The sequence below is a fragment of the Suncus etruscus genome, chromosome 9, assembly GCF_024139225.1.
Source record: "Suncus etruscus isolate mSunEtr1 chromosome 9, mSunEtr1.pri.cur, whole genome shotgun sequence".
Taxonomy (NCBI): domain Eukaryota; kingdom Metazoa; phylum Chordata; class Mammalia; order Eulipotyphla; family Soricidae; genus Suncus; species Suncus etruscus.
Window position 1 is genome coordinate 53693019 of NC_064856.1, and position 72089 is coordinate 53765107.

A 72089-nucleotide genomic window follows, 5' to 3' on the forward strand; every position below is an offset into this window, starting at 1 on the left:
AAGGGAAAATGAACTCTCAAGAGATTTTATTTTGTTTGATTGTAACTGTGGTAAGATAGAAATATAGCTAAATTCAGGCAAAGTACTAATACATTTTTAGACATTTGTGGAGATCCTAACCAAGTCTTTCCTCTAAAACGTTATGTCCAAATTCTATTCCAAAATCTCTACTAACATATGTGCTTTATTAATTATTTAATGAATTATTGTTTCATTTAAAAAATGAAATAGGAGAATGTGACTATTCCTGTTAAGTGAAGCCTGTATGTGGAAGAAAATATTAACTCTGTCTTACATTCTTTTGCAATAAAACTCAATCTTTAGCAATATGTCAGTAACCATTACTAATTACTTCCGTTTCCTGTCACTACCCAAGACTTAATGATCGTGAGTGTCTCTAATGCCATTGCTATCCCTCCGGAAGAGGCGCCATAGCCTTAGTCTGATCTGTTTAGTCTTTATGGTGTAAACCACTGGATTGAGCACTGGAGGTGTGAGAAAATGAAGGTAGGAGAGTAGTACACGACTACAAGGGGAAGGTCGCCTCCCAAATCTATGGATCATGGAGAGGCCAATCATAGGTGTGTAGAAGAGCAACACAGCACAGATGTGTGACACACAAGTGTTAAGGGCTTTGAGGCGCTCAGCCTTGGAGGCAATGGACAGCACTGTGTGGAGGATTAATCCATAGGAGAGAACAATGAGAACCGAGTCCATACCCAGAGTGGAGAGCACTACAAAGAGACCATAAGCACTATTGATGTGGGTATCAGCACAGGCAAGCTTCATGACATCCGGGTGCAGGCAGTAGGAGTGGGAAAGTAAGCGATTATGACAGTAAGGCAATTTCTTCAGCATAATAGGGGCTGGGATGTGGAGACTGACACTGCGCACAACTATGGCCCCTCCCATGCTAATAATCCGTGGATTGGTGAGGATAGTGCCATAGCGCAGTGGATTACTAATGGCCACAAAACGGTCAAAAGCCATGGTGAGAAGAACAGAGGACTCCATGATGGAAAAAGTATGAATGAAGAAGAGTTGGGCCAAGCACGCATCCACTGCCACCTCTCTGATACCTAACACATAGATGATGGCCATGGTGGGTAGTGTGGAAGCAGAGAGGCCCAGGTCAGTTACTGCCAGCATAGACAGAAAGTAGTACATGGGCTGGTGTAATGAGGGTTCTGATCTCACCACCCATAGGATCAGGCTATTCCCTGCCAGAGATGCCACATACATTATACACAGAGGAATAGAGAGCCAGGTATGTATGTCTTCAAGTCCTGGCAGTCCTGTCAGGAAAAAGGTGCCAGTGTGGTTGGTATAGGACATGAAGGCCTGGATGAGGCAGAAATCCAGCAGAAATGAAGTTACTGGCCCTAGAATCAAAGAAGTTGCTAGATCAGAACATCTCTCAAAATTGTGCATAGATTCATAACATTTATTTAATGACAACATAGTTTTTAAATGTTCTAAAGTGCTTTCCCTCTTACAATAATAAGCCTTTAGAAAACTTACCAAGAAAATACTCATACATGCATACATACCTAGATTTGATTCTGGAAACCACATAATAAGAAAATAGTCTAGGGGGCAGAGTATAGCAGTTAGGTGCTTGCCTTGCTTTATGTATACCTAGATTCCATCCCTGACACCATATATGGTTCCCAGAGACCACTGAGAGTGATCCTGAACATAGACCAAGTGCAAATCCTGAACACCCAAATGATCCCAAGACCATACAAATTAATCTCGTATTAATTTGAAATAAAACTTTTGAAATCGAGTTAAGCAATATTGGCTACAGTTCTATATTACATATATTAAAGGAAAGATAAGAGTTTTCAATAAGTTTGTGTGTGTATTTTGTTGTCAGTTCATATATTTTATATTATTTCAAGTTCTCTTCATTATACTTAAGAGATACTTCTCTAATATAATTAACCTCACAAAAATGTATTTTATAATCAAAGAAAATTCATATAAGTTCCTTAGTACTTAAGCCTACTTTTATGGTAATACAAACATAAAATTTTATTATAGACTATTATAAATCCAATTTTAAATAAATCTTAAATATTTATCCAAATATAATTAATTCTCTATTGTAACTGTGTATTGAAAGTATAGAATAGGGGTGGTTGCTGGGGGTCAAACAGTGTCTTACACTTTCAAGGTAAATATTTCACTGCTAAATTACTTTCCTAGTCACAGAAATATTTTTTTTGTTTTGCTCTGAACAATAAACTGAGATAAGTTTCCTTCTGCTCTGCACTCAGGGATCACTGCTGGTAACCAACCAACTGGGTTACAGGATAGAAATTGGGCAGGCTGTGTACAAAGCAAGTTACTTACCAGATGTACTATTAGTCAAGCTCCATATAGAATAACATTTAAGTTATAGAATATTTAATAGATATCTTATAATTACCTGTAAATGTTAAGCATTATACTGATTTTAATATTTGAAATTACATTAAAACTTTATTTTATAAAATAAAATTAGAAAAAAATTACCTGTCAATATATCAAGACTCACATCCAATTATCAAATACTTTGAAGAAATACAATAGTCTCAGAACATATCAGTCTTCCCTCTATCCTCACACTTGATCTTTGGTGACTTTACTCTTCCTAATATCACAACTATATTTAATCCATTCCAAACAACATGGTGTAAAACAATTTAATTTAGATGCTTTTACCTATCCTTTTAGTCATCAATCAATAAAAGCAATCTCCTGAGTTCCTGAAAAGTGTGAAGTATTAAATAATAATATCTAGTAAGAACTTTCTAACTTAGTAGACCTAACTTAATCATGTATATGAAGTTACTTTATTTATTTAAATTACAATTATTTAAATTTTAAAATAAAATTATTTATTTAAAATGACATTTATTTTACCCTTATTCTATTCTTTTTCCTCTCATGTCTTAGGAGATAAATACAATTCAGTATAACTCTTTTCAAATAGGATGTTCACATATACAATGAATGCTGTCACTTGTCCTAAAGGTAACAATGGTCAAATATAAGTAATTACCTTGTAATTTTCTAAATATCTAAATATTTTTAAAATATATATTTAAAAATCTAAAAATTCTATTTTAAAATTTTAGATTGTTTAGAAGCTGAAAATTGCTTCTATAGACTGAGAGCTCTAACTAAAATTTCATAACTTTGCTTAAATTACATAAAAGAACCAGGATTAGAATAAATTTGACTGATTCAGTTCTATTTACTGAAAATATTGTTTCTAACTAAAGACAAATGTCAGCTACTATAAAATGACCTTAAATTTTATATTAATAAAAAATTAGCTAAAATATTCTAATCAATTACAATTACTTAAAGTTTCCAATAAAATTTATTTTAACTCTCATTTTTCTCTTTTAATTTATCACCTCCAGTTTTTCAATAAAAACTATAATAAGTGAGAGAAAGAAAACAGTGGAAAATAATAAATATCACAATGATAAGAAAATAAATATGCCAGTATTATTTAAAATATATAAAGAAAATAAAAAATATAATAGAGATTTGTTATTAAATATTAAGAAAATATTTGAAGGACCTAAATAATAATAGGGCCTTATTCTTAGTACCAAGTTAAAATAAAAGTTTTTGAAGAGGAAAAACTTATTTTAAAAAAAAGAAGCAAAACAACAATTAGGAGCAAAATAGTTGGAGGTCAAAAAGCAAGACAGTTGGGTAATTGGGGATTTAATAGGGTATAGAGATGCATCAGGAAAAATTTTAAGTTATTAATAATAAGAGATATTATCTAGTATGCTAAAACTGTGAAGGCAATAAAGTTAAGAACATAGAAATAATTTTATAAAATCAACATAGTTATTTTAAAAATTATGTTTCCCTTGACATAGATGTAATTATTTCTCCTTTTCTGAATAAATATCAAGTGACTAAATCTGTGGACCTCGCATAAATCAAAGACTATGATTCATTAAAATGAGATCTTTTTGGTAAATTTTATATTTAATGCACTGTAAGGTATATTTATATTTTATAATAGATATGTATATAATATATACCATATTATAGTTTACTATATATTATATCTTAGTATAGAAAACAATTGCTCATGAACAGACAAATGTAATGCCTTTGTAAACTCACTAAAGTTAGGAAGTGGAGTAGGAACATAGACTTCCAATTTAGAAGAAAGGAACAATCTCATAAAAAATAACCTTGCATAGCGCGCTAAGATCTGAGATGAGTCCAGGGAAGACACCTCAGTCACCAGCATAGATTTGATAATTGAGATGTCCTAAATGATCTTACCACAGATCATTCAATACTAAAAATACAGTTATGATATCAAAATAATCTTTTTTAATAGTTTATCATGCAAGTTTCTAAATTATTAAGAAAGTTATTTATAGAGAGAGAAAGCTGGATGTATTGATTTCTTTTCTCTATATTTATATGTTTGAATTTCTAGTCAATAGCTAAATATTGAATATAGGTAAATGAGATTGTTAAGTACCTGAGGACACTGATTTTGGATAGCACTTAAACTAGAATATTTACTATATATTTTGTATTCCATAATTCAGCTTAACATTTTTAACACTATAAATTTAACATTAGTCAATTGACTAAAAGACCCCCTTATCTATACATTTTAAATGATGAAATAAGAACACAAAGAAATGTCCAAGTTGGTTTACTTAGGTGAAAATTACTTAACATATAATAATTGTATGTTAAAATAAAGGATGCTGAGACACATATATACAGATTATATTGTTTTTATATATGTTACCTTAAGTTGACTACAAATGAAATGCTTTATAATTTTATGCACTTATATGACTTATTTTTGTTTTAATTTTAGGAATCACTGAGAGAAGGGGGTTTAGTTATAAGAAATACATAATTATAGTTGAATAGGTATGGTGCTAGACTTTGGTCCTAGCTCTGCATAAAATACTAAATAAGTAAAAAACAAATAAATGGATTAAGTCATAACTTGAATGTAAGCAAAAGTCACCTTTTAAGAGTTGTAAAATGTGGGCCCGGAGCAATAAGCACAGCGGTAGTGTGTTTGCCTTGCACGCAGTTGACCCAGAATGGATCTGGGTTCTATCTCTGGTGTCTCCAATGGTCACCCAAGCCAGGACTGATTTCTGAGCTCATAGCCAGGAGTAACTCCTGAGCATCACCAGGTGTGGCCCCTTCAGCCCCGCAAAAAGTCATAAAATATACTGTGAGCTTCTAGCTCATATGAGTTACTTTTTTTGACTTGCCAGCAGAATTTTCAATCAAATGTAAACCAGTAATATTATGGAACACTGGAAATATATGTTTGCTTTCCTGATATTTTGTCTATTTTTCAACAAATACATTATATTTGAGATTTATAATACTAAACATCAATATTCTGCCATGTTTTAATTAAGAAACGATTAGTAATTGTGTTTCAGCTCACAAAATATTTTTCTTTTACATTATACAGATATATTTTATGCTGAGATAACCTCTATAAAGAGAAAAATTATAGAACTGAGTTAATTTTCATAGCATACCTACTTTTTCTTTATATTAGATTATTAAATGAGCCCTGGATTAAGAGCTTTTCTACAAAGTGCTTAGTAATATAAATAGTTGTGCTAATATTTTCCTTCTTGTGTAACTTCCTCAAAGTACTTACCATGCTCAAAATGTAAGGAGTTAATTTTTAAATATACACCTTCAAAAATTTAGCAATAATTACAATAAATCTTGGTAATCTTGCACTTATTAATTCACACCAGAATTCGATTACTTTCTAAGTACATCTTCCAAGAATAAACAAATAATCCTTCCAAGTTGTCTTTAAAGATTAATAACTCTCCATATTATTCTGCTTCTTAACTTTTTCACATCTCAAGTTTTTCTCTTCATGGAGATGGATTCTTTAATCTATCTACCTAGACTTTAAAGAACACAAAAATCAGGTTACAAAACTTTGGATAAGAGTATTAACCATCTCCTAACTGATATTTTAGTTGTTTTTTAATCTACTATAATATTACAGTGGAAAGAAGAGTCAGAAATTGTAACCAGTAGCTCTCAGATGCAATATTAATAACATGTGAGCTCTTTAATAATAATCATCAATATATTTCTCTCTGGGTCTTAACTCAAAATATATAGATACTATTCTTAAATAAACACTATCAAAATTTTGCCAAATGCTTTATTCATTTTCTCTAAGCCTCTCTTTTCTATCTTGCTATTGACTCACCCATAAAGAGACAATATATGAGAGCCTTTCTCATCATCCTCTAGGGTGATTTCCTGTATATAATCTCTTAATTAGCATAAAAGTTGCCAAGGGCTCTGGAGTATCAACTGTCTTTAACCATGCCATAGCCAAACATGTTTTGACATAGGCTATAAAAAGACTTTTTTTTGACTAGCAAATTTTGACTCTGTTCAAGTCTATCTATATTGTGGATTTTAAAGTTGGTAGTTTCAGAGGACTATGTTAACATCAGAAAGAACTAAAATGAGCATGTACTCCTGTTTTATACATATATTTGTATTCATTAGGCAATATATAAGTATATTATTTATATACTCTAAATATATGTATTATAAAGTCTGTGTGTCTTATTTACTAATGCCTGTAAAATATAATAACATTGACACTGGAATGACCATGGGCTGTGTGGTTGTTATTTCTTTTTTTTTTTTTTTTTTTTTGGTTTTTGGGCCACACCCGGCGGTGCTCAGGGTTTACTCCTGGCTATCTGCTCAGAAATAGCTCCTGGCAGGCACAGAGGACCATATGGGACACCGGGATCCGAACCAACCACCTTTGGTCCTAGATCGGCTACTTGCAAGGCAAACGCCGCAGTGCTATCTCTCCGGGCCCTGGTTGTTATTTCTTATGTGTGATCAGATCATATACACAGAAGTTCCACAGCAGTGAATCAAGCAAGTTTATTTAAGTAAATGATATTTCAGAAAAGGCAGTAACAAGACAACTATTCTTAGATAAAACAAAGATTAATTTTATTAAACTCAAATTCTTATAAAAATGTACTTTATTTTTATCTATAAGTTTATTTTATTTCTTAATTTTATATATAGTATTTTGCAATCTTAAAATACTGACATTAGTTGTGTTTTATTCATGCAACACTCCAAAACTTCTCACTCACAACCCAATTTCCATATCTCACTAAATATTTGCATTTTGTAGAACAGTTCTTAAACTATTTTACTTTTGATCATTTGTTATTCATAAATCAACTTATTTAGAATGAGAACTTATTCTGGGCGCGTTTGTTTTTTTTTTGTTTTGTTTGTTTTTGTTTTTTACTTGTAGCTGATTTAACTCAGCACAATACTTTCTAAATATGCTTATGAAAAAGCAAAATAGATTATTTCCTTTTTTCTTATAGCTGAGTAGTATTCCATTATGTATGTATACCACAATTTCTTTCTTTTGAATATACACCACTCATTTGCCTTTTGACATAGATTGTTTCCAGAATTTGGCTATTGTGAATGTTGCAACAAACATATAAGCACAAATGCCTTTTCTAATGGAATGTTGGTGCTCTAAGTTTAGATGCCCAGAAGTGGAATTTCTCAGTTATAATGAAGTTCAACTCTAAGCTTTGTGAGGAGTGTTCATATTATCTTTCAAAAAAGATTTAACTAATTGACTTTTCTGCCAACAATAAAAGAGGGTTTCTTTAGCCCCCACATCCATGTTAATACTGGTTATTTTTATTCTTTATTATGTATGACACTCACTGATATGCAGTGATATGTATTGTATGTATTGTTTAAATTTACATTTCCCTTATGATCAGTGATGGGGAGAAACTTTTCATCTATTTGAAGGCTATATATATTAATTAATTAATTGTCTGGGGTTGCTTGAAGGTTGTTGTTGTTAATTTTTTGTTTGTTTTTGGGGGGCCACATCCAGTGACACTCAGGGGCTACTACTGGCTATGCTCTCAGAAATCACCCTTGACTTGGGGGACCATATGGGACACCAGGAGATTGAAACGCGGTCCTTCCTAGGCTAGAGCAGGCAAGGCAGATACCTTACCTCTCCGAGCCACCACTCCAGCCCTGTTGTTGTTAATTTTTATTAGTGCTTTATAGTTTAGATATTAAACTTTTGTTAGATGTGTTCTGGGGAAATATTTTCTCCAATCTATGAGTTGTCTTTGTATTTGACTATTATCTTTTTTGTTGCAAATGTATCTTAATTTATATAACTCCATTTCTTTGTCTTAGCTTCCTTTTTTAGCCATTGGTATAGTATCATCTAGATTCAATGGCATGTAATAATCTGCCTATATTTTTCTCAAAGAAATTCTTGGATTCAGGTTTTATATCAATATATTTATATTGATGTTGAATTGACTTTTGTATTTGGATGGTGATAGGTGACAGGAATTTGTTGTTGTTGTTGTGTGTGTGTGTGTGTTTTTAACATGTAATTGACCTGTTTTCCCATCATCATTTCTTAAAGAAAGTTTTTCCTTGCTCCTCTTTATGCTGTTAGCTTCTTTGTCAAAAATTAGCTGACTGTATGCCTGAGGATCTATCCCTGGGTTCTGAGTTTTACTTCATTCATCTGTGACTCTATCTTTATTTCAGTACTAAACTGTCTTGATTAATATGCCTTATTTTATAATTAAAAGTTGTGTAAAGAAAAGCCTCCCATGTTCATTTTTTCTTGAACTTCTTTGACTAGGTATACAGAGGACAAATACTTCATATCAATTTTGACAGTCTTTGGTCTATATCCTTAAAAATAAATAGAATCAAAATAAATAAAGAAATGTCACATAATTTTAAAAGATCATCAAGTATGCTTCAAAAATATCATTGCCTTCAACCTAGAAGAAATGGATGAATTTGGGTCTCTTATATTTTTTGTTGACCAAACCAATGGAGTCTGAGAGAAAGGATAATGGATGAGGTACTCGACTTGCATGATGCCAGATCCTCTAGGCCTTAAAAAGTGATTCCTCAGAACATAGCCAAGATAAAATGTGAGTTCAGTCAGAGGTGTTCCCAAAACATAAACAAACAAAAAACACCAATACTGAAACAAGAGTACACAGAACACCTCAACAGACCAATTACTATCAAGGAACTGTTCATAAAAATATCACACAAAAGAAAACTTAGGTCCAATTTAATATATTAATAAAATCTTTCAAATTGCTAATGACCTATTTCCAATTATTTTTGGCTCTTTTAGAAAGTTGGAGTATAGAAATCTTCCCAGTTTCTATGATGCAAACATTAACTGATACTAAACCAGATAAATGTGCCATTAGAAAAGAAAACAGATTTATATTACTGATGAATATTTATGCAAAGATTCTTAACACAATATTGTGAAGACAAATTATATAATATATTAAAGGTCCATAAACCATTACCAAAAGTATTCATCCTGGGGATGCAAGTATGTTTTAATATATGCAAGTCAAAGCAAAACATCATATCAACACAAGGGCAATAAGTTATTTAATTATATACATATATACAACTAAAGTAGATTTTTATGATTCAATACCTGAGAATTAACATAAAATTTATGATAAAAATTCTTAATAAAATAGAAGAAACTTCACTCAATATAGCTAAATACATGAACCCATAACTAATATTATACTAATAGAGAAAAAACCTTTTTTTCATTTTCTTTGTTTTTATTTCTTTTCTTTCATTGTTTTTAATTTTTGTTGTGTCCAAAGTGCATTACAAATATTTCACTGAATCATTTATGATACATAGTGACAATGAATGAGGGGCATTCCCACCACCAGTGCTGTCCTCCCTCTGCCCCTGTTCCCAGTATGCATCCCATATCTCCCTCCTCTACCCCCCAGTATGCTAGTGCAACTGGTCTCCACTTTATAGCTTGCTGTAGATTGAGCATCTATTCCACCGTCATTGGAGATAAAAAGAATAAGAAAAAGGGGAGAAAAAAATTGGTGAAAACTACCAGAAAAAGAAAGAATAGAGAAAAAAAAGAAAAGAAAAATGGAAGAAAAAAGAAAAAAATGGACCCAGCAAATAAAAATAAAAATAAATCCCTAAATAATAACCACAAGAGTGAAAAAGAATGAGAAAAGTGGAAGAAAAAAAGAGAAGGAAAATAAAGTGAAAAACTAACAAATCAAAACAAAACAAGAAAAAGTATGGGTGCTGGAGTGGTAGGGTTTGGCGTTCCCCAACTTTTTTTTTTTTTTTTTGCATAGGCACAGTAAGCATTGGGGAAGAAAGGGAATTCCCGTGGCCTAAGATATTCAGGGTTTCTCCATCCTTGAAGCATACCATCATAGGATCAACCCCTGGCTCCATATATATTCATTACCCCATCCCAAAGGCTTTTTTTGTTATGCCAGGAAAGTTTCCTCTCGGTTGTGTGTGAGAAAATCAAGCCACTGTAGCTAGCGATCTTGGTATTTGCTCAGGTTATATGGTCAGGGTCTAGTATAGAGTCTCTAGGTTCTAGACTAGAGGTTCCTATCCATCGTTGTTGTGGTGTTCAGTCTTCTGTAACACTTGCTCCCTGTTTTCGTTCAGTCCCTAAGCCGAAGCCTAGGATATTATGGATCCAAAGGTTTTGCTCAGTCTCTGTTGTCCAAGTTGGACCTCTGCAATAAGACATCTTGTTGTTGTTGTTGTTGTTTTTTATGTGTCCTGGATTACAGCCTAGGGTAGGGTTTTCCTTATTAGTCCCAAAGTAGGCTCTGTTTAGTCACGGTTGTCAAAGTCAGTTTTCTGTTGTTGGTGCTCTTATTTTTCACAGTTCAAAGGTCAATATCTCTTCTCATTTCCATTTAGTGTTAGGTGATGTGATAGGACAGCCTGGTCTTAGGTCAAGTTTTCCTTTCCTCGTTGTCATATCAAAACTGACACAAGTTGGTGCCAGCGTAGTGTTATTAATCTCCCAGTGGAGCTTAGTTCGTGGTGGTGTTGCCCGGAGCTGTATCATTTCTACGCTGGGGATCTGGGGTTTCGGATTGGACTAACACTGTCCAATCTCCTGGGGACTGATTGTATCCACATGACACATGTTCAGGATGGGAGGCACCCTTCTGCTATAAAAAGTGAGTTCTTATCCCTAGAAGATAAGATCTTGTTTCTGTGTCTATGGTTTCCCCCCCCCCTTTTTTTTTTACTGTGCCTATACAAAAATCCTTCTAAGATCAGGCACACCAACCACTAAAACTCAATATAATATTAAAAGCCTTTGCCACATCAATTAGGCAAGAAAGTGATATTAAGTCATTCAGAATGGGGAAAATTCAAAATACCATACTTTGAAGATGACCTGATCTACACTTAGAAAAGTTAATAAAAATACCTGTATGATAATATGGAAAGTTATAAAATAAACAACCAGAAATCCATGCCATTACTATATACAAACAATGAAATAAGTAGAAGATAGACATTTTAAAAAATCTCTTTACAATTTATCTAGTAACTTGGAATCTAACCAATAAAAAAGAAACTTTTATAAAGGACACTACCAATCACACTACTAAAAGGATTTAACATGAAACAATACTTACAATCACAGATAAAAAGAAAGGTAGAAAAGTCTCTCAAAACTTACTAAATCTGGAGGCCTGAGTGATAGTAAAGTCCCCAGTGTCCAGTATGATGCCCCCCGTCAGGTGGATGCAATTTCTGAGTGCATAGCCCCAAAACCAAAATATAAATAAATAAATAATAAACCCACTAAATTTTTGCCCATAGTGATAGCACCAGGTGATAGTAGGGCATTTGCCTTGCATGCAGCCTACCTGGGTTTGATCCCTGCCATCCATATAGTCACCCAAGCCTGCCAGGAGGATTTCTGAGCACAGAGCTAAGAGTAGTCCCTGAGCTCTACAGAATGTGGCTCATAGAAAATAATAAAACTTAATAAATTTTCATGGAAATGCCCTTCATCACATATTCATCACTCACATCTGGAGGGCACATACTGCTGATATTCTGGACTTACTCCTGGCTACACTCAGGGATCACTCCTTGTGTCTCTTAGAGGAACATATGGGTTGTTTAGTATCAAATCTGTGTCAGCCATACACAAAGCTAGTACATTACCTACTAAACAATACATATTAATCATATTAAAATATATATTTGCTAATTAATTGGTGAAAAGCAAGTTTTACATGGCATCTATCACTCAACAATTTACCATTTTAAAGTAATTTCTGAGAGGACAGACTACTCCCCCATGTGCATTAGGAAAGACAAAGAAATATTACCATTCATTGAGGGAACTTAATAATAATGTAGACACTATCATAAGTCCTGTAGTTTAAAGAAATACTAAAGTGCATGATATCATATTGTGACAATTTTCCAGTACTTAAAATAATAATTAATGTATTTTTAATGTATTTAATAATGTGAAATATTTTATTTTGTATATTTTAGAATAATTCACATATATTAATATTTGATTACTAGTATATTAATAAAATCAATGTATATTGATTATACAATAATTAAATAACTGTATGTACAACTGTATAATAGCATGTTACTATATTATTAATATATTGATTTTATTCATATAATTATTGTATATTATAATATACATATATATTAACCTATTTATCAGAAGAAGAGTATAATTATTACACATATTTGTTGACATTGAAGATACACTTAAATGAGAAATATTTTTTTGCTCTTTTTGGGCACATTCACACTCAATGTTCAGGGCTTCCTTTTTGCTCTGTGCTCAAGTTTCACTCCTGATGGGGCTCTCAGGAACATATGAGATGCCAGAAAGCAAACCTTGATTGGCCATATGTGAGGCAAGCTACCTACCTGCTAGATTATAACTCTGGCCCAAAAGAGAAGTTCTTAAGTTTAGTTTTGTAGAATCAGTCTGGCCAAAAGGAGAAGTTTTTGAGCATAATTTTGCAAGATCCTAAATGCTCAGTTAGAAGTGAACCTAGATGTCTCTGAATATTAATTTTTCTAACCTGCTTGTCATAATGGGTACTCTCAAGATAATGCTTTTCCCCTAAGTCTTTTTCTGACTGTTATTGACTTAGTAGAAAAGAAAAATAATTTATTTGAAACAAGATTCTATGATGTTAGGCAAACACCATAATGTTTCCATTTTTTTCTCAATTAATGTGATGCTGTATCATATCTAAAATCTGTGCAGACATTATCACAAACAGTTTCCCAAATCAGTAATTCAGAACTTTTGAGGACGAAGAATCTTCAGAATACGAACCCTAATCTCTTTGGTTTTTACACTATAGACAATTGGATTGAGCATAGGAGGTACAAGAAAGTGGAGGTATGAGAGAAGCATATATACTTGAGCTGGTAACTTCTTTTTACCAAAGCGATGGATCATAGATAGGCTGACTAGTGGAGTATAAAACAAAAGTACAGCACAAATATGGGACACACAAGTATTGAAGGCTTTGAGCCGCTCTGCATTAGAAGCAATACTTAATACTGTTTTCAAAATTAGCACATAGGACAAGAGGATGAGAACAGCATCCATCCCCAGTGTAGAAAGCATAACAAAGAGCCCAAAACCACTGTTCACACGAGTGCTGGAAGTAGCCAGTCTTAGGACATCAGGGTGAACACAATAAGAATGAGCAAGAGTGTTTATAGGATTAAATTGTAGTCTTCCTAGAAGCACTGGCAGTGGAAGATGAAGAGCAGCACTACGAGTTACAATGGCTATCCCAATGGCCCCAATGCGCTTGGTTGTAAGAATAGTTGCATAGCGTAAAGGTTCTCGAATGGCAACACAGCGGTCAAAAGCCATAGCCAATAATACAGCCGACTCAATGACTGAGAAAGTGTGGATGAAGAAGAGTTGCATAAAACAGATTGCAGCTGCCACTTTCCGCTGACCCAGAAGAAAGATAGCTGCCATTGATGGTAGTGTAGAAATGGAGAGGCCCAGGTCAGCCATTGAAAGCATGGAAAGAAAGAGATACATGGGAGTGTGGAGGCTGGGCACAGACTTGACAATATACATTATCATGATGTTGCCTAGAAAAGACAGAATATAAATAGAACAGACAGGAATTGCTGTCCAGCAATGAGAAGTTTCCAAACCTGGGAAATCCATCAATATGAAGAAAAAACTGCTCACATTATTGTTGATAGTAATTGCCATTACTTTGAGAACTTTACCTGAAAATAATTTATAAAGAAAGCATAAAGTTATTACTTCACAATTTTGTATTATCTCATCCTACTTGGACGCCATGACTATATTCTATGAGGATTATTATTCTTCCCTTTTTACAGTACTGAATTACATACATTAGACATTCCACTAGGTTTAGTTCAGTCACTATTTTGGTGGTTTTGTCCTGACTAAGTAGATTTAGGGTTTTTAGTTAGAGAACATGATTTCCTCATTATAATATTAAAAATAGATCAGGATTTGAAAATGACAAGGAAAACTTGTTGACAGTAAGATGTCCAACCAAGTGCCTAAATCAGATAAATGTTAGTACCAGAAATATAGTTTTATTGAAACCAACATAAGGATAACTACTTTTGACCACTTCTTAGTTGCTTGGGAGATAGAAAATAGAATATGAGTTGGGTGGGGCCAGAGAGATAGCATAGAGGTAAGGTGTTTGCCTTGCATATTGAAGGATGATGGTTCATATACCAGCATCCCATATGGTCCCCCAAGCCTGCCAGGAGCGATTTCTGAGCATAGAGCCAAGAGTAACCCCTGGGCGCTGCCGGGTGTGACCCAAAAACCAAATATATATATATATATATATATATATATATATGTAGGGTAACTTCATCTACTGACTTACCAATATGTTTTTTATACTGAGAGGCTATAAGAACACTAAAAATAATATCTAGTGCTAGGAGATAAATCAGTAATTTGATTCACACATTGTAGGCAGGAGGTTTGGTTTTGAATACAGCAGTACAAGGTCCCCAAGCACTATTGCAGGAATATCTTGCAGGAATATCTTGCAGGAATATCACTTGCCTCTACCACATATATAATTTGTGACAAGAAGATACCAGGGAGCACTTTGACTCAATTTGTGTTACTGTATTTAAATCCCTTTAACTGAAGAAGAAAAAAAGGAAAAGATGATTTATTTACATGAAGGTTTTGCACACCACTAGTCAACATAGAGGAAAAATCACAAATATGTTAAAGAGGATAAAATAAATGAATAAATAGTATACATTCCACAATTCGTATTTAAAAAAATTAATCTGGGCACCTCAAAGATAATTATTAAATAAAGAGATGAGATGTGAAATATGAGTATTTAGAATTCAAAATAAATATTGATCACATATTGAAAGTTTGCATTAATTAAGTTCCTTTGTTATCATCATTCAAAAATTCTTTTAACAATGGAGGGGCGAGAGAGATAGCAAAAGGTAGGAAACTTGCCTTGCAAGTGGCTGATGCGGGTTTGATCCCCAGCATCTCTTATGGTCCTCTGAGGCTGGCAGGGGTGATTTTTGAGTACAGAACTAGGAGTAACGCCTGAGCACTACCAGGTGTGGTCCAAAATCAAAGTAACAAAAACCAAACCAAAACAACAACAACAACAAAAACAAAAGCAACAAAAACAATGTTGATATAGATCTGGAGACAGATATAATACAGTGGTGTGGTTCTGACCTTGCATATAGTTGACTAAAGCTCGTACCTTGTACCCCAGATGGTCCTTCATCCATGTCACCCTAAGAGAAGAGCTATGAGTAAACCCTGAGCACTGCTGGTTGTTGCTCCCCACAAAAAAGAAAAATGGAGACATAAGTATCTTTAGGAGTATTTTTAGGAGATTAGTTGACTCTTGAGCTTTGACCAGTGAAATATTTCAATTGTTTTGTAATTGCTTTTTCATAATATAACTATTACAACTGTTAGAAAGATCATAAAGAATTCCTACAATATTGTTCCCATTATGATGTTAACTGTGTAAGGAAAATTCAGAGAAGAATTCTGTGAGGGTTGTAAAATTGAAATAATCATAGAAAGTATAAAGTTAATGCATATGACTAGCAAGTGATTCATGATCTATTTTTAGGAAATAAGACACCTAAAAAAGCAAAATATAGAACTTTGTCTATCAGATTTAAAAATACAATCTGTCAAAAGGAATAGATAGATGAGATCTCTATGTAAACATAACCTGTAGATATAGGAGAAAAGTATAACTCGTGGGTTATCTTTATTGCTCTAGGCTAACCTATCTTTTAATTTTAATTAAATTATAAAATGTGGGAAATTAATAGACTTTAATTGAACCAGCTTGCTTCTAAAATGTTATAGTTAAAGGTTAATTACCAAAAAATAAAAATAAGACCCTGAATGTTGTAGACTAAAATACATATGAACTACATTATTTATAAAACAAAAATTTTAAGATTCAGAATCAATGTGACTTGGAGAATATTCATTAACTGCATGAATAAATCTTTAAAATAATATACTCCTAAAATATGATACAAATAGGAAAGAATGTAATTTCATATTTAAAAGATAAAATTGCTCATAGTAGACTGAGGATCAGTATTGGGAAAGCTTTTAGAAACTAGTAGGAAATATTTATTTTGATGATATCTTCTACAGATATCAGAAAAATAATCTGATAATCTCATTTGCTTAAGCTTAGATGCAGAGACTAGATTCAAATGATCTATCTGATTATATAAAGATATAGACATTGAGTTATATAAAGATCCAGTTATACCACCTTTCATTTTCCAATGAACTAAATATTCACATAGAAATGAGGCTAAAAGAATCAAGGCCACTAAGATCTGTGGAAATCACTTGAGTTTGGAACAACAAACTCTTCATTTTATAATTGACAGAACCTAATTTTTCCAATAAAAATCAATGTCTTCTTGTCAGATACACTATGCAATTTAAATAATGTCTAAAACAAGTTATAATAAATATAATTATGATTGGAAATCTTAATCATCTAAAATAACTATTTTATTCTCATTGATGAGACGTATTAAGAGAAATCCCAATCATGAAAGTAATTTTTTTTAAGTATTTGAAGCTATGAGCAACAGGAAGTTAGAATCATACATTTATTTTCCTTTTCTTTTCATGCTGCCAGTAAAGAGTGAGTGGATTATATCTCATATATGAATTTTCAACAGAATACTTTATCAATACTTTGAGCCGGAGCGGTGGCACAAAGTGGTAAGGCATCTGCCTTGCCCATGCTAGCCTAGGACGGACCACCTTTTGATCCCCCAGTGTCCCATATGATTCCCCAAGCCAGGAGCAATTTCTGAGCGCATTTCTGAGCCAGTAGTAACCCCTGAGCATCACCGGGTATGGCCCAAAAACCAAAACAAAAAAATAATACTTTATCAAAATATAAGCACCATAACTGCTATTTTTATCTTCACCAGAAAAAATAAAAGAAACAAAATTTTAATATGAAGTCACATTGACAATATTGCTAAATTTATTCTACAATATTCATAAATCATATGACAATAAATGTTTCAACAATCTATTTATTCTATTGTGACAGTTAAGTAATTAAAATTGTTTTCTAGCACTGCCCATTCTTTATGTTGTCAGAGTCTAAATACTAGTTTAATATTCATTCTTACCTTTTACTTCATTCTTACTTGAATGAACTATGTCAGTCTTCATTTTTATCTTATTACATTTTATCTTTTTATCTTTATTGTCTTTATCTTATTTTATATTATATATACTATTTTATCTTATTTTTCTTATCTTCTCTTATAACCTATTGATTTTCTGAATACCCATATCCTCAAAGGACTGCTATATATTTAATATTTAGTAAGAAGTAGTTTTGGCATCTGCATCTATACACATGAGGAAGATATGCATGTTTAAAATGTCTACATTGATACAAAAAATCTGAAATGACTGGAATTAACAAGGAATGGAAGACATAATACCTTTGGGTGGAGGTCAAAATGTGCAGTGCAAAAAACTACATGCTTCTCTCTTATTAATGGTTCTCTGCAGTTTCTTTAAGTGTCCCATCAATAAACTGAATAGTTTTGATATTGTGGGACAGAGTAGTGACAAATATTAGCACAAAGTAATTCAACTTGAATTTAAAGTTCTTCCTTTGAACAATATACATTTTTATGTAAAACATTGCTACATCACCCATATTTCAGCTTACTCCAGTTTTGAATTTCTTAAAAATTTGTTAATGTCATCTAAGAACATTATAAACGCAAAATTGGAGTTCTCCTAGTTCTACCTTGAGAAATAGTGTAGTATAAACTAAGTCATACAAGGTTTTCATAACATAAATATAGAACTACTGAGCTTTTCAAAATCTTACAACTAAGGTTCCACATTTTAGGTTTATTGGTAAAAATGGTACGTTAACCTATCTTCCTTTCTTCCACAAATCCTTCTTCCTTTTCTTTATGTTATATGTTATATGTTTTCTTTAAATATTCTTTTTTTTTCTTTTTTTTATTTAAACACCTTGATTACATACATAACTGTGTTTGGGTTTCAGTCATATAAAGAACACCACCCATCACCAGTGCAACATTCCCAACACCAATGTCCCAAGTCTCCCTCCTCCCCATCCGACCCCCACCTGTACTCTAAACAGGCTTTCAATTTCCTTCATACATTCTCATTATTAGGACAGTTCAAAATGTAATTATTTATCTAACTAAACTCATCACTCTTTGTGGTGAGCTTCCTGAGGTGAGCTGGAACTTCCAGCTCTTTTCTCTTTTGTGTCTGAAAATTATTATTGAAAGAATGTCTTTCATTTTTCTTAAAACCCATAGATGAGTGAGACCATTCTGCGTTTTTCTCTCTCTCTCTGACTTATTTCACTCAGCATAATAGATTCCGTGTACATCCATGTATAGGAAAATTTCATGACTTCATCTCTCCTGACAGCTGCATAATATTAATAAATATTCTTTATATATTATGTTTATCAATTATTTAATATGTCCTACATAACTTTAGCTTGACTTGAGTTGAAATTAAATTCTCAGAAAAAAATATTAAGTGACTTTGAATAAGGAAAGGACATCCAAAATTGACTACTAATACTACCCAAAATATTATGTAAGAAAATTCAGAGTAATATATACCTCCAGTATATGTACTTTCTGCATCAGACAGAATTTCATACCTATAATCTTGTCTAAAATGGTCCATAATCATTAAACTTATATCATCTCTACACTTACAATGTGATTTGCACTAACTTAGCCACAGGTATTTCTATCACTCACCAGATATTGAAGCAGGGACAATAGTCCTGTATATTGTGAGGATAATGGGGCCTCATTAGGCTCCCTGCCTTGCTACAGTGGCAACTGAGTGGATGTATAAAGCTCTGGTTCTTCTCTTGGAGTTTCCACCTAATCCCAGTTGTTTAGTTCCTCAGGGAAGTATTATTGTGATTGTATCAGACAGACTTGTATAGCTGCTAATTCTGGAAGTCTCTGCCAGCCCTCCCAATAATATATTTACAAAAACAAACATTTATACTTATGACTTCTGTTCATTTTCAACAGCTTTTCTAAAAAGCTCCATTAGAATAGATATTGTCACATAAACCATTATTTTCACATATTTCTTACCTTCCATAATATTTAACTCTTAAAGGTATATAATGTCCAGTCCTCCTTTTCCAATACCATTACATTTTCTTTTTAAATCACAAACATCTTGGAGAAAAAGTGAGATATATATAAAACAATTAGAATGAATAATATGTCTAAAAGATTTTCCCCTAGCTGAATTTATTTTGAATGAATGTTTTATCTTAAACAATATAAAGCTAGGGGCCAGAGCAATGGTGAAGCTGCAGGGCTTTGCACTGGGCTGACCTAGGATGGTCTGTGGTTCTATTCCCCAGCATCCCAAATGGTCCCCTGAGTCAGAAGTGATTTCTGAGCACAGAGAAAAAAAACAAAAACAAACAAAAAACAATATAAAGTATATGTTTTATTGTATTATTACTTTACTTCCCTCGCTTTCTTCAAAATGACTTTTTATATTTACTAAATAATGACCATAAAGAGTAGACTATATTATAAAGTTTTAACCAGGTGCAAATAAATGACCCTGGACTTTGTTTTGAAGTCAACGAGAGAGTGATATAAAGTACTACTTCTGGTTTTAAAAGGTATAGATCAAGACAGGAATAGCCTGAGAAGTTGGTTTAGGGACCAAATTGTTCATAAGTTAGAGCAGGAGTCCTCAAACTACAGTCTATAGGCCACATGCATTCACTAAGTACATATATTTAGCCTGCTGGGTGCAGAATTGTGACTCTCTGAAAGATCATTCAAGTCAGGCAGTCTTTCTAATTTCTATGCATCTCTCCCCTCTGAGGCATATCCTAATCTCAGGAACCATGCACTCAAAATGGCAACCATCTTTGATAGAAGATACCTTTGAACCGATTTTTTCCAGAACGAAACATCTGAAATCTCCAATCAGACCTAGACTAACTGATACATATTTTCATAACTTGTTAAGATTATCAATGACAAATATGGGACCTGTCCATTGACAGGCCCATAGTTCCCATTGAAATACAAGTAAGTTGGTTGATTTGTCTTTGTTATTAATTTTAAATATTGTATTTTACTCATTGTTTTTACTTTAAATTAAGATATGTGTAGTGTACGTAGCAATTTTTTTTTCATTTTTTTAACTATAATCTGGCCTTGAAATGGAGGGATAGTGAACTGGTCTTCTGTTTAAAATGTTTGAGGTTTTCTCAAGTTCTATTTTCATATTCTCTTGGTTCTTATTTGTGGTTTATTCAGCTTGATCCATGCTTTCTTTGAGTTTTATGAACATCCTTAATATTTCTTCTTTAAACTCCTTATCCGAGAGTCTAAATGAATAATTGGCACTTGTGGTGGGAAAGTTGTACTGGTGAAGGGGGGGAGTATTTTTTAATAACTGAAACCCAACTACAAACATGCTTGCAATCATGGTTCTAAAATAAAGATATTATTAAAAATGAATAAAAATCAAAAGAATTTGAGGACCCCTGAGTTGAAGGTTCAATCTCAGTGGTAATCATAATCACGCACTAATTCAATGATTCCCTCAATTCATTCACACACTCAGAAAAAAGCTATATTTTCTTTGTGTGTGTAAATGGCTTCCACATCTGGTGCTGCTCAGAGCTTACTCTGTGCTCTGTGCTCAAGGATCACTCTAAAAGTGCTCAGGGGACTATATGTGGTACCATGGATAAAATTTGAATCTCTAGTTTAGAAGACAAGGCACCTATATTCTATACTATCTCTCCAGGCACTAGAAGTTGTATACCTAAGACTTACACTGAAGGACATTTTGCAGAAATAGCATCACAGGTGAAGAATATGTTCTAACCCATTGAGTCATCTCCCTAGTACTCCTATATATAAATATAGGGTTTAAAAGGACTGTTTAATTCAAGGTTGAATTTCTATGAGGTGAAAATAGAATTGCCTAACTGATGCAATACAAATTTCCAATTAGTTATTTATTTAAACCATATTTAGTTATTTTTATCTTATAATTTGTTGGTTTTTATGTAATGTATAATAGTTTAGATGGCAATTTTCTGTATTTTCTAAAGTGCTAACATGATTTATTTATTCATGTTTGTATTATGATTTTCAGTAAAAATAGTTTTTATTGAAAAAAGTATAGGAAAATGTGAGGAGACAGAATGCTAGAGAGAAAGAGAGAAGCACAGAGATAGAGAGGGATAGTGAGGGAGTAAAAGGGGAAGAGAGAAGGATGGAGGATTTTTTTTATCATATACAATTATTCCAAATTATCTTGACATGGAGTTCTATGACACATAAAAATAAATCTCAGTATTGTCACAGGTAAAGTCTTGCATTGTTGTTAGTTCTTTCATATCTTTATAAAATTCTTTCATATCTTTATCACAACCTTTATATTTTTCTGTAGCTTCTTTTCTGATCCAACTTTCTCTGGTTGGAGCTACCATTTTCTACCTCTAAAATTGCTCAGGATTTGCATCTCAAAGTTATGACCTATTCACATCTTTAGGGTACTTTTGGAAAATGCAACTTTTTTTAAAAGTTGTATTATATCCCCAAACGTCCTTATTAGTACCCTCTTACCTCTCTACCTGTAACATTACTATATTTCATGATTACTTAATTAAAAGAAAAATATAGAGTTGAGAAGAGAAGAGAAAATAGAAGAAAAGAGAAGGGAAGAAAAAAGAAAAGAAAAGAGAAAAGAGAAGAGAGAAAAGAAGTCTTGGATTCCATTTTCCTCACCTCTATATTATCACTAACTTAGGCTTACTCCAAAAATGGCAATTCTGGGCATTTTATTGGCATCAAAAATCATAACAGAAGCACAAGAGAATAGCATACATGAGGAACCTATTTATCATTTACAACAAGGAAACTATAAACTATAATTTGTTCATAATCAATTTTAACTAATCTAGACATTTTAAAATTCCATGCTTTTCTTACTAATTTTTAAATGTGTGAATGATTATTTCAATAAAAATTATTTTGTTGAAATATTAATTTAAATACAAATACTTAAATATTAGTACTGTTTTTTAATTCATACAATTAGATATGGAAAACTCTCTAGCCTATATACAAATTGCTTTGATTTTCAGAAACTATTGCTACGTGTTTTTTCCATCACCTTTTATCCTCTGGCACACTGCTCCCTTATAGTTGCAGATAAATATATAAAGAAGTAATCTATTTCTTATTCTTCTCAACTTCTGGCAATTACTTCTTTGAATCAGTATGTTTGATTATTTGAGAAACCTCATATAAGGAGAATCATAAATATATGATATAATTTTATAAATGAATTGTTTCATTTAAAGCAATGAGCTTTAGGTCAGCTCATGCTACAAATGTCAGAATTTAAATCATTTTTAAGACTGAACAGCATAACTTTAAATTATGTGCCACATGTTCATCTGAAAAGAAAATTGGGTTGAATAGTAATTTGACTATTGCAAATAAATATGTACAAAATGAAAAGTATTCACCACCTCAATTGTGGGTGTAAGTATCCAGAATTCTTATTGCAAACATGCATTTATTTTAACTGTTTTCTAAGGCATCTACACCATTTTACACACTGGCATCAGTTTACATAAGTTCAAATTTTTTCATATTCTTTCATGCACTTCTTATCTTTGATAATAGCCATCCAAATGGTTATGTGATGTTAATACATTGTTGTTTAATTCGTACTTTCGTAATGATAAGTGACAAGCACCTTTATCTACACCTGATGGTTAGTCAGTGCTATGTCTTTCTTGGAACCATATCTAATCTAGTGTGTCATAATCCATTTAGGTTTCTATAACAGAATATTGTATTTCTGATAGCTTGTAAACAACAGGTATTTTATTTCCATAGTTCTGGAGGCTGGTATTTCTAAGAGTAAGAAGTCAGCAAAGGCACTTTCTGTTTTACTAACACATTTTACTCTACTTTATTTTAGTTATTGCTGAAGAAAATCGTAATTAATTAATTAATAACTCAATATGCTAATTTGTAACAGATTTTGGGTTCATATGATCTTAATTTATTAATCTACAAAATTTTTCTCCTAAATATCTTCACTACCTCCTTTATGCATATATTAGAACAAATTATGTATTTATATATTTGAATATATATATCCAACATATATTGATAATTTTTGCCTTGTTTGTCTTTTAAGTCAAATTAGAGAAATTATTAAAAATAAAATCATCTTTTTTACAGCATCATTATTTTTGTTTTCTTTTATCTTCTAAGCTCATAGACTTATGAAATAGATCTTCTTAAAATAAATCCACTTGACTAACTCAATGACACAATCTAATTTTTCTTCTTTGCACAGAACACTCAACCAAACCCAAGAACATTTTTCACAAGATACAAAGCAAACCCTAGTTTTGCATACAGTAGGTTAAGATGTTAACATGACTTAATTTATTTGCAAATAATTACCATAATAGTTAAGGGCAGTAGAGAAACAAACTAATAAAAGTCATCAATACATTTTAATTTAAGGTTAATTTAATTTCAATTGAATACTATTCACTGACTTGGTTAGAAAATATATGGCAGATAAATTATTTCATTCTTCCAATAAATCTTACATATTGCCACAATCCTCATTTTCTACAAAATGCTTGGTCTTTTTTTTTTCATAATATTTAGTGGAGAAGACAAATTGAAGGGCTAGAAGAAGGTTCATCTGCTTGCTTGTATATTTTGCTTTTTGAAGCATTTTTTAACACAGATCTCATGGATCAAATCCCTCATGTAGATGATAGAAAAAAATCATAGTATTATTTATGATGGAAGTTTGCTTTTTGTAGTCTTTGCCATAACTATACTTCTGAATAACTTTATTTATTGACTCTGATTACACACATACAATACATATATGATTCCACAGTCTTTAGCTTACCAAAAATGTCATTGAAGATAAAATAAGGGAATGATTTATGAAAATTAAATGGTTCAAAGGGGTATTATGATGAGGTTTTGACTTAAAAGTTGGGTTCAATATTTTTCCTAAGTTTTTATATATTCTAAAAACTAAATATTGGACTATCTTTTATTAGTGTTTTATTAAAGTAAGATTGATTTTAAAACTATATATTTTAGAAGTACAATTTTATACCAATTCAAAATGTTATCACATCATATCCACACAGTGCCCCTTTCTACATTAAAACTATAAAGATAGATATAAAATTACACTAATTATTTTAATGTTATTCAATTTATTCTAATACCCAATAATATTTTAGTTAAAATAATTTTATAATTATAATTATAATATAATTAATAAAAATTAATGTGTTGTGGGCCGGAGAGATAGCACAGTGGTGTTTGCCTTGCAAGCAGCCGATCCAGGACCTAAGGTGGTTGGTTCGAATCCCGGGTCCATATGGTCCCCCGTGCCTGCCAGGAGCTATTTCTGAGCAAACAGCCTGGAGTAACCCCTGAGCGCGCCGCTGGGTGTGGCCCAAAAACCAGAAAAAAAAAATTAATGTGTTGTAATACATTTTCTAGCATGGTAGGTAAATATTTAATATATTTAGCATGATTGCATGTATTAAATAACAAATCTTCAACAATTTTGCTTCTTTATATGGGACCAAATCTAGTGTTATTCAGGGTTTACTCTAGTCTCTGTGGTAAGATCACTCCTGGAGGTGCTCTGGAGGTGCTCTGCAGTGCCAGAGATTGAGCCTTAGTCCTCTCCATGAAAGGCAAATGCCATTCACACTATACTATCTCTCTGACTCGCTACAGAATTTAACGTTAGCATGTCTCATCCAGGAATAGCGCACCCAAGTACACAAATGATATGTGCCAATATATTTACTCATACTTTTAAATATAAATCTAAATGACAAAGAAAATTATTATAAAAGCATGTTTTATTGAAACTTTAATTTTCTTTATTATATCATATTCTGTTATGCTAAATAATACTATAACAAATGGATTTCAAATACAGAAGGATATCTGTCATATGTACTGTGATAGTATAGAAGGTTAGTCTAATGTATTGACTATATTTAGCGTATTTTACTTTTTATTCAAAATAAATTTAGGCAACTTCTAAGTAAAGAGTTGACATCTTTGTCCAAAATTAAGTTGCAGTTATCTATCTTTCCAGTTTCCCATGTATATATTTTATTAATACTTTTATATTCATATTTTATGTATTAATTTGAGCATTTCACAGTCAATCATAAAAATAAAGTTCTATTTTCTAAATTTTCATTTATATATGCAAACTTTCATTTACATACAAGAAATAAATGATCACTCACGCCCTCTATATTTACACAAAATAAAGCTGTTTAGTTGTTACAAAAAGATGTTTGTGATTTTTAATATCTATAATATTTCCTTCTTGATAAATCCCTTGGGATGAAAATAAATTTTAGCTGTTTGGTTGTGAAAGTTCTGAACTCCCAGGGCTTTTTTAATCTCAAAAGAGCTTTCCAGGCACTAGGGAAACCTCCTGTTGACTTGTAAAGCACCAGTAAAACCTACAAGTAGGTTTTGCAAAAAGTAAGGTTTCATTGCTCCACACTGAATGTGAAGTTCGGCAAATCACAGAAAGGCAATTCTGTTAACGGGCATATCTAAATGTGAAAAGATTATTTATTCATTGTGCAGTAAGTGAAATATTTTAGAGTAATATTATCAATGGCCAATGTAAAATGGATAATTCCATTTAAGCAAATTGGCATAAAAACAGCTATCTAAGAGTAAAGGAATCAACAAAATGAAAACTAGAGTGTGTGAAATTTTGAATAACATGATTTGGGGAATCTTTTTTATTAATAATAATGTTTATTTTGACCGAAGTTGATAACATATCTTTCACAGTAATATTTTAGGTATATATTAACATTAAATCAGGGAATTCTCATTTTTTTAATTATGTGTTTCTTTGCTTTTTAATCATAATTATTTAATAATAACCTTATAGCATATTTTCTGTTTATAATATATGTGCAAAATGAAATGCTATATTAGAAATTCCAAATTTTATATACTGCTTCTTTCCCTTGAGCTTTAAAATATAAATCTCATAAAGATAAAATGGAACTTATATATAACTAAGGAAACATATTCTGTTTTCACTTTGGTGAGACATTTAACATTAAGTGCATTTGAAAATTCAAGAGCCACACTCATTAAACAATCACATGAAATGGTATATTCATTTCTAAACGTAATGTTGATAATTTTCTTTGCAAGTCTATAAATTAAAATAAAAACTTGTTTTGGAAAAAAACTATTAAATTACAGACAAATTTTCAGGTAAAGTATACAGAATTTGTATCACTTGAAAAAAGCTCTGCTATTAACTTGAGGTTTACTAATATAAAATTTTAAACTTAATTAACAAGAGATTCCTAGATATTCCAAATGTAACTTAAATCACTGTAATTGTGTAAATTTGCATAATTAAATGTATTTTCCTTCTTTCTGATGAGTTTTCATCATTAGAGGTGTGTGGTATCTTTCAATAATACCCTTTTATATTACTTTATAGTAAATTCTATAAGTTGTGTTTTATATCTGTCACCATTAAATGTTTTCTCATTTCTCAAATACTTAACAAGTATGATTGCTGGTATTTTACAGCAAAGAATATCAGTTAATAAAATGATAATTAACCCTTTGGATAATTTAAGAATGTAATTACAAAGTCATTTTATGTCATTAATAATTTAATTTTGTTCACTTTATTTTCCTTTTCTGCACATGTTTAAATATCAAGAGCTTGCCTAGCGCAAATATATATCTCATTAAGTATTGCATAATTAATATAGGTGGTATAACAGAATATCTAATGTAAAGTAGCATAGCATTACTTCAAGAAGAATATATAAATTATAAAAATCAGCAGTGATATAAGAATCAGTTAAAAGCTCTGTATTTAACCAAAATCATAACAATAACAACAAAATAATAAAATGTAACAATGATAAGATGAAATTAAGAGGGCTAGTAAGTTGGAATTAAAGGAATTGTATTCAATTTTTAACTTAAAGCTGAAGTTATCGTCAAGCAAGAAGCTTTTGTGATTATAGCTAAGATTCAGGTGCAACAGGTATATGTATGAATGAGAGTTTCTATATTTCTGTGTAAGTGCAGGAGTTTCTACAACATTGTAATGTAATTTTAACCAGGGGCATTTTTCTCATTAAATATATATGTAAGTTAAAGAATTAATTAGGTTAATGTGATGCCATTAAAGTAGTAATCTAAGAATATGGAACCCGGCTGGACTTAGAGCTATACTTTAATTCAAAAGTAAACATTCTTTTCTGTTTAACTTTATCCTTTATCTTTCAGTCCTCCCTTCCCTTTTTCCCTCTTTCTATTTATTTTTCCTTCTTTGTTCCAAAATCAGTTTTTTTTTCATTTCTTACCTTACAGTTAAGCTCCTGTTAACATGGAATATTCATTTTATAGCATTTGAACATTCATTTGATATGTTGTGGCTTTTAAGTGCTCTTGTAAATACTCTAAGAAGCAGGATTACTGAAAGAAAAAAGTAAAGCAGAAGTTTGCTCAGTATTTGTGTTAATCTGGAGGGTTATAGAGATCTGAAAGTCCTGACCTAAATGAGAAAATAAATTGCATGCCTATCTAGAATTACAAAACCTAAAATATCACATGTTGGTATGAGTGTTGGCTATATTGAATACATTTCACATTGTCAAACAATTTAAAACCTCTGAAAAATATGTTTTAGTAAAGTTAGGCATAAGCTATGTAAAAGGGAAGTTAAGTTTAATTGTAGTTTATGAGAAAATATTAAAAGAACTGTAAGAAAGTGATAGTGGTATTTTAGAGTTTTGCTGCAGAAAATTACCTGTGAATGATTTATGGTGAAACTTAAAACATTCAGAGAATACTAGAGAAGTATTTTCAAGTAAGATTGAAGAAGATGAAAAATAATCATATTTAATCATTGTAGTGTCTCTAGTTAATTAGCACTTACTATAATATTATTATTTCTTACAAATAGTCTCAGTAGAGTAAATACTTATATCTTAATTTTACTAAAAGAGAAATAAATACAGGGAGATAAGAGAGAAGCAAATTTGAACTTAAGCAATCTGCTTCCTAATCCTTTGCTTATTATAGCTACAATTCTTAGCTACCAGTGAAAAGAACAAGCTTAAAAATACAATACCACATTGAAGAAGATAGAACAGAGGTTAAGTGAATTACACTGCATGTGGCCAAACCAAGTTTAATCTCTGGCAACCAGATCATGTCCTAAGCCTACCAGGAGTGATAGATCAGAGACAAGAAAAATCCCTGAATACTACCAGGTGTGGCATCCCACACAATAACAACAATAATAAAGCAATGTCTCTACCCAGAGCACTATATTAGAACAGATAGGGCACCTGCCTTTACCACATTTAACCCAAGTTTAATCTCAGCACCACATATGGTGTCCCCAGCTCCAGGATCCTAAGTGCAGAGCCAGGAGTAAGCCCTGAGCACCCTTAGAAGTGGTCCTACCTCTTAACTCTCCCATTGCATAGGAAAAAAAAAATAGTCTCATCCATAATATTTCTAAGAAAAAAAAAAGAAAGCTTGCAAGACTAGGTTTTCTTTTATTAACTGGTTTTGCTAACTGGTTTCTATTAACTGGTTTTGTTAGAGATTATATTCAATTTTCCTATGAAACATCTGGTCAGAGATGATTATGATTTAGGATGACTATTCAGATCAGGCAGTTTGAGATTGGGATAAGTTTGGAAATTTGGGAGTTAATTCTATTCTATTTCTCTCTCCAGCTACTCTCTCTCTCTCCTTCCTCTCCACACCCTCCTCTTCTCTCTTTCTAAGGAGCAGGAGATGAAAGGAATGGAGAGTTATTTTACTTTTGTTGAGTTCTGTAGTGCCAGAGATCAAATAGAGGACTTGATTCATGCTGGTATGCACATGAGCAGTTCCAGCCCAGTATTTCCTGCTTTTTAAATTAAACTATATGGACGTGTCAGTAAGTAACTTGTTGATGCATATTTGTTCTTTTTCCTAAGTGTTTTGGCTATCTTGAATAAAACTTCTATATATAAATACCGATATATCCAAATATTTGTATTGCTTTTATATAGTTTATGCCTAACTTTATTAAAACAAGCTTTTTAAAAGAGGTTGTACATTGATTGACAATGTGAAATGTATTCAAAATAGCCCACACTCATACCAACATGTGATGTTTTAGGTTCTGAATTCTAAATAGGCATGCAATTTATTTTCTCATTTATGTTTACCAAACAAATAATTATGTTGAGAATATTTTATTTATTTCCTTTATATTAAGTGATATATAAATGTGTATACATATGTAAATATATGCATACAAATATAAACATATATTTATATGTACATATATAAATATATAATATTTATGAAGGTACAATATACATTTAATTTTAGCTATCCATGTTTTAATTTTATAATTGTATATAATTATCAACCTTCTCTATTTGACATTTGAATTTCTTTTTTTTTTTTTTTTTTTTGGTTTTTGGGCCACACCCGGTAACACTCAGGGGTTACTCCTGGCTATGTGCTCAGAAGTTGCTCCTGGCTTGGGGGACCATATGGGACACCGGGGGATCAAACCACGGTCCGTCCAAGGCTAGTGCAGGCAAGGCAGGCACCTTACCTTTAGCGCCACCGCCCGGCCCCAACATTTGAATTTCTAATATGTGGTTACTCTTATAGGTAAACATTCTGGACTGCTGTTCTACCTAACTCCTACCATGTTGGATTTTAATAACACTATTATGAATAGACCAACCTTTTCCTTCATTGGTATTCCTGGTCTAGAGACTGCACATATGTGGATATCCATTCCCTTCTTCCTCTTGTACCTTGCAGCTCTTATGGGTAATGCACTTCTACTTATCCTAGTTAGAGCAGAGCAGAATCTTCATGAACCTCAGTTTTATCTTTTAGCTATGCTTGCCCTTACTGACCTTGGTCTTTCGTTATCCACAATGCCTAGTGTTTTGGCTATTTTCTGGTTTGATGTCCGCCATGTCGGTTTGGATGCATGTCTAACCCAAATGTTCTTCATACATACTCTATCCTCTGTAGAATCAGGTGTTCTGGTGGCTATGGCTTTTGATCGTTTGGTAGCTATCTGTGCTCCACTAAACTACAACAAGATCCTAACCCATTATACAGTTGCCTGCCTCAGTGGAGCTGCCCTTCTTAGAGGAGCCACTTTACTTGCTCCTCTCCCATTTTTCCTCAGAACGTTTCCTTTCTGTGGGTCCAATATCCTCTCACACTCTTACTGCTACTACCCAGATATGCTGAACCTGGCCTGTGGAGATGTGACTTTTAGCAGTGCCTATGGGTTGGCTTTTGTAATATGCACATTTGCAGTGGATGCAGTCTTCATCCTAGCTTCATACATGAAGATCTTGGGCACAATAATGAAGCTGGAGACACAAGAAAGAAATTGGAAATCACTGCATACCTGTGCTTGTCACCTATGTACAGTGCTTGTGTTTTACTTGCCCCTCATCAGCTTATCAGTGCTGCATCGTTATACCCAGGACACCTCCCCAGTTCTGTATACCAGTATGAGTAATGCCTATCTACTCATGACACCACTGCTCAACCCTCTTGTCTACAGTCTCAAATCCCGACAGATCCAGTCAGCCCTACGCAAGCGATTTTGGGTACAGCGTGTGATTGCTGGAGAATGACATTTTCTTTATATTAGAAGGGGCAACCGAGCTTTAAGAATTCTATTTAGAATCTACTACATGCCAAGTTGCAAGACACCATGAAATAAAAAAAATTAAGTATACACTTAACATTCATAAAAAGAATGAAAAGAGAGGCAGAATGCTTAAGTAAATGATGTGATCATAAGTGATTATTGCTAAAAAGTGGAAATGAGAAATCTCAACACAAAGAATTGTGTTTAGTATGAGTTGAATGGATTTATCTTAGCTGCAAAATTGAAGAACTTGAACCTGAACTGTTAAAAATCAATAGGGATATAATTTTATAAGTAAGATTCGATGATACCTGATACTTGATAGCCCATTATATTTAAATTGATATTAAAATTCATAACAGATGATAATTTCATGGCTATATATTTAATATGTCTGAAATTATAATATTTCACATAATTATAGAGCAATTAACACTGGATATTTCAGCTATTTAGAAAAGATATAAAAGATGTCAGCCCTTGTGCAATCCCTGATATCACGTAGATGCTTTCGGTATTTTCAGGGATGTATCCTGAAAATAGCCAGGAGTAAGCTCTGATCACCTGTGGTCCAAAGGCTTACTTCCACTTCTAAAAAAAAAAATAGAAAGAAAATAGTTGTCTAAATAAAATAACAATGATATGTAAATATTAAAAAATGGTAATTCTCACACATCTCCTAAAATATGGTTGTCTAAATGTAACAACAAAATGTAAATATTTATGAAATGGTAAATATCACTTATCTTTTACTATATCTAGAATTACATAGGTTTAGTTTTTAAATGATAGCCCTGCTGAGGGTAAATACAATACTATTGAATGTCTAAAACAAAAATATCACCTCCTTCCTTTATCTCTGAAATGGCACCCAATTTGTATATCTCAATATATTTTAATGTTTGCCTAAGAAAACTAATAGACCTCAAAGAAGATGTGGTCATGTAATATATTTTAAAAATGTTATAATGGAATAACTGAAATTAGGACATAGTTTAAACTGTTCTATGAATTCAGAAAAGAAAACAAATGAGGACTTAATTGTATAAGCAAATTCTGCCAAAAGACTGAGATGGTCATAAGAAGAAAATCACAGGACCTGGAAATCTACCTCAACTCCAAAATCATTAACTTATGACTTTTTAATTTGGAGGGAATTGGGGCCATACCTAACAGTGTTCAGAGCTTACTTCTGACTATAGAGTTTAGGAATCAATAGTGGATGAGAGAGGTGAGGATCAAAAATGATAGAATCAGTTTAGCAGTGTGCAAAGCAAATACATTAATTTCTGTATAATATTTAGCTCGTTACTTATTTGTTTGTAAAAGACTATTACCTAATCTTGTTTTTATTGTTGAGATAGGCATATTTAAAAATATATGTAAGATCTTTTTCCTTACTGATAGATAATTTGAGAAGGATAATGAATGCTTTCCTAATACATTAAAATTCTGATTATAAACTGGTTTCTCTATATTTGAAGTGAGGTTTAATTGTTTATAAAGAGATAATTGCCTCCTACCTTAATTTCCTAAAGAAAAATATATATACATGAGGCTATTTCTCAGTAACGTTTCAGGACTTTTGTAAACAGGAGACAATCTCCTTAAAGACATTTATTACTTTGTAATTTTGATGAGATGAATACTTAAATTTGTATAAATTTTATAATTAATTTTTTATAAAATAACAAGAATATTAAAATGCTGTTTTTCTTAATCAAAGGTTAAAATCGAATCAAAGAAGTTTTTCACTCAAGTTTTATGCAGAACTAGAATATAATATTTTTCGTTTTATTTAGAATACCAGAGGGATAAACTATAGAATTCATTTTCCCTAATTCTATGAATTTTTTTTTAAACTTGATCTATTGATTGGTCTTTGGGTCATGCCCAGCGGCACTCAAGGGTCACTCTTGGCTCTGCTTTCAAAAATTGCACCTGGCAGGCTAGGGAACCATATGGGATTCTAGGAACTGAACCAGGTCCCTCCCAGTTCAGCCGCATGCAAGCACCCTACTGCTTTGCTATCTTTCTGGCCTCATCTATGAAATTTTTATTAACATTAAGGAAAAAAACCTAAAAGGTATTTAATAGACATGGTCATACTTGAGTTTTGAAATTCTTCCTTTTAATCCATGGCCTACTATTTGGAGTTACATTTCTTAAAAAATCAAATAATAAAAAAATTATAGTATGTTCTGCTATGAGGTGAATAAGATCGTTTGGTTAATTTTGTCTTTATGGAAAATGTTTTCTTATCTCACTCACTAAATAGTATTCCCTAAATGATACTTTTTTGTTTGTTTGCTTTTTAGATATATCCAACCCCTACATTGTGGTGCAAAGTGAATTCAAGACTAGTTAACTGACTTGGAATAAAAAAGAAAAGTACAAAAAAGATCAAAAATTTAAATATAAGCACAATGCATCATTATTAAAAGAGTAATGAAAGCTGAGTAATAGTACAAAGGTTAGGTAGTTTAACTTGAATATTCAATCCCCAGAATCCCTCCCTGTCCCTTGAGTTTGCCAGGAAGAGTAACTCCTAAGTGCAGAGCCATGAGTAGTAGCTTCTGAGTATCAAGAATTGTGGCCCACATACAAACAAAATTTGTTTAAAAATGTAATAAACCATAAATTGTTGAACTCATAACTGAATTAAAATTATTATAAATAATATATATTGTGCTGTGTGATTGTTAATTTGATGGCATCCTTAGATAAAATATTATGCATATCTATAATCTTTATTAAAATATAAAGAAGATAATGTTATATTCAATACAAAAATAGAATATGTTCAAATAATCTGAAATTATCATCCATTTAAAATTCATACATCTGGGGCCGGGAAGGTGGCACTACAGGTTAGGTGTCTGCCTTGCAAGCGGATGGACTGCGGTTCGATCCCCCGGTGTCCCATATGGTCCCCCAAGCCAGGGGTGATTTCTGAGCGCATAGCCAGGAGTAACCCCTGAGCGTCAAACGGGTGTGGCCCAAAAACCAAAAAAAAAAAAAAAAAAAGAAAATGCATACATCTTATGAAAAGTAAAAAAATTAACAAAAACAAATATTTGAAAAAAAAAACAAAATTATTCTCTACTCAAATCTGAAGTAATGCTGTCTCAGATTTTTCGCAGGAGAAAAAATTACCTGAGTGAAATAACTCTTCTTTAAAATTTATTCTTAAATGATTAAATCATCATCCTTTAAATATTTTTCAATTTTAACAAAACGGTTAGATAATATTTATTGAAATTTTTTTATGCAAAGATATTATAATAGTCAAAATAACTTATTACATTTTTTCTATGGTGTCTTTAGAAACATACGATTGTTCATTTTTGTTCACTAATGGAAGCATCAAGGCTCAGAGTTAAATTCAAAATAATACAACCTGAGGAAAGGTTACATTTTTTTTTTGTTGTTGTTGCTGTTTTGGGGACACACCTGGTGATGCTCAGGGGTTATTCCTGGCTATGTGCTCAGGAATCGCTCCTGTTTTGGGGGACCATATGGGCTCCAGGGGATGGAACTGTGGTTCGTCCTAGGCTGGCGCATGCAAGGCATAAGCTTTCTGTCCTGCTCCACCAATCTGGCCCCAAAAGGTTACATTATTATTTTTCTTAAATGTTTTTGTTTTTTGTTTTTTTGGCTCATACTAACAGAGCTCAAGGGTTACTCCTGGGTCTATGCTAAGAAATCACTCATGGCAGGCTCGGGGGACCAAATGAAATTCCAGGATTTAAACCACCATCCTTCTGCATGCAAAGCAAATGCCCTACCTCCATGCTATCTCCCTGGCCTCCCAAAAGGTTACTTTTTTCTTTAAATTTTCCATTGATTTATTTGTGTGCTAATGAGACTAGATTCATATTCTTGCACATTGAGAGTCATAAAACACAATAAAATTATGTAAATAATTTTTAATATTTTAAGTACTCTTATCTACAATATATTAATTGCCCAAAGGTAATATAAGTTTGAATAACAATATAAGTTATTTACTTTTAATAAAATATAAGCAATGCATCTAGATATGAGACAGTTTTACATGGAAAGTAATTACAGGTCTATTTGGATGGAAAGATACTTCGTAGACAATGTTAATGATAGATATCAGAAGATTTATAAATATCTTCTTGATATTTTATTTAATGTTAGGGACCAAGAGCAATAGTACAATATTTAAGACACTTACTCTGTACACTGCTAAACCAAGTTTAATTCCTGACACCCCATATAGTTACCTGAGCCTCACTAGGAGTAATAAGTGAGTGCAAAACAGGAGTAAATTCTGAGCAAGGCTAGATGTGGTTCCAAACCACAACAAATAGAAACCTAAAATAAAATAGTTAGAAACAAATCCTATACTTCAGGAAAGATCACAAAGAAGTGATAAAGTTATTAACCAAAATAGATACTTCAGCATATAGGAAAATAATGTCTACCATTCTATCATTTTTTTCAGTGTTCTTTGCACCCCTCAATTAGTTCCTGAAAGAAGGAAATTCACTCTGTACTATCATCTGACTTTTAAATACAATAGCCTACCCAGTGCATTTCTTATTTGTTTTGTTTTCACACTATAAACTAAAGGATTGAGGACAGGTGTGAGGAAAAGAAAAATATTGGACATTGTGACATGAGGAAGAGGCGAGTGATACTTGCCTATTCTGTGGATCAGGGCTAGGGCAATAAGTGGCACATAGAAAATGAGGACAGTGATAATGTGGGAAACACAAGTGTTGAGTGCTTTAAGCCGTCCCTCTCTGGAAGCAATGCCTATAACTGTCTTTAAGATGAGAGCATAAGAAAAAACAATAAAGACTGAGTCAACACCGAAAGAGCAGAGAACCAGGGTTAGACCATATATGATATTCACACGAATAGACCCACAAGCCAACTTCATCACATCAGGGTGGAAACAGAATGAGTGGGATAGGATAATGCTTTTACAGAAGGGAAGTCGTTTGAGTAAGATAGGTAAAGGGGCCATAAGTGCCACTCCTCTAGCCACAGCAGCCAGTCCCATCTGAATAATGCGGGAGTGGGTAAGGACCACAGTGTAGCGAAGTGGGTTACGTATGGCCACAAAGCGATCAAAAGCCATGGCCAGCAGAATTGCTGACTCCATTGAAGAGAAGGTATGAATGAAGAACATCTGGGCCAGACAACCATGGAACTCAATTTCTCGGTGGCTAAGAAGAAAGACATTTAGAACAGTAGGTAAGGTTGATGCTGACATGCCAGTGTCAGTGGCCGCCAACATGGATAAGAATACATATTGTGGCTCATGAAGGCTGGAATTCTTATATATTATATGAATGATGATGCAGTTCCCCATAATGGCAATAATATACATGATGATCAATGGGATAGAGATCCATATATGAGACTCCTCCATTCCTGGGATTCCTGAAAGAAGGAAGAATGGTGGCTGGTAGAAGGTGCCATTGAAAATCAACATGATGCTTAAACCTAAGGAAAATAGAAGTTTGAGACAGTGAAGCTATAAGGTCTTTGCTTAGTGTTTAGGAAAAAGTAAGTAATTATTGCATGCAGAGAATATTGAATAAGATTGAATTCAGTTTAATTTTAAAAACTATGTAAGCAAACATATTTAAATTGAGGTAAAGGTTTACAACTGAGTTTAGAGAATACCTTCATATTTATTCTGATATACAACACACCACTGCTTATATTGAAATTACAATTCCATCTATAATCATTCAAGAAATTCACTAAACTTATTTTTCTAATCTTCAGTTGTATTATATGGATAATTATTTGGTGATTTGTAATTACTCTCATATGAAAATTTTTGTGATTTAATAAAAAAATACTTTATGGGCCCAGAGAGATAGCACAGGCAGCGTTTGCCTTGCAAGCAGCGGATCCAGGACCTAAGGTGGTTGGTTCAAATCCCAGTGTCCCCTATGGTCCCCCGTGCCTGCCAGGAGCTATTTCTGAGCAGACAGCCAGGAGTAACCCCTGAGCACCGCTGGGTGTTCCCCCCCCCCCCAAAAAAAAAACTTTATAAGATGAATTACAGCAGTTTTAAGCAAAAAATTTAAGATAACTAATTAAAATGATTAATAGTACAGATAAAACATCAATTTAAAACATGCAATAAGAAGCAACAGAAATTAGAAAAATAAGATTCACACACTTACCTCATTCACAAGTAGGAAAGGTCTATTATACATGAATGTGGATTATGACAAGGTTAAATGGTCAGTCTCTTGTGATGGTACTAGAATTATAAAAATTGAAACTTAAGCAAAGGAAGTCAATAGACTAAGGTAACAGTAAGCAATATTTATACTTATTCTATCAGGTATCTAATAATAGGTATACATATCTACAAGCGAGTGTGCAAGTATACATAATATAAACATTAAAATTGCTGAACACCTATGTAATTTATTTGTTTTCCTGTTTTGATATCAAGTGACACCAGAAAAAAACCCAATGGGTGCCTTAGAAAAGTGACTGATTCAACTATTATATAGGTACAATCCTAAACATAGCACTATACCCTATAACTTGTTCTTTTATGTTTATTTAAAAACAGTAATTTGTTTATTCCATCATATTTTCACAAATTTTTGTTTGTTTTAACACACCTTACAAGTTAATTTCTATCTACATTTGCCATAGTTTATAAAGTATTTACATCTTAAAGGCTGCTAGCCCTTGAAAATATAGTTAAAAGATGCTTTGCATTGTACACATACCACAAAGACTATGCATGATATATTTATTGTTTATGAAAACTGTTTAATTAATCTATTCATTTTTTAATTTGTTCTTAATACAAATAATACAAAAATTTCTTCTTTGGGGAACACAAAATTTACTAGGATGCAGTGTGTGGTGTTCATAATGATTTCACAGAAACGATTCACGAAATGATTTCACAGAATATTTTGGGAAAATATTTCAGTATAAAACTTGATGTTTTAATTAAATTTCAGTGGAAAATATTACTGTAAATCTATAGCCTAAAATATTGTCATCACTATCTACCTATATCATTTAAATAGTATTCATCACAATTCTTCAAAAGATAAACAAACCAGAGAACAATGCCATTTAAGAATGAAGTGATAGAATTAAATAGAACTAACTGACTTATTTAAGAAAGAATTAGTGGAGCCAATGAGATGGTACAGAATGATGGTGCTTGAAATGCACTATACTGACTGTGATCTGATAGCACTTCTCATTAATATATACTGTTTTTAAAGACAGTAATAAACCCTGATCACAAAACCAGGAGTAAACCCTGAGTAAAATCATATGTGACCGCAGAACTAAAAAGAAAAACTAAAAAACAAATTGTTTTTGAGAACCATATGTAAGTCATATTTCAAATATGATTGAAATGCAGATATATTATTTCATTTATATTATTTTATATAATTTGTTACATTACTTATGTTATTTAAAATATTAGTAGCATTAGCAATATAGTAAGTTAATTGATAAAATGTTAAGTACCTGGTACAAGGATAAATAGTATAGAGTAACTACTTTAAAATAAAAGAAAAGTTAAAGAGGAAAGTTAAATATTTAACAAATATTCACTGATAATTAATATAAAGCATATGGTTGCAGGATATGGGATGATACAAATGACATGTAACTTATGGTCATTTCTTTAAAATTACTTATGAGCATATTATATTTGTTAGAAGAATTATTAATTCAAAACTATGAAAGGGAAAATATTATAGTTATCTTTTTATGAATAAAATACTATCCACAAATATTTTCCTGAGATAATTTTTTGGTGAAAACTTCACCTTATAAGAGGGAAACACAGGACTATTATATACATAAAATACATATATATGTCTATATGGACAGACATAAATCAAAACAAAAATACAAACACATTTTGTCTTAGAAATGAAAGGATGTTTCTAAGTTCACTAACCTTGATTTATTTAGTACAAAAACATATTATTTTTCTGGTGACCACTACTATTTTTGGTCAATGGAATTTTTAAAGTTGTTAAAATATATTGTTAGCAAGCAGAGCACTGAAACTTGCGGGGACATTGGATAAATTAAGATAAGGATAAAGAGGCCATAATTAGATAATAAAACATGTAATTAGAATAGACGAATTTAAGAACAATTTCTGATAATGTAGTCAAAGAGAAAAGGTATAGCTTTGAGATTATTTCTATTGATAATTCAATTTATCCTGTCTTGAATACTCATCTAGCATGGAAAGGTCACATATGGAAAATGTAGATTGGGGGTGAAAGTGAGGGATATACAAACACATAAAGCGCATGCAGTTTTGTTTATAGTTTCAAATGTGAAATTTTATTATGATTTCATATACTCTCACATGAGGATATAAATGCTATCAATGTGAATAACATATGACATTTGCAACCTAAAATTTCAATAATTTAGTAAAATTATTTGTGAATGTGGAATCTGGAATTGAACCCAGGACTGCACACACAAAATGCAGGTGCTCTACCACTGAGCTATATCCCACATCCCAGTCTTTTGTAAAATGATTTAACTCAATTATAGCTATAATAAAAAATTGGCTATTAAATAAATAAAAAATTTGAGAAAGAGAAAACAAGAAAGATAGCAGAAAATCTATAGAAACAAAAAACAAAGAATACATAGAATAAAAGGAAAAGAAAGATCTTAAATAGTTTGGTTGCCATTTGGAAACTTAATTTCTAGTTTTAGCAACCTAAACCTATCTTCTATGAACTTCTCTTTGCTGTAATAACTTACTGCTTTTAGGTCTTCATCTAATAAGTACAATGATCAGAAGAGTCTTCAATGACACTGGGAGCGAAGACACCTAAAACAGACAATAGTATACATCAGGCTCACACATAGTATATGGAACATGTATTCCCCCTCACAGCGAAAAGCTAAAAGGCAGCTTACAAGTTGTTCCATCTCTTGTACTTCTTCTGAGGACTGGGCAGGTGTTTTTGTAATGTCTTGGGAATTACAGGGTCCATTGAGAGAATAAGTTCAGATTAAAAACAACAATACTTTTGTAATTTATATATATATGTATGTATATATAAGTTAGTTTATCAACATTATTGCTATGAGCAGTCAATAGTTTGTAATAGTAAAAATTAATATCCTGTATGAGTGTGTGTATTCACTCAGAATAAAGTGTGTGTATTTACTCAGTATAAAGCAGATATTGGCCTGCTCAAGTTTATTTCAAAAACGTGATAAAATGGATATAATTACTAACCTAGTATCTATATTTAAATGGGTGAACTATTAAAATAAAATATAAATGTTCCTTAGTATCACTTAACAGAATCCTAATAACTTTGTCTAAATAATAAAAGATAATGTCCATGTCCTATGCATCTTTTTTTACAAAACTATAAAAGTTTATTAGAAAGTAGAGGAGAAAGGAAAAACAACTCCCCACGTGAGGAGGAATTTATCATAGGACTTAGTTCTGCAACCTTTATCTCTCCAGAGATAAAACAAAACTTTAACTGACTACATTTTTATATAATCATAATATTCACTCTTATAACTCTATTCAAATGTATGTTCTTGTATTTTCTAGTAGTTCGTTCTAACTAATCAATTATAAAATCAGTTAAAGTGGTTACCATTGGCATGTTTGCATGGCTTGGGTGCAATGTATTTTAAATGTTGAAAGTTGATTCCTTTTTTCTTCCTAATAATACAAATATATGAACCATAGTCGTAGCTTGCTTTGAAGCTTCCACATCCACTTTGAAGAGGGCCCATTCACTGATCAGTCATACTAAATGTATAAAAAGTAGGCTGCCCTCACCCTGAAGTCTCCATTTATTTTAAAAATACTAGCTCACACAACGCATTAATTAATTAATTAGTGTGAAGTAATTTTTCTTTTCTCCTTCTTTTATGTTTTGTGATTTCTCCTATTGCTTGAAGTCCTCTTGTGATTGAGGTAACTAAGTCAAAAATAGAATAACTCACAGATGTTCCAGATTAACACTATATGTTCCAGATTAGCACTATAAAGGTCATGTGGCAACCCAAAATGAAAACAACTTAATAAGAACCTTCATTAACCTTAATTAACTATTAACTCATAACTGAATTTCCTGCATCTCAAAGACAAAAAACAACAGTGAATAATTTACTAGATAGCAAAACTGTTGTCAATGCCTGAGACTTTATGGTAATTTTTGAATAAAAAACTTACCTTGGTGGGTAGTTTGACTGTGACATCTGAGTTTAGTGGGTCTTGAATAAATTGTGTCCTAATGCAGAAAAGTGAAAATTTTGTAACTAGAAAAAAGTCTCCACAAGAGAAAAATAATCAAAAACCTACAAATAATCACTGTCTAATTAATTCACTCACTTCTATCACTCTCAGCCTAAACTGATGGAATATTGTGGGTTTAAATTTTCATGAATGATGTCACTTAAGAAAAGAAGAAAAAAAGTAAAGTAAAGTGCCAATATTTACATTTGGAAGGTTTGGAGCTTTTCCTGAGTTATCCTGAAACAACCAAAAATATGATGCAGTCATCTATAAAATGGAAGATGTCCTTTTAAAGGTTTTAGGTAAAATGTTTTAGGCAAAAAAGACTTCCAAATGTGTAAGGGGTGAGTGGGGTGGATAAACTGCTAATCCTATAATCTAGAGGGAAATGAAAGAGGAATGGTATTACAAAGGCTTCCAGGGAAGCTGTACTTATAAATTCTTTCCGAACTGGAGAGATATTTCTTGATATTATATTCGATCTTTCATGAGAAATTTAATTCTTAACTATCACTGAGAATGTTAGATGAGACCCATCTGCCCAAAATTAACAGTCAATGACATTATTATTATTATTTTTTTGTCCCCCAATTCACAATACATACCCGGCAAGGGGCCTGTGTTGAGGTGTATATGGGGTGCCTTTACTGTACCTCCTCTTTCTATACAGCCAGTGTAAAGAACACAGCCTGTGGTAAGAATTGGGAGGCCTTATTTTATCTTTTTTTTTTTTCTTCAGGGCAAACTAAAGTTTTTTTTTTTTAAGTAAGAATTCATTTAAAGGACAAAACTGATTAACATAATAAGGTAAACTAATATAACATAATATAGTGACATAACATAACATATAATATAATTAATATAATAATAATACATGTAAGTCAAAGAAAGTTTCTGATTAAAAACACAATTTTTTTTTCCATAATGGCTTACATATCTTTCACTGTAGTATTTTGGGTACATATTCACATTAAATCAGGGGAATACCCATCACCTAATATGCCCTCTTCTCAATCAAAAATCAAATATACTGAAAATAGGCAGAGTCCTGTCTAGAGGCTTCCAAACTCAGTTTGAGAGAGGATGTGAAAAAAGTAATTAAAATACCACAACAATACACACACACACAAAAAAAAAATATCGAATTAAATAACCGATAAGCACCACAACAATAAAGACAGGCACCACACAATAATCTCGGTTCTGAAATCAAATCATACTCAAGTGCAAAAAGAAAGAGAAAGACAAAACAAAATAAAATAAAATAATATTGGAGACATCAACCGTAATCTCCACACCAAAATAAAGATGTCAAAAAAAAAAAGATCATTTATTCTCCTCTTGCTGCTTTCGTGGTATGTGGAAGACTTCTACTTTATCTTGGATGGTAAAATCAGACCTGTTTCTAGAGATCTTGGTGGCTGTGAGGATCAGGGAATGGAGTTTATGAAGTCTTTCTTTGTGGTTCTAGCAGTTATGCTTCTTCAATGTCCTTTTTTTGTTTTTTATGTATTCTAGGTGTTTCAGAATAGTGCTACCATTCTGTGTTTTTCTTTTGTCTTCTGACTTACTTCGTTTAACATAACATGATCTAGGTCCATCCACGTTGCTGCAAAGTCTGTGATTGTATCATTTCTAACTGCCATATAATATTCCATTGTATATATGTACCACATTTTAATGATCCATTCATCTGTTGTTGGACATCGAGGTTGGTTCCAAGATTTGGCTATTATACTGAGTGCTGCAATAAATAGTGGGGTGCATACATATTTTGGAATGAATGTCCTTCCATCTTGGGGATATATGCCTAGGAGAGCAATTGCTGGGTCAAATGGCAGCTCAATTCTGAGTTCTTTGAGCACTCTCCAGACTTTTCTCCATAGATGTTGGACCAAAGGGCATTCCCACCAGCAATGAATGAGAGTTCCTTTCATACCACATCCTCTCCAACAAAGGTTGTTCCCATTATTTTTGATGTGAGCCAACCTCACTGGTGTGAGGTGGTATCTCATTGTTGTCTTGATTTGGATCTCCCTGATGATGAGTGAAGGTGAGCATGTTTTCATGTGTTTGTTGGCCATCCTTCTCTCTTCCTCAGAGAAATGTCTATTCATTTCGTCTCCCCATTTTTTTATGGCTTCGTTTGGTTTTGAAGGACTCAGGTTTCTGAGCGCTTTGTATGTTCTAGATATCAGCCCTTTATCTGATATATCAAGTGAAAAGATTTTTTCCCATTCTGTTAGCTGTCTTCTTGCATTAAGTAGGGTTTCTTTTGCCATGCAGAAGCTTTTTAGTTTGATATAGTCCCATTTGTTTATAGTTGATGCTAACGTTTTTGCCATTGGTGCTCCATTCTCAAAGACCCTTTTAATATAAAGGTCTTCGAGTGTTCTGCCTATTTTATTCTCGATAAACTTTATAGATTCAGGTCTGATTTCCAGATCTTTGATCCATTTTGAGTTGACTTTTGTATAAGGAGTGAGATATGGGTTGATTTTCACTTTCGTGCATATGAGTTTCCAGTTGTACCAACACCATTTGTTGAATAGGCTTTCTTTGTTCCATTTCATATTCTTGCCTCTTTTATCAAATATTAGTTGGCTATATATCTGGGGGTTTATGTCTGGGAATTCTGTTCTAATCCACTGGTCTGAGGTCCTGTCTCTGTTCCAGTACCATGCTGTTTTTATTACTATGGCTTTATAGTATAGTTTCAAGTTAGGTAAGGAGATACCTCCCAACTTCTCATTTTTCAGAATGTGTTTAGCTATCCTGGGTCTTCTATGGTTCCAAATGAATTTTATAATTGATTGTTCTATTTCTTTAAAGAATTGTGTCTGGATTTGGATAGGGATTGCATTAAATCTATATAGCAATTTGGGTAAAATAGTCATTTTGACTATGTTAATTCTACCTATCCATGAGGATGGGATGTTCTTCCATTTCTTTAGATCGTCTTCAATTTCTTTCTGAAGTGTTTTGAAGTTTCCCGGGTATAGATCGTTCACTTCTCTTGTAAGGTTGATTCCTAGGTATTTGATATTTTTTGATACTATCTTAAATGGAATTGTATTTTTAATCTCTCTCTCCTCAACTTCATTGTTTGTATATAAAAACGCTACTGTCTTTTGTGTATTGACTTTGTATCCAGCCACTTTACTGTATTGGTTGATTGTTTCTAGGAGTTTTTCTGTGGATTCTTTAGGGTTTTTGATGTATATCATCATATCATCAGCAAATAGAGCTAGCTTGTGTTCCTCTTTCCCTACTTGAATTCCTTTGATTCCCTTCTCTTGTCGGATTGCTATTGCTAGGACTTCTAAGGTTATATTGAATAAGAGTGGAGAGAGTGGACAGCCTTGCCTAGTTCCTGACCTTAGTGGGAATGCTTCTAGCTTCTCGCCATTAAGTATAATGTTGGCTGTAGGCTTTTCATAAATAGCTGTAACTATCTTAAGGAAGGTGCCTTCTAACCCTATTTTGCTAAGTGTCTTTAACATGAACATAAAAAAACCTCAAGTACAAAGGAAAGGACATAAGAATCAAACCAGATCTCCCATTTGAAGTAATTCAAGCAAGAAGACAGTGGAATGATGTATTTAAACGACTGAGTGAAAGAAATTTCCAACCCAGGGTCCAATACCCAGCAAAACTATCATTCATATGGGAGGGCAGACTAAAAACATTCACAAATATGAACGAACTTGAACTATTTGTGCAAACTAAGCCGATCCTAAGCGACTTACTCAGAGACGAATTACACAATCCAAACCCCCGATTGTAACAACAACCACGCCACACAATACAACTGCACAACAGTCCTCTCTATCAATAATTTCCCTAAATGTTAATGGACTAAACTCTCCAATAAAAAGACACATAGTAGAGAACTGGGTTAGGAAAAATAAACCGGACTTCTGCTGTCTGCAAGAAACACACCTACAGGTACAGGATAAGCACAGGCTTAGAATTAAAGGATGGAAAGTAATTATTCAGGCCAATGGAAAACAAAAAAGAGCAGGGACAGCCATTCTTATATCAGACCAAATTGTATTCAACCTCAAGAAAGTGATCAGAGACAAAGAGGGGCACTACTTACTGATCAGGGGAACATTAGATCAAGAAGTGCTAACCCTGGTCAATATCTATGCACCTAATGTAAAGTCACCAAAATATGTGAGGCAACTACTGACAAACCTGGAGAAACACATGAAGGGAATTGTGATAATAGTAGGGGACCTCAATACTCCACTATCACCACTGGATAGATCCTCCAAACAGAAAAATAGTAAAGAAATAAGAGCTCTAAATGAAAAATTAGAAGAATTAGGGCTAATAGACTTATATAGAACCCTCCATCCCCAGAAAGTAGAATACACATTCTTCTCAAACCCACATGGAACCTTCTCCAGAATAGATCATGTCTTAGGACACAAAGCCAACCTATATAAGACCACAAAGGTATGGATCATTAGAAGTACCCTTTCAGATCACTATGCAACAGAGCTTATAATTGATGTCAAGAAGAAGCAATGGAGGAAAACTAATACCTGGAGATTGAACAACATACTGCTTAACAACAGCTGGATCAAAGAACAACTCAAGGAGGAAATAAAAAGATTCCTTGAGACGAATGACAATGAAGAGACAACATGTCAGAATTTATGGGATACAGCAAAAGCAGTACTTAGGGGGAAACTCATAGCATTACAGGCCTATGTTAAGAAACAGGAAAATAACAAAACCAACAGTTTAACAGATCACCTCAAAGAATTGGAACAACAGCAACAGAGAAATCCAACCACAACCAGAAGGCAAGAAATCATAAAAACCAGAGCAGAAATAAACAACATAGAGACTAAGAAAACAATACAAAAAATCAATGAGACCAGGAGTTGGTTTTTCGAAAAAATAAATAAGATAGACAAACCATTGGCAAAACTTACCAAAAAAAAAAGAGGGAAAACACCCAAATCACTAGGATCACGAATGAAAGGGGAGAGATTACAACAGAACCCCAAGAAATACAACATATCATGAGAACATATTATGAACAACTATATTCAACTAGACTAGAGAACCCACCAGAAATCGACAGATTCTTGGACAAACACCCTCTTCCAAGACTGGAAAAGGAAGACCTAGAAACTCTAAACAGTCCAATCACTTCAGAGGAAATTGAAGACGTAATTAAAAGACTCCCTAAGAACAAATGCCCAGGCCCAGATGGATATACAGGTGAATTCTATCAAACATTTCAAGAAGACTTATTACCACTGTTCCATAGGCTTTTCAAAACCATAGAAAAAACAGGAATCCTCCCCAACTCCTTTTATGAGGCTAATATCACACTCATTCCTAAAGAAGGCAAAGACACCACCAAAAAAGAAAACTACAGACCAATCTCACTAATGAACATTGATGCAAAGATACTTAACAAAATCTTAGCAAATCGAATCCAACACCTCATTAAAAAGATCATACATCATGATCAAGTGGGATTCATCCCAGGAATGCAAGGTTGGTTCAACATACGCAAATCAATCAACATTATACACCACATCAACAACATGAAGGACAAAAACCACATGATCATATCAATCGATGCAGAGAAGGCGTTTGACAAAATCCAACATCCGTTCATGTTAAAGACACTTAGCAAAATAGGGTTAGAAGGCACCTTCCTTAAGATAGTTACAGCTATTTTTTTTTAATCTTTCTGGCTTGTCTTTATTTTTCAGATAGGTCTTACATAGAGCAACCAGAAAATCTGTTGAAATTTCTATTCTAGAACATTTCAGGAAAGTTTTCAGCCAATTAAAAAATATTGAGAAAACAAGTGAGGAAAAATTGAAAAAGAATAATATTAGTGTTTGCACAGGAGAAATGACAGCAAATGCAAGAGGTGATTTTGTATTTCTCTCCTGGTCCTTTGGTATTTGAAAATGGTATAAAATGTTCAGTTATTTAAAACATGATTATACTCTTCCATTAAAGATCAGTTGTGGTCCTCCATTGCTTATGTCTGTCATTTCCTTGTAGGTAACTCTGGTGTCAGGGGCACCACCCGGCAGCTGGGCAAGTCGGTTATTTCAATAGCCCTCAATCTTTTCTCAGCCATCTCATTTTTAATGTCAGATAGTTAAGTTAGTGAATTTTGAATTTTACATGTTTTAGCTTTAACTTTTTTAAAGCATCTCTAGGGATTCAACGTTTGTCTGAATATATGTTGGCTTCTCTACACCTTGTAAGTATTATTTATATTCATATATAGCAGTCCAGAGAGTTAGCACAGTGAAGTAGGGAGCTTATCCTGCACATAAACTAGGTGCCATAATCCCCTTGATTGTAAATAATCTATTATGCCTCAATAGGAGTGTTCCCTGAGTATAAAGAAGAGTAAGCCTTGAACAAAACTAGGTGTGACTCCCAAACAAAAATGAATAATTAAATAAAAGCAATATTTGAATGTTATTTATTTGAATGGATGAATTATGAATTCCTAACTTAGAAATTATAAATATCTGACTATTTTATCAAGTTCATGTTATCTAGGATTACATGTTAGTAGGTCTTGATTAAATTTGTCAAAAATTCTTAAGGAAGGTAATAGGCTAAAGCTATTAGAAATAAGGAAACTACTTCATATACAAGACAAGTTATATTTGTCGAAATAAAAAATGAATAAAAATAAAAACAGGTGGTAGGGGAAAGATGACATATCATAAAGAAAAAAATAATCATCTTAGGTAAAATTGATTATAAATGGCAAAGAAAATATGTAATAATTTAAAATGATTTAAAAAACTATAGAAGATTTGATAGAAATTAATAAGGAAAATGCACTATCTATATGTCACATATGATCAAATTGGTTAATATTGAATTTTTATAAATAAACATTAACATAAGTAGTGTATAAGTAGAAGCTTAAAACTATATGTTTTTGTCATCTGCTTAAAGTATTAGTTTGTCTACACTAGTATTTCTCAACCTTAATCTGATCATATCTCTCTTTTAAATTTGTTTTTTTGTTTGTTTGCTTTTCTGTGCTTCCCCTGTTCTAGCTGTTTCCTGAGTCTCAGTACATGGCTTCTCATTTAAAGGACTTTTGTCTGTGTGCCTTGAAATATCCTGGGGACTGAGAAAGGGCCTTATTTTCCCAAGTAGAGAAAATTTAAAATGCAAATTTTGGTATAGACTCTTTTTTTCTTGAGAAAAGTACTGTAAGCAATTTGATTGCTTTTTTTTTTTTTTAGGGGGGGCAGGGGAGCCACATCCTGCAGCTCTCAGTGGGTACTCCTGGCTCTACTCTCAGAAATCGCTCCTGGTAGGTGAGGGACCATATGAATATTGGGAATCAAACTCGAGTCCACTCCGGATCTGCAGCATGCAAGGCAAACGATTACCGCTGTGCTCTCTCCCTCCCCAGCAATTTGATTATTTAAGTCATAGTCTTCTATGTATATTTCTTTATGCTTTGAAACTTTTCACAACACTTTTGCAAAACAAAATCTAAAAACACTTTTTATTAGTATCATTGTTATTTTCTTGGAAATAACGTTGGTATAGCATCATATAAAATTGTTGTCTTTCTATGTGGTAGGGAAACATTGAGCCATATATTAATTTTAAATTAGCAAATTGTGATTATAAATACAGAATATAATTCTTTAGTTTATTCAATTTGTTGATGGGGAAAACAATGAGTTATACACTTATAAAAAGCATTTGAATATTAATAAAATATTTTAAATGGACACTAGATACAAAAATGATGTTCATACTGTAGTTTATTTACTTTTTCTACCAAATTGAAGTAATTTTCATTTATTTTTTAAAGTCATACAATCATACCCAATGGTGCTCGGGCTTACTCCTGGTTTTGTATTTAAGGATCATAATTGTCAGTGGTCAGGTGACCTTAAGTAATGCTAGAATTTAAACAGAGATCTGCCACAGGAAGACTGGCATCTCTTTGACCCATTTTGACAATTTCTTTTGTTTGTTTGTTTTTGTTTGTTTTTGTTTTGGGGCCACACCCTTTGATGCTCAGGGGTTAGGCCTGGCTATAAGCTCAGAAATAACTCCTTGCTTGCGGGGACCATCTGGGACACATGGGGGGATCAAACCATGGTCAGTCCTGGGCTAGTGCTTGCAAGGCAAATGCTTTTCCTCTAGTGCCACCACTCCGGCACCCATTTTGACAATTTCTATGTGTTAAAACCTACAAATTAACATAACTGTGCAAGGGCTGAGCTTAGTCTAAATAATAACATATATAATAAATTAAATGATTATTTGTGTCCTTAGGTGAGTTTAATTTATTTAGTTTTACATTGAAAGGACAAGACAAAATTTATGTAATTTTCCTTTTAGTCCATATTTGGCTGTGGTAAAGGCTTACTCTTGACTGTAGTTAGAGTGTATTTGGTGGGCTCAGGGTACAAGATGGGATTATAGAAACTGAATTTGTGTTAGCTACATGCAAGGAAAGAAACTTACCTGCTGTAGAATAAAGTGATATTAATTGTACTTCCATGACTTAATATTCTCAACAAAAAATTTAAATTAGTAGTTCATGATGGCAGATCATGGCTCTATAAAATAAGCATTTAATAAAAAAAATTACTTAGAGGAAATCATTTCTTTTTCCCTTTGTTGGAAGCAGTATTTAGAAAATCTGGGAAAATGAAGGACCATATTTTAATTAGGAGATAAGTGATGTCTTTTTATTTGGTTGTAATTTAACAGTTATGCTAATTTCTAAGTTTTAAGAGATCAGTAATATACTTTATTGTTCATTAAGCAAAGATAAATACATTACTGAATCAAGATAAAAAGAAAAAAGCACTGATTAGCTGGTGCTTGGTAAAAATTCTGCATAGATATTTCTTTAACTCATTACTTGGTGGTGAGCTGGACCTTCCAGCCCTCCTCTCTTTTGTCTCTGAGCATTATTGCAAAAATGTCTTTTATTTTTCTTAAAACCCATAGATGAGTGAGACTATTCAGCTACATTGATAACTATCATAACAAAGTGAATGAATGAGGGAAGTAGAAAGCTTATCTAGAGTACAGGCGGAGGTGGGGTGGGGAGGAAGAAGATTTGGGACATTGGTGATAGGAATGTTGCACTGGTGAAGGGGGGTGTTCTTTACATGACTGAAACCCAACTACAATAATATTTGTAATCAAGGTGTTTAAATAAAGGTATTTTTTATTAATATGTGCATAGAAACAAGAAAGAGGACAGAGCTCAATTTTAATATTCTTTATTAGTGATAGACAAAAAACAACATCAAAATTCATATAAGGAAAAAATAAATTGATAGATGTTACTGTGTGGTACAAAGATGTGGTTAGAAAGAATAGTGAAAGAAGGAGGAAAGATTGAACTTTCAAAATTTTCTAACCCAATTTTATTGGGATCATTAACATTGAAATAAATTATACTCATAAATACATACATTGGAATTAGAGGAGTATCGACATTTAGTGTCTTCTGTATTTCCACACATAGTTTGCAATTTATCAATTTTGTTAAGAGCCAACTAATCAAGTTTCTACTTAATTTTCTACTTTGATATTTAAATTTTTGTTATATCCTGTTGTATTGTTGTGTAACATTTCTCTTTTCATTCTTACTTTTCTTCTAAATTTTTCTAATTTTTCTTACAAAATTGTCTAAGAGCAAAAATGTATTCTTTACTACTGTCAAAAAATTGCTTACTATGTGACACAGTAACACATTAATAAATTAATTTTATTTTATTTTTATCTAAATGTTGATCAATATTCAAGAAAATATTCTATATTCCTTTTCTACGTTTGAAAATGCATATTCTGAGAAAAATTAACTTATTTTTATTTGATACCATTTTAACTATATATTGTTTTTGGATAATTATGAACTGCATCTAGCACATATATTTTGAGAAATTTTAAACATTTCATATTTGGTTCTTTATATTAGGTAACAGTTGTCAAATTCATAAATTTTTATTCTAAATGTCTTTCCAAAATTTTCTCTGTACACAAAATTGGAATAAATACAGATGAAAAATAATTAGCGGCAGGAGTCTAGGGAATTCAGGTACATTGGTGATATTAAGAAAGAACAAAACTGAGGCGGCGCGGTGGCGCTAGAGGTAAGGCTGCTGCCTTGCAAGCACTAGCCAAGGAAGAACCAAGGGTGGATCCCCCGGCATCCCATATGGTCCCCTCAAGCCAGGGGCAATTTCTGAGCACTTAGCCAAGATTAACTCCTGAGTATCAAACAGATGTGGCCCAAAAAACAAAAAAAAAAAAAAGAAAGAAAGAAAGAACAAAACTAATAATACTAACCATTTAGTCCACAACACTAAAATTATGAGACCAAATTTAATAACTAACCTTAAAAAGGGGGCCTGTTAAGATTATAGACTGAAAATAGAAGGACTCAGAATATTGGTAGAGGCTGGTTGATATACTTGTCGAGATTAGTGCTGAAACATTGTATGGATAAAAGTAAACTGCATAACTTTGTAAATCATGGTGCATTAATTAAAATTTTTAAATAAATTAATTTGTACATGAATTCTTTGTTGTTATTATATTTTCACATGCAATGCACCATATTAACAATAATGTCTGTAAATTGAAATATTTGTAAATTTACCCACTTTTCTATTATGTTTTATTTTATACAATATTAAATATATTAGAAAAGGCACTGAATGAATGGAATGAATAAAACACTTTTTGATTGTTTTTGATTGTTTAAAATATAAGGGTCAGTCACTAAGCATAGCTATACTAATAGGTGCTATGATTTTTCTATATACATAAATTTATAATTTATTAGAGGAGGGCAACATGAATTTAGAGATATATAAGAGATTTAGAGTAAAGTAGCATATTACCTTCCCCCGAACAAATTAAGGATGACATATATAAAACAGTAAGTAAAAAAAGATGCTGAGTATTATAATAAAACTATTGATATATTTATATTATGAGGAAGGGCAAATTGCCAAATGTTATCAAATATTGAAAATGTAACATGTAATTTTTGTTTAAAATTTCTATTAAAACTTGAAAAGAAACACTTGTTAAAGTTGAAAATTAAGGGGCTGTCGTATTTGTAGAGCAGATAGGGTACTTCCTTGCAAGTGAAAGACCCAAGTTAGATTTCTGACAGCTCACATGGTACCCAAGCCCATACTTGGGTAGGAATACTGCCTACCCTTCCAAATTGAAGTCCCATGGAGCTTAAATACATGTATTCAAATAAGTATAATCATCCACTGTGAAAAGGAAACCATGTTGTGTTGGCAGAATCAAAACTATAAAGAAGGGCAGAGATAAAAACAAAATAATAAAATTTTACAAATTATGTTAAAAGCTTGTCCTTTATTCTATAGACAATTTAAAACCATTAATTACTTAAACTTAGATATTTAAATTGAGGCCTGAGTGATAGAACAGCGGTACTAACCTAGCATGCACCAAGAATGCTTAGAACCAGGAGAAACTCTTGAACTTGGCCAGGCGTGTCCCAAAAACAAATATACAAACAATATTTAAATTTAAAATATATTAAATTATGTTATTAAGATCCTCCATACAACTCTGTATTCCTATACAACCAAGGCAATATACAAATACTATCATTGTCTTAACAGAGAAGAGGAATATTCTGGTAAAACTCTTAACAAAATCATACTATGGGGCCAAAGAGACATCGCAGGAGGTAAGACACTCACGTGCCTTACATGAATCTTGTGAGTACAGTTGGGTATGACTCAACTTGCCTCTCCACAAATAAACAAGTAACATATTGAGATGCTGATATATTCACCATAAGTAAACAGTGATAAGGAAGGAAAACAGTGAGTCTAAACACCTTTATTACTGTCTATAAGAATCTATTTGAGTAAGTGTCCTCTTCCTTTGAGTATCTTGTGCATAGCATACCTTATCTGTTTTGTTTTTAAGCTATAAACCAAGGGATTAAGGACAGGGGTTAGGAAGAGGAAAAGATTGGCCATAGTAACATGAAGAAGAGGAGTTTTGAATTTGCCAAACCTATGAATTAGAGCCAATATAATAAGTGGTACATAAAAGATAAAGACAGTAAAAATGTGGGAAACACAAGTATTTAGTGCCTTAAGTCTCCCATCTTCGGAGGCAATTCCTAGTACTGTTTTCAAAATCAGAATGTATGAGATAATAATGAACACAGAGTCAACTCCAAAAGAGGAAATGACAAGACACAACCCATAGATGATGTTGACTTTGACAGGGCCACAGGCCAGTTTCATAACATCAGGGTGGTAGCAGTAGCAATGAGAAAGAATAACACCCTTGCAGAAAGAAAGTCTCTTGAGTAAGATTGACAAGGGTGCCATTAACATCACACCTCGAACCACAGCTGCAATCCCCATCCCAGTAATACGAGAATAAGTTAAGATCACAGTGTAGTGCAGTGGGTTTCGGATAGCTACAAATCTGTCAAAGGCCATGGCTAATAGAATGGCTGACTCCATGGAGGAAAAGGTGTGAATGAAAAACATCTGTGTTAGGCAGCAATGGAACTCGATCTCTCTTTGATTTAGGAGGAAGACATTAAGTACTGTAGGTATAGTTGATAAAGATAGTCCCACATCCGTGGCTGCCAACATGGACAGAAAGATGTACTGAGGCTCATGAAGGCTGGAGGTGATTTTGATAACAAAAAGAATAGTACAGTTTCCGAGGAGGGCGATTAGATACATAATACATAATGGGATAGAGATCCAAATTTGTATAGTCTCAAATCCAGGAATTCCAGTTAGAAGGAGAGTGGATGGTTGAAACCAGCTACCATTTAAAAGACTCATGAATATACTCTTGAGATTCAAACTAAATCAACTTGTAAAAAAAATCTGTTGGAAGAAAGTAATATTTTATTATATCTTTACAGCACACTTTATTATTATACAGTTCTTTAGTTCAGAAGTATAATATTGGCCTTGCATGCTAAACTCTTTCTTGATATCACATTTGCCTTACCTATGGAGGATATAGGACACAAACATTTTTTTTTTGCCTTTTTCAGCTTTGTTTTTGTTGCTTTGCAGCACTAAAAATTACTTGTGATATCATTCTCCAAATGACCCTGTTCTGTGAACTGGCATTATGTATTTATCTGATCTGTAGTTAGTTTTAAATTTTTTTTACCAATTTTTATTTTATATTGCCATGGCAAGAAAATAGTTTTGTTGGAATTCCAATTTCAAGAATAAGTTGATTAGTGTTCTTCTTGGATATTTTTATATATGTGTCATTTTAGTTTTCGAAGAAAATATGTGTGAAATATTTTGAAGGAAATCAGAGGTGTAGCTAGTTTGTGATCTGTTTGCTCTTCTTAAACATGAAATGATGAGTTTTGCTGAGTACCAGAGGTTACCACAAAAGAACTAGTTTGGAAGATTAAGATTATCCTTATACTCTATTTCATTTTTAATAAATAAATTATTTAATTGAATTACCATGAGATACACACAAAAAATTACTCCTGCTATCATCCTAATGGAGTGTAGGGGGTTCTAAGGTTGGGATGGAAAGAGCCATGCACAGAACAAATATATTGTAACTCACTATCCTAGAGCTCCAGACCTTTTGACAATTTCTTTTGGGGAGGCTATGCATGTATTTCTCAGGGTTTACTTTTGGATCTGCACTCTAGGATTTTTCCTGGTGGGTTTGAGAGACTCTATGGAGGGCCAGAAACAGAACCTCGATCAGATATATGACTTTCTCACTGTACTATGTCTCTGGTTCCACTTTTGCAATTCATTTAAAAAACATTTTCGATGTTTTTTTAAATTTTGATCTCCAAAGTTATTCATAGTTAGGTTTTTAGATATATTTTTTTCAACACCAATCCTACCACAAATGTCTTCTACTTCCAGCAGGGTTCTTGGGTTCCCTCCCAACCATTCCTTCATCCCCAGATATCATCTTGAGGGGCATAATTTTAAGTTCTGTCATTGAAATGTGGATATTTTATGTTAAGTGTTGTTGAATTTGTGATTAGGATATTTAACTGTACATATTTAGATATATGCCATATCCTCCATTTTCAAAGTCAGCAATTAGTTATTAATTCATATGCATACTTTTTTCTTAGATATTTCTCCTGTAACTCCTTTCAATAACTCTGTGCCTGTCTTACCTATCTAGATATTACAAAATTTCTATTCTGATATCCTTAAATAAGTCACATTTTAAAAATAACAAGGAGAGGGGCTGGAGAGATAGCACAGTGGTAAGGCGTTTGCCTTTCATGCAGAAGGTCGGTGGTTGGAATCCCAGCATTTCATATAGTCCCCTGAGCTTGCCAGGAGCGATTTCTGAGCGTAGAGCCAGGAGGAACCCCTGAGTGCTGCCGGGTGTGACCCCTCCCAAAAAATAACAAGGAGATATGTTTACTTCTAAAAATATTAAGAAGACATCTTTACTTCTACAGGTTTTATATTGTGGCTATTTTTGGATATACACTATTTTGCTTACCAAAGTGGCTTTTATATATTTATTAACTTTGTATTCATGGATACTTAATAAAATGTAATGTGTGTTAAAATTATTATAATTATATTTTATCTCTATTTTGCAAAATATATTAAAACAATATTTTCTAGTATTTAAGCAAATACATTAAATAATGTAATTGGGCTCAAGATAGAGAAAATACAGAAGGTATTGCCTGTTCTTTCCATGTGGTTACAAATTTCCAGCACAGTATTTGGTCTCTGGGCATTATTAAGGTTGACTCCTGAGCATTGAAGCAGGTATAGCTCCCAGCACTGTTGGTTGCCCCTAACTGCACCCTCCTTAAAAATAAAAAGAAATATAAAAAATATTAAGAAGTCAGGACACAGTAACAACCCAATGACTAAGACTTGCTTTGCATATAGTTGCCCTCAATTTGACTCCCAGCACAACATAGTTCTCTGAGTAAATCCGAAATCAATTTCCAACTGTAGAGTGGAAGTAGCCTCTGACCACCACCAGGTATGGCCCAAAAAGAAAAAGAAAAAAAAGGAATTATAATTTCAGAAAATACTTTGTCTTCATTCTAGGGTAGAAGATAGCATTTATATTTAATTACATAAAATTTTACATATAGTTACTTTAGTTAATATAAATAGTAATTTAACCATATTTATATATGAATGCTGAATGTACTATACCTAACAGCCATTAAATATTATCTTAAAGGTATTATTGGGGGGATGGAGCAACAGCACTGTGATAGAGCATTTGCCTTGCAAGCTGCTGGCCCAGGACAAACTTGGGTTTGATCCCTGGTATCCCATATGGTCCCCTGAACCTGCCAAGATGATTTTGAAGGCAGAACCAAGAGTAACATCTGAGCCCAAAAACAAAAACAAAAACAAAAACAAAAAACAAAAGGAAAGAAAACAAACCAAAATAATGATTGCGATTTTTTTTAAAACAAATGACTTATTTAATCACTAAAAGTATAATCAAATATAAATACAAGGCAGAAATAAAGGATTCCTTCTCAGGTAACAAAATATAAAACTAATTAATTTACTATTCTTATGTTTGCTCTTGGGCAAAATTTAAACTATAGTTTAGGTTAGAATAAATGTAAAAATACATAAAGGTAAACAAGGAAAATTACTCTTTTATAAATAAAATGTATTTTTACAAGGCAAAGCTTTGTCCTTTCCATTAACCTCTAGTTATTTTAATACATTATTTATAAATTTTTGGCCATGAATATCTATAATGTTCTACAAAAATTTTGTAGAATTCTCTACAAAAAGTGTTCTACGAATCACTTTTAGATGGGATGACTGAGTAAGCCTCCAATAAGGAGGTTTTCTAATAAGTAATCTAATTCTTAGTGGTATATAATACTAAATTTTCTTAGCACTATATGTGGTACATCAGAGTCACGCATGGGCTTTCCTAGGGGAAAGAGCAAGTCCCAGGTCCTCGTGAGTGACATAGTTGTGTGGAAATTGTTTTACAAACATGGTCTATTGCAACTCAGGTGTGGAATCCTCAATAAGTGTAGAAACTAAATATATGTGAGCTGTGAGAACAGGACTGTGAATCTAGTAAGCATTTGAGCACAACAGTGATCATGGTGAGAACTACAACCAGGATGCACACAAGCACCACAACTAAATAAATGCACATACCATACTCTGAAATTAAGGTGTATGCCCCGTAATGAGCACCAAGGCGGAGACTGAGAACTCCATGACTAAGCGTGAGCATTGCAACCAAGAGTTTGAATAGCCAAATAATGGCAATAATGGCAAAGAAAGCAAAGAAGGAAATACAGTCAGATTCATAACGGACTCAGGCATCTAAACATACCAAAGAAACCACCCACCAGAGTCATGCAAGAAACCATCCATCAGAGTCATGCAAGACACTGCATCACACCACGCTAAAACATAGAACTCATAATCATAAAATCTTATACTGCTACAAAGTAATATGCCTCTTTTAAACATGTAAAGATTCATATACTAAATTCAAATTCATGTAGACATGCATATATATTATCCAGAATCTATTCAAATTTATTTTCCTCTCCTTTATACTATCTTTCCCTTTTGCTTTTTGATACTAACTCAGTCCAGTCAGTGTAGTCAACACAAGACTCTTTGTCACCATCTAAATTATTGCTGCTCTTAACTTTAAGTACAAGTATGCATAAGTTCCATGTTACTGGCTACTATATTTCTCCATATTTTTACTTGTCTTACCCTATCAATAATGGATTTGTCTAAATCAATACAATATGTTCTAGTCCATTAAGTTTTGTAGTTTAATTTCACTACCATGATTTGACTTATTTATTTCCATATCAGAAAATCATTTCTATATCCAATGCATAATAAAATCTTTATATTATTATCTTATATTATAAATCCTTCAGTTAATACACCATCTAAAAATGCATTACTTTTCTTCTGGTAAGTATGTATCACATGTGGTTTTATTTACCTTTAAATTGCTATATATCTAAATTTTCTTTATCCAACTTGACTTTAAATATCTTTAATAGGGTGATTACACACCATGCAGTTTACTGGAATGATGATTTAAGACTTATTTGGACATAGAAGACATATTACATTTTGTACAAATAAATTAATCACTTGTTTAGAGATTCTACTATATGTATATTTTAACTCCCTATTAAAGCTTTAAAACTTGTGAAATATTCTAGCTTCACTCAAACTCTGATATCCAAGTTAGTGGAGTCATTCTCTCCATTGAGACTCCGTAGAAGTGGAAAGCATATGTAACCTAATGTGATAAAAGAGCAAAGGAATCAAGTAACAAATATTAATTTTGGCATATGGGGTCTTGCTCAATTTTCAAATACTGTACTGGATTATTATTTTTCTGTGATCGATTACCACTCTAATCAGATATAGTTCAAAGAATATTTTGAAAATTTAAATGATGTAGATCTATATAGTTTATGTATCTCCCCCTCTCAAGATACAAAAAAAAAGTGTTTACAACATATACTTATATCATAGTTCTTTAAGAATCTAAAAAGGAAAATATACTGGTGTCACTTCTAAATACTATGAACTCCCATTCCTTTATTTTTAACCCTATCATATTATTTTTTGGCTACTTATTTAGTTTTCTCTAGCCTGTTTTTCCAACTCTCCCTTTATTTGCCTTCTAAGAACAAGTTTCCATTACTTTCATTCTGAATATACAGAAATTTTCAATAAACTTTTAAATATAGAACCAATTTTTTTCTTCTTTTAAATAAAATAAACTTAATTATTATATGTTTTGTTTAATTTTCTCACCATAAAATGAGAGCCGTTAGTCTGAGCTCACAAGTAAAATCAGCAACAGAATAATTCTTTTTAATCTTGCTCCCTGGGCATTGTCAGAGAATGAGTGAATTGTTTTCTATTAGATGTTAGAAACCTTTGATATTACTATCTTCCTGGTTCTAGAGTTATTTGCTGCAATAATAAGGTATATAAGGTTAAGGTACCAGAGGGAGATTATATCCCATGATAGTGATTTCAGGGTAATACTCATGAGATTTCACAAAAACAATCTACTAGGATTCATGTTGAAACAAATTTGTTTTTATTAGTAATCAGAGTCCTTATCATTGATGACATATTCAAACATAAAATTAATTTCTTCTTTTACTCAAATATATAATAAATACCTCTTGGAAATGATTTTTCTGAAAAGTGATCTTTAAACATCCAGACTTGATTTGTTTTTTGATTGAAGCAAATCATTTTGAAATGTATTTTTCTTAATTTTTGAGAATTTTAAATATAGAAAAGATTTCTCTCATTGCCATTATTTATGAACTTATTTAGTTCTGTATCTGATTACAATTGTATCTCATTTCTTAATCTAGCAGATATTCCTCAAAGAATAAATGGGGTGTGAACTCATATATCTCACTTATACATTGTGGGGCATTATCTTAGCCATATCAAATCCCTGTCATGATAGGGCAAAAATTAAAACTATCAGAGACAAAATGAGTAAGTTTCACAAAATAAGAAGTCTAGTGTCCCCACACAGCTTGCATAATTGTGTCTTGTAATATGATGCATAGATGTCTAAATATTAATGACATTCACTGTAAGTAGAAATATTTCACATTTATTATACACACATTTATATATAATTACAATAAAATTTGGTTGTTGATTCACACTGAAGTAGGCTTCAGAACAATGAGTGTTATTTAAAAAGGCACTTTATATTTGGTCAAATTTGACTCGTAAATTCATACAATTTTTCTGAGTAGTATCATCAGAATTTTGACTTTTAACTTCATATAATTTGACTATTAAATTTATATAATTCTAAATTTGACTCAAATTATTAATATTTTTCTGAGCTATATTATCTGGATTGTCTGTTATGTTTAATTTAGATGGGTCTAACAGTTTTCTATCTTTTTTATTTTTCTCATTCCTTATTGATGTAGGTCTAACACAAGTCTGAGATTCTCAAGTTCAATGTTTTTGTTTGTTTGTTTGTTTTTTGTTTTTGGGCCAAACCTAGCGGTACTCAGGGGTTACTTCTGGCTATGTGCTTAGAAATAGCTCCTGGCAGACACGGGGGACCATATGGGATTCCGGGATTCGAACCATTACCTTAGGTCCTGGATCAGCTGCTTGCAAGGTAAACGCTGCTGTGCTATCTCTCCAGCCCCTCAAGTTCAATATTTTAAGAATTTTTTGTTTGTTTGTTTTTGGGTCACAAACAGCAGCGCTCAGGGGTTACTCCTGGCTCTACACTCAGAAAGCAATCCTGGCAGGCTCGGAGGACCATATGGGTGTTAGAGACTGTTTGGCATAACTAAAAGCCCTTTTTACTAAAATCAAAATGGAGTCTCTGAAAGTCTGAGCAAAAATGCCTACGTGACAATTAGCAGGAGCTGCCAACCTGAGCAGCTAGCAGATGTGGCCTTTGCCCTTGGACCTAAAGAAAAGGGGAGTTACTGCATACCTCAGAACTAGGGGAGTTGACCACAGACACCAAGATGTTCCCATAAAGATAGAAGCTAGTGGGCCTAAGCGGAGATTAGATCTTATACTTTGTTGCTCTAACACAATGTGGGCCTCATGACTGATGAATGCCAGCCTCATGATGTATAACCTTGTTAATTTTGAAAAAACAAGATGTGCCTATGGAAAGTTACAGTTATTCCAAGAATGCCTTGCCCCCTTTCTCTTTGTTTGGCTTGACTATATAAGGTCCACCTTTCCCTACAATAAACGGACTCTTGATCGGAACCTTTCGTCTTGAGTCTCTTTATTTCCCAGCCCTTCTTCTCTTTTAGGCCGGAATCCTCTTCGTGACTCGTGAATAACTGTTGTGGTCTCCAGCCTCTCCCGCCGGTCGGGTTCTCTGGTGGGCCGCATATGGGATGCCGGAATTCAAACCACCGTCCTTCTGCATGCAAGGCAAACATTCTACCTTTATGCTATCTCTCCGGCTCCAAGAATTTTTATTAATAATGATGCTCAAACTGTTAGAAAAGTTTATTGAAAAGCAGAAGAGAAAGGATAAGGTACGCCTTTGTGGGGAGGACAAAAATCGAGGACTAAAATATGCCTCATTTTGTGAATTATTTTTTAGGAAAACTGATACTTGGTATAGGATTTTAAATTCTCTTTTTATTACTTGTGATTTGATAAGAAGGTTATAAAGAATACAGGGATTCTTCAGAGTGGTCTGGCTAGTCTGAGTGCTTTTGGGTTCTTTTTGGTCATGTGCCTAAATATTGTTCTTTTGTTCATTTGTTTGTTTGTTTGGGTCAGACCCAGTGGCACTTGGGTTACTCTTGGTTCTGCACTCAGAAATCACTCCTGGCTTGGGGAACCATATGGGATGCTGGGGATCGAAACTGGGTCCATCCTGAGTCAGCTGCATGCAAGGCAAACATCCTACGACTGTGCTACTAATCCGGCCCCTATTGTTTATTATTTTATCCCTTTAGGTGAGGCAGAGTTCTGGCCAGGTTAAGAATATTTATACCAATCTATTGGGAATATATTTTCTCCCTCTATCCATTTTTCCTTTACTCCCTTCTTTTTCATTTTCTTTTTTCCTTCTTTTTTCTTTTTATTTTTCTTTATTTCTTTTTTCTTTCTTCTCTTTCTTAACTTATCTCTCTTTCCTTTTTTTCCTTTCTCCCTATTTTTTCTTATTGCACGTTTCCTGTGAAAAGGAAATATTTGAATAAGTCAAAATTATGTTTTCGTAATATTAACTAATCTTCATTACAGAGAACAAGAAGTCAAAGATCTGTGGTACACTATCTTTGGAAAGATCTAAAAATTTTTCTCCACCAAATGAAAGCAGACTATAAAATTCTCAAGATTTTCATATATTTTTTCTAATGAACTAGACAAGGCAGCTTATTTTATTCACAAATTCCCCAAGTTATATTTTCATCTGGCCAGCTCCATAGACTCAATCTTTTTTTTTGAAAGAGATCTAAAACAATTTTACATTATGGAAAATTATGGTTATACCTATCATTCAGCAGAAAGCTGGCAATCTAGGGAAGAAAATCTAGGTTAAGCCCCCACACTTTCAAATATACACCTGCTCTATCCATCACCCAAAATTACTGTTTTGTCTCTGTCCCTGCCTCACTACCCCTCTAGGATATTCTTTAGGAATATCAATCTTCTACAAATTTCAGGTACACCAGTATTTGGGCAGATATCACCAGGATTTTTTGGAGCAATTGGGAGACTATCCCCCTGAATCCTGCTTCTGAAAAATGCCTGAAAGAAGACCTGGAAGCTGAAAGCATGTCCCTAAAAGCAGTAATCTCAGTAATAATGATTTAAATTTCTGGACAACTTCATGTGTTTTATGCTATCATCCTATAAGAATACATCAATTTAGGGGCTGGAGCAGTGGCACAGGGCATAAGGAGTCTGTCTTGCGTGTGCTAGCCTAGGACAGACTGCAGTTAGATCCCCTGGCATCCCATATTGTCCCCTTAGCCAGGAGCGATTTCTGATCACTGAGCCAGTAGTAAAACCTGAGCATCACCAGGTATGGCCCAAAAAACAAAAACAAAAACAAAAACAAAAAAAGAATACACCAATTTAACAGAATGGACAGCAAACAAGCAAACAATGATGTACTAAACTTGTCATTATATTATCGACTTCAATGGAGATACAATCATTTTACAAATGCACATCCTACTTTACTTTTTTCTTTGGAGGCTGGACAAACAAATTAACATTAGCCTATCAAAATTTTAAAACATAAATATAGTCTTTCATGGCTATAAATTCTAAATTAACAGGGTCAAACATCCTGAAGTTAATGGCATGGAATACATGATATTAGGGGAAATCAGAGAATCAAGATGGCAGCAAAAGTGGGTGGAAGAGAAAGGAATTTATTTGTATGAATTAAGACTGTCAAGTAGCCCTGGATTCTCATATCGCTGAACAAAGTTACTCCACTGTTTTTGTACATTCTATCATGGAAATAATAATCAATCAAGCAAACAATTTTGCACAAGCTAAATTGCAGTTAAAACTGATGTGACTTTGATAAACAGTGTTTTACACTAGTCTGTTTTGATACAGTAATTAGACTTTATTGATTCAGGTGCTTCGATACTTGTAAATCTTCTTTAGTTCTTTTCACCTTTTCTTGTGATGGAAAATCTTCACCACCTTGCTTTTCTCCCTTTGATTCCTATAAAACTTTGTCAGTTTTTCACTCTCCAGTTTTCCTTGCATTGATGTTTTTTTTTTATCAATTAAAGATGTTATTCCTGAAGATATATATAGGTAATTTACATTTTTTAAGTAATACTAAAAAGTTTCTTGAGAGGGCACAGTATCTCAAATAACATAGTTAGAAATATCTAAGTGGCAAGCACTCAAAAAGACCTAATTTGGACATGTCAGCAAAACATATTATTTTTTTATCCTATGCTGGGAGATCTGTTCTATACAATATTTTTATTTTATTAATTTCTTTGTTTTTATATATAATTCTTTTTTTTTTTGTTTTTGGGCCACACCCAGCGGTGCTCAGGGGTTACTCCTGGCTGTCTGCTCAGAAATAGCTCCTGGCAGGCATGGGGGACCATATGGGACACCGGGATTTGAACCAACCACCTTTGGTCCTGGATCAGCTGCTTGAAAGGCAAACACCGCTGTGCTATCTCTCCAAGCCCATATATAATTCTTAATTGGAATTGTTTTGTTAGTGTCTGGAGTTGAAGAAAAAGACCATACCATTGAAGTAAAAGCAAAACAAAAATGTATTCCGTCAGCCATAAGCCCCATACTGGCTGGTCAGGGTCATCTCCTAGGGAGACAACCCCTGAAAAGGACACAAGCCACTTTATATAGGGAGGGGACGAGGAGGCTCTAGCTTCTTATGATCTTTAAGATGATTGGCTGTATTTTTGGGTACCTTCTTAATGCTCCCTTATGTCCTTTCAGATAGGCTACCTGGTATGGCCAGGAAGCTCAGAGTTGTGCTAATGGAAACTTAGGCTTGAGAAAGAGAAGTCTAACATGTAGTCCTTTTCTAAATGACATCCTTCCTTGTTCGGTACCCAGAGCCCCAGAGTTTGATATTTTTTGACCCCCATGCCTATATTTCTAGTAAAAATCTATTTTCTAAGCAAATGCAAATATAGTTAACAATGCACTTTCTACTTGTCTTTGTTCCTATACTTTAGATTAATTATTGATTATTGATGTCAATAATTTTTGACATATAAAAATGATCATAACAATTTTCTAAATTCCAGGTCTATCTCTGTATGTCAATATTCAAAATACTCTGACCAGTGACCTATTAACCATGCATTAGTTTAGTCTTGATGGGAACAAATGTTGTTTGTATTGCTATTATAATATTACTGTCAGATTTATTTATTTATTTATTTTTGGTTTTTGGGCTCAGGGGTTACTCCTGACTTTAGGCTCAGAAATCACTCCTGGCAGGCATGGAAAACCATATGGGATGCTGGGATTTGAATCACCGTCCTTCTGCATGCAAGGCAAACGCACCACCTCCATGCTATCTTTCTGGCCCTTACTGTCAGATTTAAATGTGTGCCAGCACTTATTAGGTGGACATCTGCCTCACAGTATAGAAGATACAGAGTAAAGTGTATAGAGATAGAGTTATTAAAGCTCAATGCTGAGAGCCCACAGTCTCTTAAAACTTTGAACCCTGAATAAGAGGAAAGCAGTCAGTTTACACACAATTTTCCTGGGCTTTCTCACCACACATCACCATTATCAGTAACTTACCTAAAGCAAAGCAAACATACATAAATAAAAACAGCGATTTGTTTTCATCCTACTTTTCTGGTCATGATTGCCCTGCAGCCTCATTTCAAGACTCTGGGCAGTCTGGCTAGTCCAGCCCTAATCTTCCTGCTATTCTGAAACTATGGCTTATACAGGGCTTGGTTATACAGTTATTTAAAAAGATGATGCTAAGGGATATCCCTTTGTCGCTTATTTAGAGTGGAAGGAGAGTCAGCATCTTTGAGAAGGAAATGTACTTCTTTCTACCCACTTCTGCTATCCAGGAAGTAGCTGTGGTGAGTCTTACACTGTTAAGAAAAGGAAAGTCAGCCCTAGATCTTGCCCAGGTCTTTCAGGTCCCTTGTCCTCCCTCACAAAAATGAATTTCAGAGGGAGCAGTTGAGTAAAAAGAGGTTTTATTTCAAAATTCTAAGAAAGGGTAGAAAGAAATATGAAAGAGAAAATAATGCTCTCAAAGGAGAATACAATTTCCTTTAAAGGTGGAGAATCGAAATGTAAAACCATGAAAGCACACATCTCTAGTCTTTGGAGCTGGTCAGATTCTTAGTCATCATATACCCAGGTTATTATCACTACCCCAATTTCCTGTTTATCCCACCCTGATGGTCAGCCCCACCCACACCCCACACTGGGGTGGGCTGCTGTTGGAAATAAAGTATAGGACTGGCTGAGGGGAGTCGAGAGAGAGAGCAGACTCAGGATTGGTGATAGAAGGGCAGCAAAAAGAGGCTTCAAGAAAATCTTAGCTGAGAAGTTATGTGGAGAAATGCACATGGCACTTAGGGCCTTGAAATAAAGCTGATATCTTCTGAAAAATCAACTGACTGCCTGTGGATCATTTCTCTGTCTTTATCCTGCAACCTTCAGACCCACTGGCCAAATGGGTTTTACAGGCTCTGGGCTGAGCCAAGAAAGGCCTCACTACCAACCCTAGGACTTTATATTTTATATTTAAAATACCAGGTCAACACTTGTGTGCACTTACATTGTTCTAAATTGAATTTCATAGGATTTTCCCAATATGCTGCTGACTGACACCACCCCCTCCACCCCCCTCCACATACCTCTTTTGTCTTTCTATCTAAGTAAGAGCCCTATTGTTAGGGCAATTGCCAAGGAGTAGTTTATGGTCTTCTTTGATATCCTTTCTGGTCCTTTGTTCCTGCTTGAGCTTCTCCTGGTAGGAGGTCCAATCATCTCTGGCCTTTCAGTGGCACCTGATTAATGTTTTATCTTAGAAGTAGAAACTAACTCCTTCAAATCCCATCTCGTGATTTTATTGTATTACCAAAAAATTATTACATTTCAAGAATGCATTGCTTACCTACCTGACTGCCCACTAGGTTGCTTCAAAGGCATTAAAAATGAAAGAGAAAGGGCTCAATTCTCCTTGCCAGCAGTTTCCTTTGTTCACATTGACTTAACACACACACACACACACACACACACACACACACACCCTCATCCCAAGGGCCTGACTTTAAGTGAATCATATTCCCCACCACATCATATTCTTAAGTGAACCATAGACTTCTGCTTCATTCCTTCCAACCCCTGTAACTCAATGTTTTTGGTTTGAATATTTTGCCTCAAATCTCTCCGCAGCGACTCTCTAGAGTCTAGGCAACTGGGGTCTCTGTTTATTTTCCTGTATGAACACAGAAATAGCATGTTAAAGTACTGACCTTGTTATATTAACAGTTTATAGAGAGTAGCATTGTACTGAAATATAAAGAAACAATTTAGATTTCAGACAATTAAGAATCTGAATCTCAAATCACAGAGCTCACAAACACTAAGAACAAAAAAGATACAAAGGAACTCACATGTTTAGTAGACAGGGTCACAAGTCCTACAAAATCATCAAGCTCAAAGGCCTCAACCCTCATCAATGAGAAACTTAAATCAATACTCCATGCAATGACCATGGGAATAAGATAATCATTGGAAGAGCAATTTAATTTAACCAATTGAAAGAGTAAATAATCCAGGGTTTCAAAGAATGCATACAAATGCAAATGAAGGATTTTAAAAAGACAATAATCAGTCATAAAAACAGAATTCAAAATTCAACATGCAGAAAAATAGCAGTAAAATTGAAAAAGAAATATTGGCCATCACCAAGGATGAAGTGACAAAAGAAAAGATATATGAATGAATAGAAAAGAATGTAAGATTCATAATGGAAAATAGCAAGAGAAATAATCTTCATAATGGAATTGGTTGATCTTAATATTATCTGAAAAAAATACCCTGCCAACTAAATCATTTTTAAAACCAGTAACACGTTATAAACCTGTGTTTACATGGGCACTGGAAAGATAGTAAGACTTAGAAGGTGCATGCCTTTGTGTGTGGCTGACCCAAGTTGGTCTAACTTGGCTCCACTATATGGTCCTCCAAAACTCACCAGAAATGATCAGGAGTACAGAGCCAGAAGTTAAATTCTGAACACAGCCAGTGTGGCCCAAATTGTAAACAAAGAGTGCTAAAATGGCTAGCATATAATATTCTCACATTAATATCATATTTAATTTTATAATTATAAGTATAATTAATGTGATATTTGCATTTTAATGTTTATAAAATGTCATATAATTTTATATTATAAAATGCATATTAATTTACATATATTTATATTATATAATGTTACATAAATGTTTATAGAATTTTTATATTTTAATATGCTTATAGTGAGTTTATTTTAAATGATTATGTAATTTTAATATAGCTTATCTTTCAATGAATTATGAATATTTTGTTAAATATGCTTTTGATTATAGAACATGTATACTTCTAACAATTTTATTCAAATCAACCTCAGAACATCAACATGACAATGGCTTAATGAATGACATTGCTGTGCTACAGTTTAAAAAGACTGAACAATAAAAATAAATTGTGAAATATTGGCAATTAAACATATGTAGATGTGAAGTTTAATATAATAATTTTTGACATACCGATTAAAAATAAAGCATCATCATAGTGAAAGCCTCATAGAGATATGTTAAGATACCATAAGTGCTAAGTATATCAAAGGAAAAGTGATCCTAATCTGAGAAGTGTGTCAATTCAAAGTAGCATAGTTAAAAATGCTTGCTCTGTATTATAACTCACATGACTAACAAAATAGAAGTAAAATAAAGCACTACTCAAATTATTCTTGATAAATTTTTTATTTTAACAAAATTATAAGAGATCTCAAAGGTATTCTTGCAAGCTAAAAAATTCTTATGAGAAAAAACATGTTAAGCATTTAATTTACACAGCCTTTTAGTAAATGTAAATTTGCACAAAAGAAATCATATTAGTCAATTATGGAAATTTGAGATACTAGGAAAAAAGTTTACCCAGAGAAATTCAAGTAATTTCAAAAGTATAATCTCAAAAATGATAGAAATATTCTATACTTATTTAGCATAGTAATTACATGACATTGTTTTTCAAAGCTTACTAAATTATTTATGTATGCCTAAAAGAATGAATTACATATGATAACTATGCTTTAAAAAGATGTATTAAGAACATATAAGTATTGTGGAAATAATATTAAAAAATTTACATATACCAAGAAAATCCAAATGTATTTACTATATTGACACTCATAAATCACTTTAGCAATATATCTAATTTGTATCTTTTAAAAAACATTATAATAACTACTGGTTATACAACAAAATTTGTTCTTGTTTTTTTTTTTGGTAGCAGTTCTTGTTATGATCTATCCACATATGTTAGAAAATATCAACAATAGAGGATTGATGAAGAGATGAATTAGAACCAAATTTATATTACTTGACCATGGTAATATTTTGTACTCTTAAAATAAAACAAGATGAAGCTTACATGATTAAAAAAACTCATAACAAACATTTTAATTTTTCTAATGTTAGTTTCTGTAAGTCTGTTAATTGTTTTGACATATGTATTACAAATGTCTTTCCTTCTATGCAGGCAATCACCATTTTTCATATCTCCAATAAAATGCTTTTAAATAGTGGATAAACTTCAATAAAGATGTTTTTGCTTGTTTTGGTACTTATTAAATAATTATAATATTCAAATCTTCCTCCTCCCAATACAGAAACGTGGATAAACTCAACTGTAATGATGTTAAAGAAACAGTAGGCAAAAAACAAATTAGAGTTAAATACTCATTTATTTCTTAAAGATTATTGAAAGTATTTTAATTATAAAATTTTGCATTCCTCTTCTTGTGTGATTAATTATAAAATTTTGCATTCCTCTTCTTGTGTGACTAGTAAGATGCAAATTTTATAGTAAGCATATCTCATATTAATATTGTTCTAAATCCATTATAAATGGTTATTCTTGTTTATAAAATTGATTATTGTAAAACCCAGGTCAACCACTGACTTATAATGTTGTGAGGAAATTGGAGAGAAAATTATTTGCAAGAAAATAGTCAAAAGTGCAAAGAGACGTTATTAAGTTTAAGATTTTAAAATAGTTACTTATTCTTACCCTTCTGACTTTCACTTGCTTTTAAACACATCCACATTTAGTCCTTGAATTTACATTCGACTCAAGCAAAACAGTCTCTGGATTCGCCTTCGTATTTGCTGAGTCTTGATACTATAAATAATGGGGTTCATTAATGGAGGAAAAAGAATATAAATGTTCCCCATGAGGACATGGACTAGTGGTGAGAGATGCTTTCCAAAACGATGCACCATGGTCAGACCGATGATCGGGATGTAGAAAACCAAGACAGCGCAGATATGAGACACACAGGTCTGCAAGGATTTTCTTCTCTCCTCCTGAGATGCAATTGCTAAGACTGCACACAATATCATGATATAGGAGATTAGTATAAGCACTGCATCCAACAACAAGTTGCTGATCACCAGAGCCAGACCATAGATGTAGTTGAAGCGGATGTCTGAACAAGCCATTCGAATTAAGTCTTGGTGCAGACAGAAAGAATGAGAAAGTTTGTGGGGACGACAATAATTTAAAAACCTCAAGCGAATAATGACTGGAGGTATGAGTAAAGAACTCCTGCATATGATTGCCACCCCAATTTTTATGATTTTGTCATTAGTTAAGATAGAGGAGTAGCGTAAAGGGTTGCAAATGGCAATATATCGATCAAAAGCCATAGCAAGGAGAACAGAGGATTCCATAAAGGACAAACCATGAATAAAGTAGGACTGGGCAATGCAAGAATCCAGGCTGATATCATCAACAAATCCCCATAGAATTCCTAGCACTGTGTACATGGTGGACAAGCCCATGCACAAGTCAGTGAGAGCCAACATTGCCAGGAAGTAGAACATGGGTTGGTGTAAGCTTGATTCAGTCCGGATCACGTGGAGCACCATGAAATTTCCAAGGAAAACTATAGCATAAATGGAGGAGAAGGGAATTGAGAGCCAGGCATAGTAATTTTCTAAACCAGGAAATCCAGTGAGAGCAAATCTGGAATTGCTAGAGTTTGTGATAGAGGGAGAAGACATCAATTTAGGGCTGAAAATCTTCTAAGAGAGATGGTTCAAATTAGCTTAGTTTATGATCTCTTAATGTTTTCTGAAGAAGAAAACATACATATCCCTTATATCATGAAATCTGCAAAAACAGACACCTATTTCTTTATCTTTTAGGACAAATTTTCTTTGTCTAAAGATAGCTTCCCCAGCGCTAGTATAAAATGCTCTGTGAACAGGAAATTTTATACAGAAATGATCACATTAATGGGCACATGGGGTTTGAATTTAGGGTTGGGCCTCTGGGAGTCTGTTAATTTTTAAAGAAAAGAACAGGTATATACTACTGCATGGATGACAGCATCCTATTTAAAACATGAAATGCATAGCTAATTTTTTCTTGGGCTCCTTCCATTATTCCCAAATGGTCATAATATCCTAAAGGAAATGAATTGGTTATAGTAATTTTGTTTTGCTGAAAGTAAAATTTAAGTAAGATAAACTTAGCTTAGCGAATAGACTCTGAGCTTTCAGAGTGGAAGAGAGAGTTAGAATAGAAATTTATGGGCCATAAGAGGCTGGGGAGACCCTGGTACAAAAAGGAAAAAACAGAGATTAGATGCAGAGGAGACAGCCTTTCTACAGTGCTTTATCTCTGGCCCCCACAGCCAGCAGGCACTGTTTTGGTCATTCATTATTTTACCCCCACCCCCAGCACTCTGTTTCACCATTCCTGAACATATACAGTTGCCATAATAAAAAATGAAAATGTTCTAAATATAAAAACGCCTTTATTGAAGTCCCATTTAACCTCTGATTAATGAATCTAGGTGGTAATTGAAAAAAAATGTCATTCAACAAGCATTCAGACACCTTTACCAACTCTAGTCTAACATGAATAATAATCATAAAGGTAAAACCCTAAGATCCTCATTGTTGATACTGATTGTGATCCCTGGCTTGGAATCTCTGTAGTTTTAGATTGGATTACCTTTCTGTACAATGTATATCATTTCTGTTTGGTTATCATCAAATTTGAGTACAGCCTCCATGAGCCACTGTATCTCTTCCTGGAAATGATTGGAGCAATAGATATTGCTATCAGTACCAGCCCCCTACCAAAATTTTTTGGAATATTTTGGTTCCATATGTCA

General features: G+C 33.0%; 6 protein-coding genes, 1 non-coding gene and 1 pseudogene across 7 annotated transcripts; 2 read left to right on the top strand and 6 right to left on the bottom strand.

The window, feature by feature from the left end:
- Positions 1 to 378: 378 nt before the first annotated feature.
- Positions 379 to 1335, bottom strand: LOC126018464 (olfactory receptor 51G2-like). Its single transcript, XM_049780599.1, has one exon. The coding sequence runs from the start codon at positions 1333 to 1335 to the stop codon at positions 379 to 381; it is 957 nt and encodes a 318-aa protein (XP_049636556.1).
- An 11902-nt stretch (positions 1336 to 13237) lies between these two features.
- Positions 13238 to 14185, bottom strand: LOC126018465 (olfactory receptor 51G2-like). The gene has a single exon (XM_049780600.1). The coding sequence runs from the start codon at positions 14183 to 14185 to the stop codon at positions 13238 to 13240; it is 948 nt and encodes a 315-aa protein (XP_049636557.1).
- Positions 14186 to 30359: 16174 nt separating this feature from the next.
- LOC126018204 (olfactory receptor 51I1-like) lies at positions 30360 to 31316 on the top strand. The gene has a single exon (XM_049780350.1). The coding sequence runs from the start codon at positions 30360 to 30362 to the stop codon at positions 31314 to 31316; it is 957 nt and encodes a 318-aa protein (XP_049636307.1).
- Positions 31317 to 35861: 4545 nt separating this feature from the next.
- LOC126018466 (olfactory receptor 51I2-like) lies at positions 35862 to 36806 on the bottom strand. Its single transcript, XM_049780601.1, has one exon. The coding sequence runs from the start codon at positions 36804 to 36806 to the stop codon at positions 35862 to 35864; it is 945 nt and encodes a 314-aa protein (XP_049636558.1).
- A 5393-nt stretch (positions 36807 to 42199) lies between these two features.
- On the bottom strand, positions 42200 to 42332 carry LOC126019352 (small nucleolar RNA SNORA51). Its single transcript, XR_007499078.1, has one exon. It is a non-coding gene; the product is annotated as a small nucleolar RNA SNORA51 (small nucleolar RNA).
- Positions 42333 to 53533: 11201 nt separating this feature from the next.
- On the bottom strand, positions 53534 to 54487 carry LOC126018212 (olfactory receptor 51G2-like). Its single transcript, XM_049780358.1, has one exon. The coding sequence runs from the start codon at positions 54485 to 54487 to the stop codon at positions 53534 to 53536; it is 954 nt and encodes a 317-aa protein (XP_049636315.1).
- Positions 54488 to 70023: 15536 nt separating this feature from the next.
- LOC126018243 (olfactory receptor 51V1) lies at positions 70024 to 70968 on the bottom strand. The gene has a single exon (XM_049780386.1). The coding sequence runs from the start codon at positions 70966 to 70968 to the stop codon at positions 70024 to 70026; it is 945 nt and encodes a 314-aa protein (XP_049636343.1).
- Positions 70969 to 71829: 861 nt separating this feature from the next.
- LOC126018467 (olfactory receptor 52A1-like) overlaps positions 71830 to 72089 on the top strand; it is a 2336-nt pseudogene continuing 2076 nt past the window's right edge.

What these genes read in the sequence shown, in the direction of transcription:
- LOC126018464 (XM_049780599.1), bottom strand. Translation starts at nt 1,335, where the DNA reads ATGTCCTATACCAACCACACTGGCACCTTTTTCCTGACAGGACTGCCA.
- LOC126018465 (XM_049780600.1), bottom strand. Translation starts at nt 14,185, where the DNA reads ATGGCAATTACTATCAACAATAATGTGAGCAGTTTTTTCTTCATATTG.
- LOC126018204 (XM_049780350.1), top strand. Translation starts at nt 30,360, where the DNA reads ATGTTGGATTTTAATAACACTATTATGAATAGACCAACCTTTTCCTTC.
- LOC126018466 (XM_049780601.1), bottom strand. Translation starts at nt 36,806, where the DNA reads ATGTTGATTTTCAATGGCACCTTCTACCAGCCACCATTCTTCCTTCTT.
- LOC126018212 (XM_049780358.1), bottom strand. Translation starts at nt 54,487, where the DNA reads ATGAGTCTTTTAAATGGTAGCTGGTTTCAACCATCCACTCTCCTTCTA.
- LOC126018243 (XM_049780386.1), bottom strand. Translation starts at nt 70,968, where the DNA reads ATGTCTTCTCCCTCTATCACAAACTCTAGCAATTCCAGATTTGCTCTC.